We start from the raw sequence: 60,988 nt of genomic DNA on the forward strand, positions 1-60,988 counted from the left end.
CACTAGAAGACCAGTTCTAGCCAGGGAAGTTTTCAGAATTTTGTCAAAAACATTCTTCTGAGGCCTGAGTGCTTCCAGACACTAAGGCACAGATTAGAGCTGGAAGGGATCTTAGAGTGTTCTAAATTCAACTGACTAATTTAAAAAAATGAAAATATTGAGATGAGGGATTTATCTAAGGCCACAGATACAACAAATTACAAAGCTAGGATTTTAACCCAGGTCTTTTGACTCTAGGTTGAAATCTAATTTTGTCTATAACCCCTATCCTTTACTCCAAGGATGCTAATCTCCAAGAATGCTCCTCTCTTTTATTGCTGAAACAAATTGCTTTAAACAAAATTCACTCCCAATCATTTGTTTCCCCTCTCTCTTTGCATCCAGGCAATGTGTCTCCTGTTCCCATCTGGGGGATCCACTAAGTCTGGTAGTTTACATATCAATTCCACTACTTTCCTATTTGTTTTTCTATATGGGCCTGAATATGCAATATACACTGGGACTACATATGAAAATATCTCCAAAAGGGAAAAGAGAGAGGTGCAGAGTTGGCTGCTCCTGGCCCTGGAGCCTGGTCAGAATGCAAAGATTTGTGGGCCTCAATATCATAACTCAGACACTTAATAATTACCCAGCTGTGTGGTCTTGGGCAAGCCACTTAACCCCATTGCCTAGCAAAAACCTAAAAGAAACAAAAATAAAAACAAAAAAAAACCAATAGTGTTAAACAAGCACTTATTATAGGTGATGCACTATATCAGGTACCAAGGATATAAACATAGTCACACTTTAGCTGAGAAGACAGAAGAATAGACACACCAGAAATAAATAGCAGAATGTGCCTTGTGGTCAAGAAGCTAGATGTTCTAATGAGTAGAGTGCTGGGTTTTGAATAGGAAGATCATTTTTATTTTTTAGGTTTTTGCAAGGCAATGGGCTTAAGTGACTTGCCCAAGGCCACACAGCTAGGTAATTATTAAGTGTCTGAGGCCGGATTTGAACCCAGGTACTCCTGACTCCAGGGCTGGTGCTTTATCCATTGCTCCACCTAGCCACCCCGAGTAGGAAGATCTGAGATCAAATCCTGCCCCAGAAACTTACTGCCAGTGTAACTCTAGGCAAATTATTTAGCTTCTATCATCTTCAGTTCTTTCATCTGTAAAATGAAGATGATAACAATAGCCCCTCACTAAATTGTGGGGAAGATCAAATGATATATCTTTATATCCCTACCTAGCTATATTATTTATATGTATATAGGGATATGTGTGTGTGTGTGTGTGTAAAACTTCAGTTCCAAAGTCCATTGTTGTGGGACTTTATCTTCCTTGGTGGAGCTCTATGTCCTCTGAGGAGCAGGATGAAGCTGGTGAGAATAAAAGAAAGAAACTCTTCTGTTCTCTTCAGTCTTTGAGTCTATTCTCACCCTGCAGTTTCTTTATGCACTTTTGACTTCCAGTTTCAAGAAAGAAGACAGATGAGGCCAACTCCACTTCAGACTGCTAAAGGAAAAGACTCTAGGAAGACATGAGGGGAGCTGTAGTCTCCATCATGTCCACATCCCCAGCTTGTTATGCAAAAGACTTCAAAGAGTTTGCTCTCAGGTGAGAACTAGAACTTTCTCTTTTGGTTGAGCTGAGGTACTTTGAGTTCAATGAGAGAGTTCCTTCACTCTGTATTGTCTGGTATCTATCCATATCACAGGCTTGAAATTAAGTAATAGAAAACGTTTCCCCAAGGAGATAATACACATCTTAATCCTTGGAGAAAAGGTAAGAGCAATGCAGGAAAAGGAATTGAGGTATGGGAATTCAAATGTGGCAGGAATGTGTCACCTACTTTGAAGGGAAGAAGAGGCAAATCACTACCATATATTTATCCAAGAAAACTCCAAATGAGTCAGACACAACTGAACAACAACAGCAATGTGTTCAAGACAGTGCAGACCCAAGGATATGAAGCTAAAGATCAAAATAGTCCTTAGTATCAAGCAGCTTACATTCACTCTGGAAACTACAGGAACATAGACAAGAAAATACAAAGTAGATAGATGAGTGGCAATTTGGGTGAGAGGAATGCACTGAGGGCTGGAGGGGGATCACAGTAAGACTTATAGGACTCAGTCCTTGAACTTCTAAGAGGTGGAGAAGAAAAGAAAGTCATGAGAGACCCTTACAAAGGCATAGATACAGGAGATGTGGATGTTTTGTATGGGGGGATAGCAAGTAAGGCAATTTGAACCATAAAAAAGATCTAGAGATGAAACAGTACTCTGGAGCCACAGTAGGAAGGGTTTCTCTAAATACCTATGATTTTAGAGGCAAAAGGGAGCTAATGCAGGTTTTTGAGTTGGGGAGTGACATTGCCTAACCTGTGTATTAGGAATTTCATGAGGATTAAAGAACAAAAATAACTACAGATTTTCTGAATAGTCATTTTGTGGTAGGTTTCTAATCCAGTGATAAAATGAGAAGGGTAATATAATACTTCATCAGGGATTAGCTGCTAGTGTGCAAAGACTAGAGCAGGAAAAGGAGACTTAACTTGAAGGAAGGGTCCCAGAAAATCAGGGAAATCTTGGGGGTACTCTGTGGGATATCGTTCAGAGCCTCCCAGGAGATGAGATTTCATCATTTTGTTGCAAAAAAAGAAGACTCTTCATTGTGCTCTCTGGCAATCAATGCCTTTCAATAATGAGTTCTATACCCATCACTTAAATGTCTCTTTGAGGGCTGTGGAATTGGACATGTGGGAAAATGTGCATTAAAGCAGTCTGATATCATGGAGGTGGCAGTGAATGGGTAACAATGTTTTAACAGGAATAAATCACAGGCACAAAGGAGGCAAGCCCAGACTAGAGTGTGTTAGTATTCAGCTCTTTGTCCACTGATGGTTCCATAATTCCAGTCTGGCCTTCTAATTGCACCTTTAAGTACTAAAACTACTGAAGAGTAAAATGCAAATTGGTCCTAACCTTTCTTGAGTTCACCCCATAACTATAGCTCATGCTTCTTTAGAGAAAGGTCTGTTTTGCTAGGGGTTCCCCTACCCACTATTTTAATTATTAATCAAGACAGGAGATAATTTCTATCTGAGATCTCTCAATGGGATTCTGGGCACTTTTGTTATTACTTAATAATGTACAACTCTACCCTACTACCCAGGGCAGGTTACAAAGAGCTGCAGAGAGCACTAGACTATCTGACTTCTTCATTTTTAAAGAGGGGGAAAAAGTCAGACTCTGACTGACCTTGGGGAACCTGGATGTTTGCTAAATGGTGCTGCAATGGAAAGATTTTTTGCCCTAGGCTTTGAACAATCATCACAGACACTGCATAGCAGAGCTTTGTCAGGGGAGGGGGGGGCTCACCATGGGAACCACATACTTGACCAAAAAAGAGAAAATGAATTGAGTCCAGTAGCTATAGGATGATATACCATGCTCTAGGCAAGGTGAAAAGGTTAAGAATACTGGTGAATATATGGGATTCTCCAAGGTTCCTGTATCTTCCCCAAGAATTCTCTCTACTGATATATGAATATAAGATCATTTTCGTTATTTAAGCACTACCATCTGCAGTATCTTATTTGATCCCTACAATAACCCTACAAAGTAGGTGCTTTTATTCTCAGACCTGGGTATCACACTGTTGACTCAGATTGAGCTTGTAGTCCACTAAAACCCCAAGCTTCTTTTCAGACAAACTACTGTACCCTGTCTTCCTACTTATTCTTCCAGGTTCTCAAATCAGGAATACAAACTTTCCAGTATATTGAATGAGCAGACAAAGCAACACAGTAGAAGTTGTTACTACTGTAGAGCCAGAACTGAACAGGAACTCAACCTCCAAATTGTCCAAAGACAGAAAAAGCAAGGAGGCATAGTGGAATGACTGAGGAGTCAGGAGATCCCTGGGTTTGAATATTATTTCTGATGCTTCCTATCTGTGTGATCTTTCTGATAAAGTGATATTCCTAAAGTACACTTTTGCCTTTCGCTGCCCTGCTCCACAACTTCCAATGGTTCCCTATTGCATTCAGAATAAAATACAAACTCTTTAATTGGTAAAAAAAAAAAAAAAAAAAAAAAAAAGAATTCTCTTTACTGGGGCAGCTAGGTGGCGCAGTGAATAGAGCACTGGCCCTGGAGTCAGGATCAAAACTGATCTCAGACACTTAATAATTACCTAGCTGTGTGGCCTTGGGCAAGCCACTTAACCCCCTTGTCTTGCAAAAACAAAACAACAACAACAAAAAGAATTCTTTCTACTATTAGAGAGAATCACAGAATCACATACTCAGGCATGAGCCTATTCTCATCATTGAATTGCTAGCATCCCTGGTCATTTCTAGACCATTCCCAGATCACACTTGTCCATATAGACCAGTAGCCTCACAGAAGACAAGTGAGAATTTCAAACTTTTCTAGGGATTTGAAGGAAAAGAACAGTTTCCCTCAAGTAGGATATTGTGTCTTACCCAGTAAGTGAACAAATCCCCAGGCAGCTAGGTGATGCAGAGGAGAGAACACTGGCCCTGGAGTCAGGAGGATCTGAGTTCAAATCAAAGTCTGACCTCAGACACTTAATACTTACCTTGTGTGACCTTGGGCAAGTCACTTAACTCCATTGTCTTGCAAAAAAAAACACCAAAAGAAACAATCAAATCCCCAGGTAGGAGGAAGGGTAATGTGGCTTGGGGCCTCAGAATCATGATCTAAACTGAAAAAAAAAATACAATTTCTATCAGTATCAAAGTGTGTCTGCAAAGTGATAGAATCCAAGGGTTGAGATGAATAGGGAAACCAAAAGTTAGACAAGAGTTCAGGGATGAAAAATGATTAGGAAGTCAAAATATAGAGCATTCTAGGGAGGGGAAAGTTTATCTGATTCAATCTGATTTCCTAAAACTTTGGTATTTTTGTTGGGGTTGTACAAGTCTCCCCCAAGCTTTTTCTGATGCAGCCACTTTTATAGGCATGGACATGTACAAAGGGTACCAATCTGTGTGTGAGGCTGGCTGGGGAGAAGAAAGGGGAAGGTGGGGATACAAGCACTATTTCCCTTAGAGGTTCAACTCTGAAATTATTGTCTCACCCTATCCCAGCCCTCCACCAACAGAGATACAGGGAAACTGTGGAGTATAGGAGGTTGTTCAAAAGTTCAATTTTAAATTCTCTAGTCTGTATGTGGCCTTGACCTGATGATGCTGTTATTAAGTTGTTACCAAATCTCTTTCCTCTTTGGAAATATTTTCTGCCCCAGTTGTCTACCCTATTCATCAAGTACCTGATATTTCACAATTAGAACTCCATCTTTTGGGTTAAGTAGGAAGTCTTTGTTAAAATCCACATACTCTGTATAATAGCTTTTGGCAATCATGGCTGTCATGGAGTGAAGGAAGGTACTAGATTGAACTGAAATCAATTGTATTGTCATTATTGAGGGATGAGACTTACTGGAGTTGTAACTATTTGTCTCCTAAATATTATTGATCTATCAGATGTATTTGGGGGTTCAAGATAAACTTTTAATTGCTATATTTTAATGGGAAAAGAAGGACGTCAAGCTTTATAATCAAGGTTGATTCCCTTTCCACCAAACATTAGTTCCACAATGAATACAAGACATGGTAAACAGCAAAGGAACCCATTTATCCATGTCAATAGCTAAACAGAAATCAGAGAATATGCATACGAGAATATGCACCAGAAAATACAAAATGAAGGAGCTCTCCCATTGGAAGCAAGATAATTGAGGTCAACCAAGAAAGAGATTCCCTCACTCACTAAAGTCTCTTATGTAGCAAGTTGGGAAGAGGGAGCATGAAGGAGACTGTCTGTTCCTCTCATATCACCTATTGCTAGAGTCTTCTTCCTTTGGCAACCTGGAGTTGGTATCATCTATCTTCTTTTTTGAACTTGGAAGCCAAATGTGCCTAAAGTGGTTACAGAACCTGAAAGAGACTCAAGAGATAGAAGAAGAAATTGAAGAGATTAGAACTCTCCTCTTCTGCTCTTATCAACTCTATCCCATCCCCCATTCAGGTGCAGTCATTGATCTCCACCAAGAAGGGAAAATCCCATGTCAATGGGCATTGGGACTCTGATTAAGTAGAATCTGTTGCTAGTAACTTTATTAGACTGATGGTAGCCTTGTGGGCACCTTTTGGTAGACTTGATCATTTGTTGGAAAAGACTCAGACACAGGACAGGCTTTGGGACTTAAATATATATTCTTGCTTTCTTTGAGATCCCTAGGGGGTAGGTATGTTTCTCTGTGTTCTTATGTGTGGTAAAGTAGCCAGGGACTTCTGTGCTGCCTCTTTATGTTTCTCCACCTTGCCTTCTCAAATTTTATTTCTCATATGTTGCTATGGATATCCTTGGCCTCTCCCCCTTGAGGTAGGGGGGAATCAGCTAATTTTATGGTACTATATCCTCTCAAATAATAAAGGATTTATTCTTGTATCTCTTCTTCACCTTAATACTCTCTTCACAAAACAAACAAAAAACCCAACAGTTTTTGTGACACTGTTCTTTTCTGCTTCTCTTCCTATTTCACTACTCCTCAGTCTCCTCTGTCAGATCTTTTTCCAGATCATTACTAATAACTATGGGTGTCCCCCATGGATCTATCTTGGAACCTCTTTTCTCCTCACCCTCTAGATTATTTCACTTGGGAATCTAAGTTCCCATGGATTCAATTATCTCTATACAGACAAAGCTCAGAGCTCTAACCTCCACTCTCTGACATCTCCAATTGCCTAATAGATATCTTGAATAAGATAAACTCAGCATGGCTAAAACCAATTCATTATCTTTTTTCCCCCGATCCTTTCTTTCCTCTTCCTAACTTCCCTCTTGATGTTGATAATACCACCATCCATTCAGTCATCCAGTCCCAAAATCTCCTTGTCACTTTCATATTCCCATATCCAAGTTCTGTTGATTCTACTTTTAAAACATCTCTTTTCTGGCACTGCTACCACTGTGATGCATGACCTGATTATCTCGTCATTGAACTATCGTAATAGCCTTCTGGTCTGTCTCTCTTCTTCAAGTGACTCGAGTCCAGACCATGCTCCCCCCCCCCCCCCCAGCTAAGTGATGCCTGACCATATCACCTCCATGGGCAATAATGTAGAGGTTCCCTATTGCCTCCAGGATCAAATATAAAATTCTCTCTTTTTTTTTTAGGTTTTTGCAAGGCAAATGGAGTTAAGTGGCTTGCCCAAGGCCACACAGCTAGGTAATTATTAAGTGTCTGAGGTTGGATTTGAACTCAGGTACTCCTGACTCCAGGGCCAGTGCTTTATCCACTAGGCCACTACGCCACCCCTTCTGTACAGCTTTTATAGTACTTCATAACTTGGACTCTTCCTACCTTTCTGGTTTTCTTACACCTTATTTCCCTCTAGGTATTCTGCATTCCAATGCTTATGTCATTCCTTCTGGATCCATGTTCTTATTGAATGCCCCCCCCCCACAATCTCTCATAACTAGAAGGCTTTCCCTTCTCATCTCAACTTCCTGGTTTCCCTAGCTTCCCTAGTTCCTGACCAAAATTTCACTTTCTACAAGTAGTCTTTCCCTGTCTTTGACAATAGTACCTTCCTTCTGGGATTATCCCAATTTTATCCTGGATATATTTTGTTTGAACATACTTACTTGCATGTTGTCTCTCCCATTAGAATGTGAACCAGTAGGAACTAATTTTTTTTCATTTCTTTGTAAACTTAGCATTTAGCATAGAATTTTGCACATGGTAGATTCTTCATAATTGCTTGGTGATTTGACTTCTCCCAGGTATAATAATTAGATATAGTAATTACCTGAAGTTGACCCAACAATCTTGAGAGAGCTCGTGATGAGTGACTAGAGCCCTAGATCAGTAGTACAAAAGAATGAGTTCAAACCCTACTTCTGATATACCTAGTTATGTGATGATAGGCAAATCTTTGGTGTTTCTGAATACTGTGAGTCTCATTCTACTCATCCATAAAGTGGAATTAGTAATACTGACCTGGATTGTAATAAAAAAAATGTTGGATTTAGAACCAAAGTCTACAATTGAATCTTGGCTTTGCTACTTAATATGTGTGATCCTAGAGATGCTGTCATTAGACCTCAGTTTCCTCATCTGTGAAATGGGTAGAAGAGTTTGAATGACATCATCTGTAAAGTCTGATTTTTGAGTCACTTCAAGGCTGAGTCCTAGCTTCCTGATATGTAAATGGAAAAAAAATAATACTAGCATTATCTATTTCTCACTGTTTTTGTGAGGTACAAATGAGAATGAATAAAGGTGATTTTTTAAGAAATGTTAAGTATTATATAAATGCCAACTTTTATTTTTAAGATATTACTTTTAATTTTTTATTATTTTTGCTATTATTATTCCCATTTTACAGATGAAACAGCTAAGACTGAGAAAGGTTAAATGATTGCATAGGATCACACATCTAGAAAGTGTCTGATGCAGGATTCAAACCCTCATTTTTCTCACACTATTTCTAACTCTCTTTCTACCATGCCACTCTGCTTCCTAGTGAAATCTGAATCCAAACAAGTTCATCAATTGGAACTAGGCAGACTGCACATAGAATGACAAGTTTAGAATAGATGATCCCTATGGTCCATTTCAGTTCTGACATTTTATGTTTGAGGTCCCTTCCAGCTTTGACACTTAATAGTCTAAGCTTTCTTCCAGTTCATGACAGTCTGTTTTCTGAGATGTCTTCTACCTGCCTGTAGTCAAATAACATATAGTATAGGCCATAGATACTTAGACTTTATCTATACAGATTTGGGGAAGCATGAAGTCTATTTTCAAACCAATATGGTACTGGGGAGAGGAGCAAGAAGGAGACATGAAATCAGAGAATATTGCAAGTTGCCAGCACAATATTAATTCATAAAGAGTCTGCCTTGCCCTCTGCTTGCCTTGATCCCTCCGGCTCCCAAGGCAAGTTTTCAAATTAAAGTGCAGCCGTCAGACAGGGCTCCCCAATAGGCCAAGGGAAGGGACATGGAACAGCAATTACTGAAGACAGCAAAAGGATGGGAGATTGGTTATGGTAAGGAATATATCTTGGGGCGGCCTTTTCTTGTCATCGTTGTTGTTGTAGTTGTAGTTTGCCCCAAGGGATCTATTCTTCCATCCCCAGGTCTAGATGGGTCCCTGAGGAAGGCAGTTTCCTGTCAAGCTGAGGATCCAGGTCTGACCCTGCCAGGAAACCATTGGGAGAATTAAGGTTAATGAGATTTTGATGAACCTGCAGCTTCACATTTTGAAAGGGAAAAGGATTGGAACCCTTGCTAATTAAAGAGAGCTGACCTGTGAAATGAGGCTGCTTCATAGCTCCAGGGACCGATGGTCTGTCAGGGAGGACTGCCAGGGGAGGGAAGCAATGGGTAGACAGAAGGAAACAGGCAAAAGACGAAAAGACAGACAGAACCAGAGACAGACAAGCACAAAGAGCCAGAGGATTGAGAATAAGGAGGGAAAGGCAGAAACAGAAAAATAGAGCTGACAGGACAGAAAGAGAACAATAAAGAGAAGAAAATTGAAGAGGGATGAAAGACACAGAGAGCAAACAACATAGGCAAAGTGATTCAGATCAAAATAAGGTAGGATGAAAGGCAGACAGATAATGGGGGGACAGAAAAGAGATGAAAACAGAGAGAACAACAGAGAGGACAGAGGAAGAAGGAAGGATTGCATTATTATTTAACATATTCTTTTTTTTGTATGTTTTGTCTCTCAAACCATACTATGGATATTCTTTAGGACAAGAACCAAATCTCCTCCCTCTGTCTCCTCCACAGATTGGTTTAATGCAGTTCTGTATATGGTGTACAAAATGCTTGAATGAATGAATGAAACAGAGACAGAGACAGAGAGAGAGAGAGAGAGAGAGAGAGAGAGGCAGAGACAAAGAGACAGAGACAGAGAGACAGACAGTCGGATGTAGAGAGAGACAGAGACAGAGAGAGAAGCATAAAAAGGAGAGTCAGAAAGGTAAAGGAAGAGATTAGGGTAAGGAGAGAAGAGAAAAGGCAAGAAACCAAGGGGCCAAGTTAGCAAGCCCTTTCCTTAAAGCATTGATAGGAACTGGAGCACATAGTCTCATACAGGACTTGCCAGGGGAGTCTGAAGCTTCTGAGGCTTTTTCCTCCAATAGCCTCTCTCCTGCCATGTCCTTTCCCCCTTCCCACACCCCAACCTTGACCCAGAGCCTAGCTTAGCCTATACAAAAGGCTGACATGAGCTAAGCTGCATGACAAGAAAACCCAAAAAAGAAGCTGGGTATCACCAAAACAGGATTTCTTACTGTTTCTCAACCTTTTCTAGATACATTATTGCACCAAATTTCCCTCTCATTCATCCTCCCTCTCTTCACAAGTTAAATATGAACCCCCCCATGCATATTATGTACACATCAACATATGACAGAACCTCCCTCCAGAACACACATAAACTTAGATGCATATATACATACATATATGGACACACATGTGTATACCAATCCACAATATGATACCCAAAGCTATACTGTAAGTACAATATGGAAGTAGCACACAAACCTGTAGAAAAAAGAATATGTCATACATATGGATATTAATGTGAAATCTATACACACATGATATGCACATAACCCATACATAAATTAAAAACATTTAATCTATAATATATTTTCTTAGGTTTCAAACTGACCTTGCCTGGAGTTTTCCAGGATTTGTGAGTATTTGAGAAACATATTCAATCACCATAGGCTACTCTGTCAAAAACAGACCATGCTACCAACAAAATAACTGCTGAATGGTACAGACCTTTCTAGGGTTCACCTAGAGATCACTTCTTCAACTAGGGCAGAAGCCATTTTGGTTGGGGGCTAGAGGGAAACTGTTTATATCTATCATACCTGTCAATACAGGTGTGGTATAGGAAAAAAGCCACATATTCCCTATGGACTTGGATAGATGGATTTGAATGTCAGGAAACCTGGTTTTGAGCCTAACTATGCAAACTAATTCACTGGGAAGTCCCTTTTAATCCTGTTTCTTCATATTAGAACCATATGCTCATAGTTCAGAATTTTGATCTGAAAAAGATCTGAAAGATCATTTAATCCAGAAGTTCTTTACCTTATTGTTGTTCTATATTCCTTAGACAGTCTGATGAAATCTATTGACCCTTTCACAGAATACTATTTTTAAAGGCATAAAAATAAACAGGATTACAAAAGAAACCAAATGTATTAAAATAGTTATGGAAGCAGTTTTTAAAAACAAGGTCACAATCCCCAAGTGAAGAAGTCTTAATATAATACAACCTCTTCTCTGTATAAATGATGAAAATAAAGATTAGAAAAGGAAAAAAAAAGTACAAGGTCACATAGTAAAAGAGTGGAATAGGTGGTTTTCAAATCACCATCCTTTGATTCCAAATTAAGGGCTCTCTTTAAAGGACAGTAATGATATTTGCCTTGTTTTCCTTCCACCCCAGGAAAGAGTTAGATGGCGGATGAGGCCAGGAAAATCTGAATTCAAATGTGGTCTCAGATACTTACTAGCAGAGTGACCTTGTCAGTCTGCCTCAGTTTCCTCCTCATTTTATAATGAGGACAAAAATAGCATTGACCTCCCAGAGTTGTAAGTATCAAGTGAGATAAGATTTGTAAAATGCTTTGCAATGTACACATTGTAGAAGTTTAATAAATGTTTGTTTCCTTTCTTCCTAGAGTTAAGTTGAAAAACTAAGGAAGAATGGGTATGAAAACAAAAGAAGTAAAAAGTTCTTTACCTATTCAAGCTGGTGGCTTTGTAAATGCCACAAGAGAAAAACAGAGAACCATAGATTCCTAGGACATGAGAGGGAAAGGGGTTGTAAAGACAATATATTCCTACCCCTTCATTTTACGAAAAAGGAAATTGAAGCCCAGAGACAGGAAAAGGATTTTCTTAAGATCACACGGTAAGTTAGTGGAAGGGTTACCTCAAAAGGAATGTCTCCTGGGCTTCCTTTTCTTTCTAGAATTTGAATAAAGTCCTTAAATGATCATGTAAAAACTTAAAGATAATTGTCAATAAGGACAAATCAAAATTGGGAGGGGAAAGGGAAAGACTACTTGTGACTAATTTTAGTATTCAAAAATTAGTTAACAAGAAGAGCCTAGAACCTATACACCACAGAAAGGAGAGACTCCTACAACCTAACTGGCAATCTACAGTCCGAGAGAATGGACTAAGGTGAGGCCAGAGTAAAGTTGGAACTTGTCCTGCAAGAGAATTGTATGACTTCTCCAAGAAGTCCTTCCTGGTCACTCTCCAATTCAACTTAACCATTTTAAAAATTCTTCAAGGTCTAAGAGTCCAGGTTAGGGAGGCATTGAGTTGTTAGAGTATTGTGGTATGACTTCAGGAAGAAGAAAAGTGAGGGCTTTGCTTAAAATGACTTTTTTATTCCACTATTAAAACTTCATTCCTTGGGGTCCTGAAGGCTTTCCAGAGTCTTCTTTGAAAACCTTGAAGGCCTTACTCCTACATTATCAGTTATTATCATAAAAAGCCTTAGTTGATAGCCATATAAGAGCAAGTCTGTAACTAAGAGAAGGAGAAATGTTTGCTGGAGCACCAGAAGGGTTGGCAACAGGAGAGAAGAAATCAATGCTTATTGCTTATTCAATTTGAAGGGATAGCTAATGTGTTGGACAACTGAGTCAAGAATCAAAGACCATAAAGATAACTAGATTCCAATGAGACAAAATTTAATGAGTATATAAGCAAAGTGCAAAGCACTTTGGAGAAGACATGGCCAGATAGTAGATTATATGACAATGGTAGGAGTCTTTTAGTGGGCAGCAAGCAAAATGTGAGTTCATAATGTGACATGGCACCTAACAAAGCCAAAGGGACCTCAGGCTTTAACAGAGATCATAGACCTCCCTCATTATATCACTGTGGTATCACTTTTCAGCTTATTCAGACCAAGACAAGTACTCTGCTGTAGTCAAACAACATTTAAAGTTTTATACTCAGGTCTGAGTACCACATTTTAGGAAGGACAAACTCATGACAACCATCTAGCAGAAAGCTGAAAGGGATGGGGAGGTACTTGTAGTGGCAAAGTCTGGAGAATGAAGAATGGCTTTTCTGATTCCTTTTCAAAAGAAAGGCTTTGGGAAGAACTCACTAATTGATGAAGGATCAGGAGAGGGTAATCTTAGTCATAGGGTCAAAATCTGGAGAGTGGATGAATTCCCACTCCATATTGATGGGAATATTATTAAGGATCTTCTGAAACAGTTCAGTATGTTTAGCCTGAAGAAGAGATTTATAGCTGCATGATGGCAATCTTCCAGGATCTGAAGGGCTGTCATATTTGTTTTGCTTGACCCCAGAGGACAACTAAGAACCATGGGTGGAAGTTTCTGAGAGCTAGACCTAGGTTGGATCTAAGGAAAATCTTCCTAACAATTACAATAGTTCCAAAATGGGGGTGGCTAGGTGGCATAGTGGATAAAACACCGGTCCTGGAGTCAGGAGTACCTGGGTTCAAATCTGATCTCAGACACTAAATAATTACCTAGCTGTGTGGCCTTGAGCAAGCCACTTAACCCCGTTTGCCTTGCAAAAACCTAAAAAACAAAGTTCCAAAATGGAATTGTATGTTTTATAAGGTAATTGAGTTCCCCATTGGTGAGTATTTCAAGCAAAACCTACATGAACTCTTGTTAGAGATGTTCAACCTGATTTAGGCTAGTTGACCCATGAGATCCTGTTTAATTTTGTGATGTGGAAGAACCATTCCACAATTTTGTGGAAGTCCATAAAGACTATATGCAAATAGAATTAGTCCCTCCTTTGACATAGAATCTGTAGTCCAATAATTTTTTTCTTTGTTGGTCCTCGGGTTGGGGAAATCTTTCATATCCAAATATGGAAGTGGACAGTAGAGGTCATAGGATTTAGAACTGAGAGAGACCTTAAAGATCACCTGTTTTACTCACCCATTTCCTAAGAAATTGAGGAAAATGAGGCTATAATATGACTTGTTCAGCTACACAGGAAGCAGATGTCAGAGCCAACACACAAACCCAAGTCCTCTGACTCCAAATCTCATTTTATTCAACACAATCCTTTTTGCTTCCCAGGAGGATCGTATTTGCTCCCAAGAGTTAGACCCCATCCATTGTTACTGTAACTAGACTCTTAAGAAAAGGCTGCCTCCCACATCCAATTTCTGCAGGGTCCAGTGAATTTCCTGGTTGGGAAATTCTGGACCTTCTTACTAGAATCTGTCTTTAGCCTTGTGGAGAGGGCCACAGTCTCAAAGTGGAAAGCGACTTTAGAGGATTTTTGATCCAAACATCTTCCAGAACCCTTGCTCTTTCTACAGTATCCCTACCAGACCAATTCCAGTGATGGGGTGCCCGCTGCCTTCAGACACATTATTTTTCTTAGGCTGCCTATCCCTGGCTATTCACAGCATCTCAGTGCAGAGGAGGCTGGTGGGGTTAGGGTGGGGGTTGGTCCGTTTGGAGGCGAGGGGCGACAACTGGCTCTCTGCTGTGCTTTCCTCTCTCCTTCCCCCGCCCCCCCCTCCAGCCCCACATGGAGGTTGACACCATCCTTCTGCACCGCCCCCCACACCCCCTATTTTTTCCTCTTTAAGATGAAGCAATGAAATTATTTTTCTACTTGAGCAGTTTTCAATTTAGATTAAGAAAAAACGGCGCTCGGCTCCCGACGCAGTAAATCAGGGCAAGAGGCAGGCTCCCCCCCCAGCAGACAGACAAGACGGCTCCTGGGCTCATAAGGCAGACCCGCCTCTGGAGGCCGCCCCTCCCCCAGGAGCGGGCAAACCAAGCACCCCCCCCCAGGACCAGGTAGGACTCTGGCTACGCCCCTTCCCCAGGCCACGCCCTCAAATGATCGCCACGCCCCCATCTGGACCCGGGCTGACCTCCTTGGCTATTCCACAATTCCCCTCCGCCCTGATCACTCTCTCCATCATCTGCTCCCACTCACATAACTGATTAAACATCCTTCTGGTCTTAATTACTCTCCCAAACCTAGCCATGTCCCCCACTCCTTCCATTCTCAATCAAATCAACTTTTCAATACTCACCCCAACCACATCCCCCACCCCTATTCCAGGAGGGGTGGGAAATCTTAGCCAGATTTAAGTCAATCCAAATCAACAATTATTAAGTACCTATGAAGTTGAGAAAAGCTCTTCTCGGCTTGGCTCCAACCTCACTTTAATGTTTTCTTCCTCCCCTTCAGGCACATTATGTCAATAATAGTCAATAAGCATTTATTAAGCGCCTACTATAGGCCAGGCAACTAGGCAGCACAGTAGACAATCTGGCCTCAGAAACTTAGTAGCTGTGTGACCCTGGGCAAGCCTGTTTGCCTCAGTTTCCTCAACTGTAGAATGAGCTGGAGAAGAAAATGGTAAAAACCATCCTAATGTCTTGCTCAGAAAACCCAAATGAGGTCATGAAGAAGAATCAGATATGACTGAAAAACGACTGAACAACTGAATGTGCTGGGAGTTGCGTCCAGTCAGATTAGCCTTACTCTTCTTCCACCTTGTATATATTTTGCTACATCACTATACCTCTATGCTATGTACCGGAGCTGGGAAGTAAGCTTCTTGAGGGAAGGGTCTGTTTCACTTTTTTTTTTTTAAATAGTCTCAGTGCCTAGCAAAGTGCCTGGCAAGTAGTAGGCACTTAATAAATACTTATTGATTGATTGACGATGCAAAGATAAGTATAACACAGATCCTACTTTCAAGGAGCTTATATTCAAATGAAGGGAGAGAAAGTCACAGAAAATAAAATAAATAAAAGAGTACATAGGTGAGAGGTCAAACAGAAAGATATGAAAAATCTAAAGGAGGGTGGGCTTATTTTCAGCTTGGGGGAAGGGCCAGGGAGGGAATTCATGGGGGAAATGGCATCTGACCTGAACAATGAAAGATGGAACTTTCTTTCTATTCCCCTTCCCCACACACATAGAGAGACTCCTTGAACCATGAAACCATAACATCCTCAACCATGTTTAGCCTGCCACTGTCCCAAAGGAGGCTACCAACCCTGTAAGATAAACTTCCTACCCATTTCAGTTTCAGTGCTCTGCCCATCTGAGACCTTAGCTTGCTTTCCTTGATTCCCCACCAATACCCTACTCCCCACTTCTCTTGTACTGTTCCTAGGGCTAGTAGGGTGGTCATTTCCTGGCTCTCTGTCTTTCCCTGGGTTGAGAAAGCTGGCTGGGCAGAGGCTGCTTAAGATTCCCCGCATGTGGGAAACTTATCAGTTTAGGACAGTCTGCTGTCTGAAACACAGACTGTCTCACTCAGGCAGAAAAGGACTTGGTTTAACTCCACTCAGCAGCAACTGGAACCCAAAACTCATATTCTCTTTCTCTATCTCTGTCTTTGTCTCTGTCTCTCTGTCTAACACGCCATCTCTCTCTGTCTCTCTCTATCTCTATGCTATGATTCTATCTATGTCTCTCCAATACTTTTTATTTCTCTATCTCTCTCTCTGTCTTTGTTTCTCTGGCTATCTATCTCTGTCTGTCTACCTGTCTCTCTCAAGATATAGTGACTCTACAGGGTCAAAAACAGGCCTATCTATACAGAACTCTAGAATTGAAGACTCTCAGAGTCAGAAGTGTCTTTAGGGATATTAAAAATGTCGAAAATGAGGCCCAGAGGAAACAAAAGACTTTGTCCATGGTCATACTACTGTAAATTAGTGGTAGAAATGGAATTCAACTAAGATGATTTGTGATTAAGTCACACAAAGATTTAACAGCAGAGCCTGCTGAGATATCAGGCCTCAACATACTTTAACATTTGCAAAGTGTTTTATATGCATTATTTCATTTAGATCTCAAAACAACCTCTGCAAGGTACTACAAGGGTCATTAGATCCTTTTTATAGATGAGGAAACTGAGGCTGAGAAAGGCTGGAATGTAAGCCTAGACCTTCCTGACTCCAGGTCCAGCATTCAATTAGTTTGACCCATGGTGTCAAACTCAAATAGAAACATGGGCCATCAAACTGTACGTAAAGATCCCTAAGGGCATATAGTGACTCAGAAAACTACATAATAACATTTTTATCTTCTATTGTATTTTTCTATTTTGTTGACTATTTCCCAATTACATTTTAATCTGTTTCAAGGGCATTTGGCAGTGTTGTAGACTATATAAAAGGTGTTTATCATACCAAGGTTAGACTAGATATCCTCTAGTCACATTTTTTTTTAGGTTTTTGTAAGGCAAACGGGGTTAAGTGGCTTGCCCAAGGCCACAAAACTAGGTAATTATTAAGTGTCTGAGACCGGATTTGAACCCAGGTACTCCTGACTCCAGGGCTGGTGCTCTATCCACTGCACCACCTAGCTGCCCCTCTAGTCACTTTTGATACAGTTAGGTGACACAATGGCTAGAGCACTGGCCCTGGAGTCAGGAGGACCTGAGTTCAAATCGGGTCTCAACACTTAAATAATTATCTAGCTGAGGGACCTTGGACAAGTCACTTAACCCCATTGCCTTATTTAAAAAAAAGTCACTTTCTACTTTGAGACCATGAGGTTCTCTAGAAAGCTGAAGCCAGATTCTAGTGACAGGGTCCAGGGATCTTTCCCAACCAGAGATTCACTAGTGTCTCTGATGGTTGCATGATGGAGGCTGCCAACTTGTTTTTCTTTAAGACCAGTAATAATAGGATGGATGGGGATATCTTATGATTCTCCTGGGAAATAAAAGAGATTGTGCTATTCTACACTGCCATTATTCACTCAGTCTGAGATTCTCTGAAGGAGGGGCTATGTTGTCCTGGAAAGACATGTTAGTTCAGGATAAAAGTTTGAGTAATAGACTATTGGAAAATATACTGCATAATAACAGAAGTTCTATTTAGAAAATTATGTACCTTAAAATATATTATCAATGGCATTTCATTTCTTCCTGAACAAAGATCTGTTCACTAATTTTATAATTATTAGTTCTGTAAGTTCTCATGGGAGTCAATTGTTAAATTTTCAGTATGAACAATTGCAATTCAGAAGCTGACAAAAACTACAAAACAGGATTTGATTTGGTATTTTGTTGATTATCCAGAATTAAGAAAGTGATGAGGAAATTGTTATTAATGCACATTAAACTTAAAAATGTGTCATGAGTACACTTTTGAAAGATGAGCAGGTTGTTATATACTTACTAAGACACCTCTATTTTTAATCCTGTGACATGTTGTTCCTTTACATGTATTCAAATAATTGATATAAAGAAACTAAAATAAAGACAAAGGGAGAATCCAGGCAAAATCATTTGAGATATTCAAGGAAAAAACAAATACTTTCAGCTATAGGGATGAAGTCATAGTTGTGATATACTCTCTGCCCACAAAATCCTCTCTCCAAGGGTTGCTGTGAGGACCAAATGAAGTAATAGTAGTAAAGAACTTAGGACTGTACCTGGTCTCTAATAATAAGCACTATAAAAATATTAGTCATCAATGTCATCATCATCATCTGCCACACTGCTTGAAATTCCACCATTACAGAGCTACTCCTTAGGGTTAAAATAGTTTTTCCCAGGTTAAAAAAATAATTTCTTTCCCTGCCCCCAAAGGAGATTCAATAAAGTTATTATTATTGATTTGCAAAGTGATACACTGGAGAAAGCACAGGACTTGGAATCGGGAACATTCTTCTTCCTGGGTTCAAGTCTGGCCTTAGGCATTTACTAGCTGTGAGACTCTGGGTAAGTCACTTAACCCTGTTTGCCTGAGTTTCCTCAGCTGTAAAATGAGAAGGAAAAAGCAAACCACTCCAGTATCTATGTCCAAAAAACCCCAAATGAGATCATCAAGATTTGGGCATGACTGAAAACAATTCAACAACACCTTAGAGCTAGAAGGAAACCTTAGAGATTATCTAATTTAACCTTTTAACTCTTCTAGGTCACATTGCCCAAGAAAAACTTGCCAGGGGTTTGCCCCTAAAATTTAATATTTATTTATAACTACAGTGTAATCCATATTACCAATGAGTTTATAATAAAATATAATAAAGTATAATAATAAAAATGAGTATAACAATAAAACATGTTTGGGGTGGCTAGGTGGCACAGTGGATAGAGCACAAGGCCCTGGAGTCAGTAGTACCTGAGTTCAAATCTGGTCTCAGACACTTAATAATTACCTAGCTGTGTGGCCTTGGGCAAGTCACTTAATCCCATTGCCTTGCAAAAACTAAAAAAAAAAAAAGTCTATAAAAAAATAAAACATGTACCTTTTTTTAAGTTGTTTTTTTTTTTTTGCAAGGCAATGGGGTTAAGTGGCTTGCCCAAGGCTACACAGCTAGGTAATTATCAAGTGTCTGAGGCCGGATTTGAACTCAGGTACTCCTGACTCCAGTGCTGGTACTCTATCCACTGTGCCACCTAGCCACCCCTAAAACATGTACTTTAAAAAAAATAAGAATGAGTTATTTTTAATGTGAACACCAAACCTTTTTCCAGTTCCAGTGCATCTATATCTGGTTTGAAAGAGGTTGCAGCAATGCAAAGAATATTTTCAAGATGCTCATCTGAAATTTTGATTCTATTTTTACTTTTTATATGCTTCACATGAAAAAAAGTTGCTCACAAATATATATACTCCCCAAAAGAGACTTCATGAACTAGGCATGTTTGTGAAATGCCAAGTATTTTTCTTTAGACAAGGTACCATCTTATAAAAGTCTAAAAAAGACACTTGAATAAATTTTTATTTGTTGCATATCTGATTGCAACTCTATATATTCTACTTGCAAATTTGCAGGCAATGTGGTGATATTCAACTAAGAATAGAGCAGCAATTATGCTGAAATACAGTCGGTGTTTTCTAAAATATTTTTTTTTAATTTATTTTTATTAAAGATATTATTTGAGTTTTACAATTTTCCCCCCAATCTTACTTCCCTACCCCCAACCCCCATGGAAAGCAATCTGTCAGTCTTTACCTTGTTTCCATGTTGTACCTTGATCCAAATTGAGTGTGATGAGAGAGAAATCATATCCTTAAAGAAGAGACAAGAAGTCTAAGAGGTAACAAGATCAGACAAGATATCTGTTTTTTTCCCCTAAATTAAAGGGAATAGTCCTTGAACTTTGTTCAAACTCCACATCTCCTTATCTGGATACAGATGGCACTCTCCTTTGCAGACAGCCCAAAATTGTGTTCTAAAATCTTAAAGTCTGTTCTCAAAGTATTCTGACAAATAGCAATAACAATGAGTCGTAACATTTAAAAATAAAGATATTAATTCCTATGTGCATATCTTTTATAAAAAAAAACAAAAAAAAATTGATGGTCTATGAGACCACACAATGTTAGCTGTGTTGAAAAGTCAATAGTAAAGAACTTGAAAAGTTGGGCCATATTAGTTAAAAGTTAAGCTTTCCTTCATTTTCTGGGTGAGTGTGAATGGACTTTGAGGGCAGTCAGGTTGCACACACACTTGATCTAATTCAAACCTCTCATTTCATAAAGGGAAACTAGACCTAGAGGGATTAAATGATTTGCTCAAGATCACATAGTGATCTTAGAAGGCCTAGGTCATTTGACTCTGGTAGATATATTTCTACTTGTCTTTCATTTTGTTTTGATTTTCTTTATCAGATGTTTCTAAATCATAATGGTTCACATTCTATAACAGTAGCAATGAATCACCTTTCTTCAGCACTTGAAGATTTGCCAAGTCCTTCTCTTTAACGACTTCATGAAGTGGGTACTACAATTACACCCCAATTTTACAAATCAGGAAACTGAAGCTCAGAAAGTTAAAGTGACTTGTCTATATTCACACAGTTAGACCTAGGGGACTTCAACAATCTTTTTGAGGTTCCTTCAGATACCCAACTTCTCAATTCCTCAGTCTCATCCAAACTCATTATCTCCTCCTGTGTTCCACTTCAGCCATATGCATGCAAGGATGGTTATACTCCAAATCTTTTTTTTTATTGTTTTATTTTTTATTAAAGGTTATTATTAGGGGCAGCTAGGTGGTGCAGTGGATAGAGCACTGGCCTTGGAGTCAGGAGTACCTGAGTTCAAATCTGACCTCAGACACTTAATAATTACCTAGCTGTGTGGCCTTGGGCAAGCCACTTCACCCCATTGCCTTGTAAAAACTAAAACAAAAAAGATATTATTTGAGTTTTACAATTTTACCCCCAATCTTATTTCCCTCCCCCTCACCCCTCACAGAAAGCAATCTGTCAGTCTTTACTTTGTTTCCATGTTTATACTCCAAGTCTAACTGTTAGTCACAATGGTTCTACTTACTTGATTAAAAAAAACCAAAAAATCTCTGGCAAAAGTGTGGTCTCCAAGACCCTTTCAAAAGGTTTGTGAAGTCAAAATTATTTTTATGATAATACTAAGGCATTTTAATTTCTAATGTAATAAATATTAATAGAAGTAACCCACATAAGAAAATTTTTTTAGGGTCCTCAATGTTTGAATGTAAAGGGTTTTTGAGTTCAAAAAGTTTGAGAACTATTATTCTATCTGATCATAATCTCCCTTTATTTCATCTTTCTCTGTTCCTCACTTCTCTAAAACTTCTCTCTATTCAGACAGTAATTTTAATTGAAACTCTCAGTGCCTCTTGTCCAGACTTTTGCAACTGCCTTCTAATTGTTCTGCCTCAAGTTTCCCCACTCCAGTCCATCCTCCTTCCTGATTCCAAAGTGATTTTTTAAAAATAGTTTCCTGTGTTCTCTTGAAAAAAAAAAAAAGCTTCCAGGGGGCATCTAGGTGGCACAGTGGATAGAGCACTGGTCCTGGAGTCAGGAGTACCTGAGTTCAAATCCAGCCTCAGACACTTAATAATTTTCTAGCTGTGTGACCTTGGGAAAGCCACTTAACCCCCTTGTCTTGCAAAAACCTAATAAAAACAAAGCTTCCATATGACTTTTAAAGTTCTTCAAACTTGGCCCCAACTTTTCTCCTTAAATAGTATTCCCCTTCACAAACTCTTTGATCTAGACAAATTGGACTTTTCTTGGTTCCTCATACACAACACTCTGTTTCCCCTCTCTGAGTCTTTGTTCTGGCCATTCCACACAGCTCAACTATATTCTCTTCTCACCTTCATCTTATAGCTCAAATACCACCTTCCACATGAAACCCTTCCTAATCCTCCCAGATCCTAGTTTCTTGTCTCCCAACTACTGTGTATTTATTGTGTACTTAGTTGTCTCTCCCATTAAAATGTAAACTCTTCGAGAGCAAGGGTTGTTTCATATTTTTTTTTATTTGATCTTCAGTGTCTAACACATGGTAGATACTTGATAATTGCTAGTTCATTCAACATTTGATAGTGTAAGAGCCCAGATTTGAACCCTAGTCTTTTGACTCAATCTAGTGTTCTTTCTGCTATACCACATTACCTCTTACAAAGGCACTGCCACTAAGAGCAGTCTGGAAGTTGTCTAGTCAACCTAAACTCAGAAATTATAGGTCAAGGCTAAACAGGTAAGGACACTTAAAGTAAGATCCAATCCTTGGGATTTCTGGGAAACCCCACATGAAAGGGGTCTGCCTGTTTTCCTTTGTTGTAGATATTCAATGATGCTATCAAGTTAGAAACTGTCACACAAAGATCCCTAGAACTCATATTGTCAGTCAAACATATCCTTAGAGGGAGATGATCTAGCTGAAATGAGTCATTTTACAATTGAAGAAACTGAGGTGGGTGAATGTGGAAGAGATTGTTGATCAGCACACAGTAAGTTAGTCATCAGGATCTCTTGCTGAACAAGAAGCAGGGGATGAGACATGGAATTTCTGGAGGAGGCCTAAGAAAGGCTCAGGGGAGGGTGGTTGATGGGGATGGGGGATGTGTCTTCTCTCTCAGGCATGGGACCATTCATCCCAATGACTGGAGCTGTCAGTTGCCTCACTGTCACTCATCCATTTAACCTTGGGGGAAAAACACATTTGTGGCAGATAACAGGCATCAGGGTGGAGCAGGCTGAGCAAGCCCTTCCTGGAGCAGCTGGGCCTGATGGATGGGCGACACAGGCCTTCTCTGACCTGTGCGTGTACGTTATCTGCTCTACCACGGGAGGCTTTTCATCATGCCGACAGCTACAGCATAACACACCTGCGGTGTCTGCGTCAATGGGGAGCTCTGTTGGGGAAACAGAAGACTCATCTCCGAAAGAGGATCGGATCCCTGTGGGCAGTGGTTTCACCAATGATTCAGGCTCAGACTGCAAGACTTTAACTCGAGGCCCTGGAAGTCAGTTGATTGGAATGGAAAGAGCATCAAACAAGAAAACAGGAGATAGAGGTTCTAATCCTGGCTCTATCATTTAACTCCCTGGGTAACCTTGGGTAAAGTCAGTTGCCCTTCCCCATCTCATTTTCCTTATCAGTAAGGCAGTGGGGTTGAATTATATGAGCTCTAGGAACTCTTCTGGTGTGGATATTTTATTTAGTCAGTCAATAGTCTACAAGCATATATTAAGCTCTTCTATGTGTCAGGCACTAAGTGTTGGAACACTTACATAAATGTCTTACTCACCCTTACTTAAGTATAGAGACAAGCAGAAATAAAGACAATTCTTGCTATCCAGGAACTTTTATTCCAATGGGGGAAGACAATATGTAGAAAAAAACTAAAAGGGTAAGGGAAGGAGAGAAATGAAGGTTCCTGGTTCAGGGACATATCAGAGGAATTTAGAGTGCAGCCTGGTGAGGAATAAAGCCTGAGTATCCTCCCTAAATGGAGATGGGGGGGGATATCTAATTGGTAAGAGAAACCATGGGGCAGTGAGTACTTTCAATTTCCTGAATTTTAGGACTGGAGTGAGCTTCTAGATTGAAAAGGTTTCTGGATGTTGTAGAAAAAGACCAAGGTGCAGCTTGGAAAGGAATGAATATATGAGAATATTATATCAAAAATGGTTAAACAAAATTGTATTATATATTACAAAAGAAGAAAAGATAGGATGATTATGCTTGTTATTTTCAAATATGCGAAAGCATCAAATGTTGAAAATATCAATCAATTGGTAATAAATCAACAAGCATTTATTAAGTTCTTACCATGCTAATTGATGGGGATACAAAGAATCACAAAAACACAGTCCTCCGGGAGGCTAGGTGGTGTAGTGGATAAAGCACTGGCCTTGGAGTCAGGAGTACCTGGGTTCAAATCTGGTCTCAGACACTTAATGATTACCTAGTTGTGTGGCCCTGGGCAAGCCACTTAACCCCATTTGCCTTGCAAAAACCTAAAAAAAAAACACAGTCCTATCCTTAAGGAGCTCACATTCTAATGGGAAAGACAACAGACAACTGTGTACAGTTAAATACAATATAAATAGGAAGTAATCCCAGAGGAGAGGTATTTGGGAGTAAGGGGGATGGGTGGGAGAGGCTTCTTGAAGAAAGGGAGACTTGAGATCCTTCTTGAAGGATTGCAGATAAGCCAGAAGACAGAAATGAGAAGGGACAACATAGGAGACAGTCAGAGAGAAGACATAAAGTAGGATAGACTGAATGTTCTGTGGAAGGAATATCAAGATTGGATTGCAGAGAATGTGTAGGGAAGTTGTTGTTTGTCCTTCATTCTCTAAGAGGACCATGACATCAGGGAGGTGATGCCATGACATACAAGTGAGTTGGATTTAAGCGAGGGAGGATTGTGCAAAGTCACTAACCTCACTTTCGCCTCTAGGACCAACTGGGTCCAGTGGCCAGATATGGATCAGGATGACTGGCCATGACCCTGGGATGCAGTGGGAGACAATGGCTTTTTTAATTTAAAGTCTTCTTTGACTGAAACAACACCTGTTCCTTGATTAAGGCAGTTAAGAAAGAAATGAAGCAAAGAATGACCTCTTGTAAGGTCAAAATAAAAAAATTTAATCATACTTACTTAAATTCAATTTGCTTGCATGCCATGGCATCACCTCTCTAATGTCATGGTCCTTTTTAAGAATGAAGGACAAACAACAACCTATGTGAGTAGTAGGACCTGTACTGAGCAGTTGAGCACAATTCTCATTCTCTCTCTCTCTCTCTCTCTCTCTCTCTCTCTCTCTCTCCCCCTTCCTCTTTTCTCCACTTTTGGACATGCTATATTTCAGATGTCTACAGGACATCCAGTTCAATGTCCAAAAGATAATTGTTGGTGTTGACATCAGCATCTTAGTTGGTGATGTAAGAATGGAGATCAAGAAAGAGATAAGGGTTATATGTGTGTATGTATATTATAATCATATTTTTCATAGATATGAGAATTATCTTTTTAGAGATAATAACCAAACCCATGAAAGCTGATGACATTATCAAGTAAGAGAGTATAGAGGACAAGAGGACTGAGTATAGAACCCTGGATTATAACATAATTAGTGAATGTGACAAGGATGAAGAACCAGCAAAGGAGACCAAGAGCAAGCAGTTTACTAGGTAGAAGGAGAACTAAAAAATAGCAGTATGACAAAAAAATTAGAGAAAAGAAAATATCTTGAAAAAGGTAATCAACAGTGTCAAAGGTTGCAGAGTAGTCAAGAAGGATAAGGACTAAATATGTCTTGCATAACTTCATATGTATAACGGTTTCTTCTGCCTTTTCAATAAGTGGGGGAGGAATGGGAGAGAATTGGGAAATAAAAAATAAAAATTAAATAAAAAATTTAAAAAGAAGGATGAAGATTGAGTAAAGGCCATTAGATTTGGCAATTAAGAGATCACTTATGACTTTGGAGAGGACAAATTCATCCTGATGACGAGGTCAGAAGCCAGATTTCAGAGGATTTAGAATTAAGTGAGAGTATGAGTAGAAGCACCAATTATAGACATATTTCTTCAGGAGTATAACCTAGAAGGGAAGGAGAAATAGAGGACAATAGCTAGCAATGATGTTAGACTCAAGTGATGGATGTTTAATGATAGAAGGAGACCTAGTCATGTTTGTAGACAGCAAGTAAGGAAACAGTAGATTAGGAGAGATTGAAGGTTAGAGAAAGTGTGGGAATGATAGAGGGCTCAATTTGATGAAGAAAATGGAAAGGATGGAATCAAGGACGCAATAGAAGCTTGCTTTGATAAGGAGAAGGACTACTTTTTTATGAGAGACAAGGGTGAAGGAGGAGATAGTGAGAGTAATGTAAGATGACAGGGAGAGAAGAAAAACCTGTTGGTGGATGACCTCAATTCTGTGAAATATGATGCCCTCAGCTGAGGGGTTGACTGAAGCTTGAAGAAGGATGAGAGGTTGGAATGAATATGAAAAAAATTATAATTATTTTATATAAGTCCAAAGAGCATCAGTAAGATCAGTTGTATACTCTATTTATGGGCAGCTAGGTGGAACAGTGGATAGAGTATTGAACCTGGAGTCAGGAAGACCTGAGTTCAAATTTGGCCTTAGACTTAAAACATTTATTAGCTGTGTGATCCTAAATAATTTAATCTTGTTTGCTTCAGTTCTTCATCTGTAGAATAAACTGGAGAAGGAAATAGCAAGTCACTCAGGTATCTCTTTTCCAAGAACACCCCAAGGAGAATCACAAAGAATCACTCACAACAATATATCAACAGCATAAGCATACCCTAGTTAGACTTAAAGAAAATTGAAGGACAGGAGGCAGAGAGGAAATGAAATGTAAGAGGGAAACTTTTCCAAGTGTAAATTAAATATTGTACGACTTGTAAAGGTTCTGATACTCAACTATATATGAAAAATCAGAAGTAGCAATGAACTTTCTCTTTGGGGCCAACTTGGCTCACTAACTTGAATCTCTCAGGAATATGGATAACTGAGATGGTTACCGCAAACTGGGTTTAGTTTTAGGTATGTTTAAGAGACTAATAAGAGATTTAACTGGAGATATTCAGAAGGTAGTGGGAATAAAATGACAATGAGTGGATTTTTCTATAGAATTTTAAGAGCTGAAAAGTTTAATGTCACTTATGTCATTTTATGCCATTTCATTTGACCTTCACAAACAACACTGTTACTTTACAAATGAGAAACTGAAGGTCAGAATGGTAATAATAGTAATGATTGTCTTTCATTTTCTTTTTTTTTAATTTTGTTTATTTAAGGCAAGGGGGTTAAGTGACTCATCCAGAGTCACACAGTCAGGCAATTATTAAGTGTTTGAGGTCAAATTTGAACTCAGATCCTCCTTATTCCAGGGCTGGTGCTCTATCCATTGCACCACCTATCTGTCCCCTGTCCTTCATTTTTGAAGAAGATCTAACATCAGAGAGGTGATGCCATGACAAACACATGAATTGGATTTGAGTATGGGGGTGCTGTGTTTAGTCACCTGCCTCACTTTCTCTTCCAGAGCCATCTGAGTCCAGTGGTCAGATATGGATCAGGACAACTGGAGATGACCCTGGATATGAGACAATCCGGGTTAAATGAGCTGCCCAAGGTCACACAGCTAGGAAGTGACAAGTGTCTGAGATTAGATTCGAACTCCCACCCTCCTGAATTCAAGGCCAGTATTCTATCCATTGTGCCACCTAGCTGCCCTGAGAAAGGTAAAGTGACTTTTTCAATGAATAAGCACCGGAGGCAGAATTTGAATCAAAGTATCTCCTGACTTTGTGTCCAACCAACTTTCCACTATAACATGCTGTCTCTATTACTCAATTGAATAAATATCAGCCATCTTTGATAAGTACTAAGTGAGAGTACAGGCAGTACCTCATAGAAAGTTATGGAAACTCAAGAGCTGAGAGAGAGAGATGTGAATGTCAATGAGATGATCAAAGTAGACACTTGCAGGTATGAAAAGAAATACCATTTGACCTGGTTTTTGAAGGATGTTAGACAGAGATGGGGGCAGTGGTTGAAAAGGATTCCAGGAACTGCAAGCAAAGGACCTATTTGAGGAACACAAATTGTCTAGCCTGGTTGGAGCTGTGATAGTCTAGAGAGGGAAAGGAGAAAAGAGAATGTTAAAAGAGGAGGTTGGGAGGACAGTTGAAAGACCTTAGAATGCCAGGCAAATTATTTAGGATCTAGGATCCTAGAATTTCCATGAAAGTTTAATGACCAGGAGGTAGAAATATTGCCAATCAGTCCTATCCTCTTTCCAATCAGGTTAGAGAAAAAGACCTCTAGTGGGTGAAAGCAAAGTGGAACATAATAAATATTGAGCAGCCTAAACTCTTGACTACATAGCTATTTTGTTTAAACATTGTTCTTTTTAGCTACTTTTTAGCAACATTGATTAGTCAAATGTACATTCAACTATGTGAAGCCTTGATCTAAGTCAAGGGAAAAAAAGTCACATGTTGCAGGTGTGACAAGAGTCATTGAGTCGGTCTTTCAATCCTAGCTCTGTCCCTGACAACCTTGAGAAAGACATTCAACCTCCCTCTCAGTGTACTCACCTATAAAATGAGAGTGTTGGAGTAGATAGACTCTGTGAGGGGCTAAGAGGGAAAAGGGGAAGCGAAGTGAATAAGTATTTATTCAATCCCTGTGTGAACACTTTATAGATATTATTTCATTTGATCTTGCTGAGGCCCTTACAGCCCTAGCTCTGTGACCCTACAATTCTATGATTAGGAGGAATCTCAGAGATTATCTAGGTCAGTCTACTGTTTTATAGATGGAAAAATTGAGACCCAAAGAGATAAGAAGCGATTTACCCAAGGTCAGCACTGAGTGAGTAGGAGAACTGGAATTTACTCCTGCAAGCCAAAAGAAGCCTCCTCCCCAGGCTTTCCTTAACCTCTGGTCCCCTCCGGCCCACCCCCCTCCAGTCACCTTCTCAGCTGCCCAGACTCAGCTTCCTGAGAGCAGCCCGGCATTGAGGGCACAGACTGGAAAATAAATGAGTCTGTTTATGAAGCCCATAATGTCTCCTGCAAAACAAGGCGCTCAGCAGAGCAGCACCGCCTCTAATGGGATATTATTTATGTCATTCTCCTCCCGGCACCCGAGTCATTACCGCCTGGGATGGCTTCTCTGTCACCCTGCACTCTGCTCTGCTCCCTCGCTGATGGGCCCCAATGTCAGACTGAAGGATGTGCATTAACCCCCTCACCCCCAATCTAGTCTTCCCAGTCATGAGCCTGCTCATCCCTCATTCACTGTGGAAAGAATGGGCAGGGGTGGCTAGGACATAGCAGAAAGCCACACCTCCCCCTCCATGGGGCTAGTGTAAAGGCATGGGTGGGGGGAGAAAATCACATGGCAGCTGTCCCAATTTACCCTTGATCTTCTCTCATGTTTCTTCTCCCAATAGTCCTGAGAGTTAGGGAGTGCAAATATGATTATATCATTTTATATGTAAAACACATTTGTTCCCAGAAGAGGGTTCCTCAGGTTCCTCAGGTTTAAGGTACTCTACCAGTCCATATCCACTCAAAACCATAGCTCACATGCCCCCACTGAAGGGCTTATTCTTACCAATCAAAGGACAGAACTCGATCAAGTCAATAAGTTTCAATAAGCACCTACTACATATTAAGAATTGTGTTAAGAGCTGGGAACAAAAAGAGACAAAAGAGAGTCTCTGCTCCCAAGGAGTTCACCATCTAAAGGAAGGAGACAACCAACAAACAAATATGTACTACAAACCCATGTATAGGTTAGATAAAGAACCAAGAGAGAAGGCACCAGAATTAAGAAATTTTTCTGTAGAAGATGGGATTTTAATTGGGACTTAAAAGAACATCAGGAAAGAGAACAGTTAGAAATGAGAAACTCAAAACAGTAGGCATAATAATAAAATATTATCAATAAAAATAATGTAATAAAACAGCATAATAAGAAAAAAGAGTAGTACATGCTCCTTCAAATATATCCAAAATGGGAAGAATGGACACATATAGAGAATGTATGTGGTCAGAACATATACAAAGAGGGTCACATACATACCTCGACTACAAAGCACTGGTGCAGGGTCAATTCATACCACTGATGCTGCAGTGCCAAGGATGACTTCTGATGACGTCATTGCATTTCTCCTGCTGGTCTCTGGTGACTGCTGCTTAGTTATGCTCCATTGATCCCTGCTGGTTGCTGCCAGGCCAGGCTTTACTGGGCACAAGGTTATTGAGCTATTCTCTGCTTCTGGTTTTTGGTTTTAACTGGTGTCCTTCACTGAGACACTATCTCTTCCCTCATAAGAAGTGAAGACTTGATTATCTCAATTTTGGAGTTCCTAGTGCTTCCCTCCCCAGCTCTCACCTCTAAAATGACCTGTATTTGTATATGTTTTATATTTATTTATGATTGTGCATGTTTCCTCCCAAGATAATGAAAGCCCCTTTGACAAAAGGAATTTTCTTATTTTTCCTTTTGTGTCCTTGGCAACTAGCACAGTGTCTAGAATATAGTAGGCATGTAACAAATGCATGCTGAATAAAGCCCAGGGCTTATACTCTTTTAGAAAGGCAAAGTTCTAACACTTAGTCACTGGACTAGGGAAAAGGCTTAGTGACTTTTCCTTCCATAGGAAGGGAGAAATGCTGGGATGAGGTCCTATCCCCTCCCCATGCTCTTGGATGGCACAGGCAAACTCTATTTGGTTCTGCCTTTGCTGTCTTGGTTTTCAGCCTCTCCTGGTCAGAGATTTAACAGGGAGCTCTCACTGGTTTCCTTGAGGAGGACTTTCTCCCAAATTCTACAGGCTTCTAATTATCTTTTGGGAAAAACCTAAGCCTACTATTTGGTTGTTTTTTTTTTTATTTCTTGATACTTTTTTTGATTAGATGTTCTTTTTAGATCTATGTTAGATAAAATATGGGAGAGCTAGGCTCATCAATGACCTTTCACATTGTCATCTTAACCAGAAGTAAAGTCTTACCTATTCTCAAAAAAAATGCACTGATGTGACATCATCTCAAATTTATACTTTATGTCTCCTGCCTTTCAGTCTAACTCCTTAAAAGAGAAGTCTACATTAACTTCTCAGTTCCTTACAAGCTGTCAAAACAGTCTTTCATCTATGAAATCAAATTACCTTTTCTTGTTTTTATTTTCCTTGATGCTTTTGTAGTTTTTTACCATTTCCCACAGGACTTTGGCAGAAATAAGTATTTCTTCTTCGAAAGAAAGTTTCTCACCCCAGGACCTATGCATTTTGAAATGTTGAAAAGACTCAACTAAAGTTCATCAGTGCAAATATGTTTTTTTTAAATTCCACTTTGTGCTCACTCAGCCCTGTCAAAAACCTCACTTTGACTCAGAGTTAGAAATTCCTTATGGCTCTCTTTTCAACATCTGATTGCTAAGTTACCCCCAGAAAGCTTCAGTTTAGAGGTTACCCTTCTGATAAACTGCCAAGGGTTTTCTGGGTCTATTCGTAATCTAAACAAAATGCTTTTGTCTCCTGTGCAAGTGAATGTTTGCACAAGTACAAACATCAAGCTCAGAAAGTCTTCCTCCAGCCTCATTCCATTCCTGCTTTTTTTCATATATGTGTGTAATCTATAACTAGACACTCAACATACAAATGAAAAAACAGGCACAAAGAGGGAAATGGGATTGTCTGAAGTTACAGATCACACAAGTGTCAAAAAAAAAGACCCGAGCCTAGTACTTTAAATTTCAAATCTAGGATCCTTTTCACTATACCAGAAAACTAGAAAGCAGGAAGACAAGCTTAGAGAACTACCAAAGACATAGAAAGATATTCCCAAACCCCACTTTAACTCTCTAGAGATACTGTCCTTCCTCTCAAGGCAGGATTATGGTAAATTTTAGCTTTTTTGTCCAACCCTGCTCCTATGCCTCCTTATTTTATAAAGGGAAAATTGTCCTTCCTCACTGTTGTTCTCCCATTACCCCATAGTCTTTGAAGCAATGAGGCCCTTATAGTTAAATGTCCTAATCCTTTTTTTTTTCCTTTTAAAAAATTTGCTGCAATGAAAAGGATTTTGGATTAGGATGATCAGATTAAAGTTTGATTTCTAACTCTGCCACTCAATAGTTGACAGGGCTTCAGTTTCCTCTTCTATAAAATGGGACTACTAAAACTCTACTACATTTCTATAAAGGATCTGCTCCAGTGAATTCAGCAAGTATTTATCTTGGAATTCATCAAGTATTCATCTGGAATGAAGTGGAGTCAATCAGTACAAAGGACAGCAATAAATACAGACCCTGCTCTCAAGAAGCTTACTAAATGAAAGACATTCACACTTATATTATGATTTTAGGAAGGTGAGATAAATGTAAAGGAGACCCAGAAAATCCATTGGGGAAACAAGAACAAGAGATAATTTTCAAGATGGGAGGTCAAAGCAAGATTTCTTTCAATAGAATTCAGTATCTGCTAGGTTTCTATCATATGCAAAACATTGTGATTCATAAAGGAGATGACATCAAGCATTGGGTCTTTATAGGAAAAAAAACTGATGAGATTGGGACTGGAGGTGGAGGAGAATCCATTTCAATTATGAAAAAAGATTATGAGGAAAGGTGTAGGATGGGATAGAGAGTGGGGAGGAATCCAGTTGTGCTGAATATATAAACTAGAGAAGAGTAGTATACAATAAGGCTAGATAGAGGGCTTGAAACAACTGTAGAAGGCCTTGAGTACCTCATTGAGAAATTTATACTTGGTGCAATGGGTAAAAAGGAGTCCAACGTTCCAAGACCTATAGCCCTGAGTCAAAACACACATGTCCCACCAGAAATGATTCAGGGTCCTGTAGACTGGGTTGCATATTGGGAAAATTATTTGGGTGATGTGAAATATAGATTTGTGAGGGGAGAAAGTAGAGACAAAGAACCCTGCTAGAAGAATGGTCAAAATTCAAAGAAAAGAGGATCAAAATTAAACTAGTCTCTAGCTGGGGGATTTCCCTGAGGGTCAGATTTACTCAAGAAGTCTCATTTAGGAACATAGCCCCCAAAGTATTTTCTTTCTTTCTTTCTTTTTGAACATGGGTAATGTGGAAATTTATTTTGCATGTCTATATATATTTGTAATGGGTTATATTTTTCTTGTCAATGGATAGTGGAGGGAAAGGAAGAAAGAAGAAAATTCAGAACTGAAAATAAAATTGAATAAAAAGGCTTTTGAAATGATTAAATAATGAATAGATGCCCAGGCATTGTCTTTTGTTTTTGCAAGATAATGGGGTTAAGTAACTTGCCCAAGGTCACACAGCTAGGTAATTATTGTCTAAGGCAGGATTTGAACTCAAGTCCTTCTGACTCCAGGACCAGTTTTCTATCTATTGTGCCACCTAGCTGCCCCAGCATTGTCTTTTGAAAGCAAAAATCCTGTAGTTTCAAAGTCTACAACTGTTCTTTTATGGTAAGATTTTCCAGAAATGAAAATTTAATTGTAACTTCCCAAGTAACAGTGTGTTGTTGCATGTCTTTCCTTCTGGAACAATAAAGAGTTAAAATTATTAGGTCCTGATTGCTTTTCCTTTGTGATCATTACTCAGGATCAATAATTAGTATTTATCTGCTGAAAAACAAAGTGAGTCAGCAGGACTCTGGGTAAGGCAAAAGAGTAAACAAATCTGATCTTCACACCAAATTATGTTTATTACTGGTTTCCAAATATGATAAATCAACAGAATCCCTACTTTGTGCTAATACTACTTAACTAGCTTTAATTTTCTGGTTTAACTTTGGTCCATGGGATTTATGATTTCATAGGATACGTACTCTGTCCGACAATTAGAGTTTTATTCTCTGCCGCTTGATCTTTTCTGTTAATGTTCATCTTTTTTTTTAAATTTATTTTTTATTTTCATTTTGTACAAATGTTTTTTTACATTAATAAAATATTCTTGTTTACAAGTAAACAAAATACCCCTCCCCCCATGAATATAGATAGACTTGCTTGGGCGAAAAAAGTAAAGGGGAGAGAAAAAAATTAAAATAAAAAAAATAATAGTAATAATTGTAGGTATGGCCAGGTGGCGCAATAGACAAAGCACCAGCCCTGGAGCCACGAGCACCTGAGTCCATATCCAGTCTCGTAAACCCAATAATCACCCAGCCATGTTACATGCAAGCCACCCAATCCTCACTGCCCTGCAAAAAACAAAAAGAAGAAAAAAAAATCCAAAATAAAATAAAATAGTAATAAAAGTAGGAGTGGCTGGATGGCAGACAGAGAACTGGCCCTTGAGCCAGGAGCACCTGGGTCCGAATCCGGCCCCAGACACCCAAAGATCACCCTGCTATGTGGCCCCAGGCAGGCCACCCAGCCCCACTTGCCCTGCACCCTCCCCCAAATAATAATAACAAAAAATGTGCTTCAGTCTTTGTTCCAACACCAACAATTCTGTCATGGGTAGATCACATTCTTTATGATAAGTCCATCACAAAAGTTACTTCCATATTTTTCCACCGTTGCCAATGCTGATCACAACTCCCTCCTTTCTTATTCCTCCACTACCATGTACTATATTTTCTCTCTCCTTTCACTCTGACTCTTCTGTAGGGTAGCTGAGTGGCGCAGCAGACAGATCCCTGGTCCTGGGGCCAAGAAGCCCTGAGCCCCCATACCACCCCTTAGGCCCAGAATCTACCTGGCCCTATGGTCCTGGGCAGGCCATCCAATACCAGCCCCTTGCAAGAAGTAAAAAAGAAAATGTGTTATATCTGACCACTCTCCCCCCATGGTCCATCCTCTCCTCCTTTATTCACATCCCCACCCCTTCCCCCTACTCCCCCCTCCTTCTTACTCCAGATGTCTATACCCCATTGAATATATTTGCTGTTTCCTCTCCTAGCCATCTCTGAGGAGAGCAAAGGTTCCCTCATTCCCCCTTGCCTCCCCCCTTCCATATCATTGCAATAGCTCATTGTAATAAAAAAAATCTTATTATGTGAAATATCTTGTACTATTCCCCCTCTCCTTTTTCTTTCTCCCATTACATTTCCCTTTTTTCCTGTTGACTCCATTTTTACACCATATTTTATCTTCAAATTCAGCTTTCTCCTGTGCTTCAACTATAAAAGCTCCCTCTACCTGCTCTATTAACTGAGATGGTTCATATGAATATTATCAGTATCATTTTTCTATACATGCAGTTCATCCTCATTAAGTCCCTCATATTTCCCCCCTCTCCTGCAATCTCCATGCTTCACCTGAGTCCTGTATCTGAAGATCAAACCTTCTGTTCAGCTCTGGCCATTCCAAAAGGAACCTTTGAAATTCCCCTGGTTCATTGAAAGTCCATCTTTTTCCCTGGAAGAGGACATTCAGCCTTGCTGGGTAGTTCATTCTTGGCTGCATTCTAAGCTCTTTTGCCTTCCTGTATATTGTATTCCAAGCCCTATGGGCTTCCAATGTAGTTGCTGCTAAGTGCTGTGTGATCCTGACTGCAGCTCCACGATATTTGAACTGTGTCCTTCTGGCTGCTTGTAATATTTTCTCTTTGACTTGGGAGTTCTGGAACTTGGCTATAATATTCCTGGGGGTTGGTTTTTTGGGATCTCTTTCTCGGGGCGGGGGGGATCGGTGGATTCTCTCCATTTCTATTTTGCCCTCTGCTTCTAGAATATCAGGGCAATTTTCCTGTAGTAATTCTTTGAAAATGATGTCAAGGCTCTTTTCATGATCATGACTTTCAGGTATTCCAATAATTTTTAAATTATCTTTCCTAAATCTGTTTTCCATATCAGTTGTTTTTTCAATGAGATATTTCATATTTTTTTCTAATTTTTCATTTTTTTGGTTTTGAAGTATTGATTCCTGATTTCTGGTAAATTCATCAATCTCCCTGAATTCTATTCTTTGTCTGAAGGATTTGTTCTCCTCAGAGAGTTTTCTTATCTCTTTTTCCATCTGGCCAATTTTGCTTTTTAAAGCATTCTTCTCCTCAATAACTTTTTGAACTGTTTTGTCCATTTGACCTAAGCTGGTTTTTAGCATGCTATTTTCTTCGGCATATTTTTGTATTTCCTTGACTAAGCTGCTGACTTCATTTTCATGTTTTTCCTGCATCTCTCTCATTTCTTTTCCCAGTTTTTCTTCCAACTCCCTCATTTGATTTTCAAAGTCTTTTTTGAGCTCTGTCATAGCCTGAGCCCAATTTCTGTTTTTCTTGGAGTCTTTAGATGTAGGAGCTTGTGCTTCCTCATCTTCAGACTGAGTATTTTGATCCTTCTTGGGCTTATTTGCAAAATATTTCTCAATGGTCTTCCTCTTGTTTCTTTGCTTGCTCATTTTCCCAGCCTAAGCCTGTTTTTTGGGGTGCTTCCTGAGCTTTTGGGACACTCCCACAAGGGTCTCAGTGTGTGAGGCTCTGTCCTCCCTCCTGGTCTGTGAATGACCATAAGCACCCCGCTCTGCCACGGGGCTGAGGTGGGGGGGGCCCTGCTGTTCTATGGGGGGGCCTAGACTTCGATCAGGATCTGAATGTGGTCAGAGCCCCAGAGTCCTGTTCCAGGGGCAGAGGACAGAGCTCAGCAGTCTCTCTTCACTCCCCTCCCTCAGCTCAATGGGCTCATGCCCTGGAGGGTCCTGCTTACCAGCTCCACCTGCTTCTTTTTCTGGGTCTGGGCTGCGGAAAGACCAAGCTGCTTGCTGTGTGCCCTGAGGGCTGGGCTCCACGTGCTCCCTCTGGCAGAGGTCCCCTGCTGTTCCCCCACTTTGTGCCCGGTGCTCCCCGGGGTGCAGCTCAGGAGACTCCCCTGCTGCTGTGAGCCCTGGCTCCCAGTGCCCTGGGGCTGCCTCCAGGAGGCGGAAGCTCTTTCGCTCTGGTGGGCCACCCCTCCGGTGGGCTGCCCCTCCAACCCTGGGGAGCAGAGCCTTTCTGCTCTTTTCCAGGTTACTTTGAGTAGGAGAACTGACTCACTGGGTCCCTTTGTGGGTTCTCTCTCTCGAAAGTTTAGTTAGAGTCCTTAGTTTATGAGTTTTTATCAGAGAGCTCCTAAGACTCGATCCCTTCATGTTGCCATCTTGGCTCCGCCCCCTCCCCCAAAGTATTTTCAAGTGTTAACCAGGATTTGTTGGGTTAGGCCTTAGGTTGAGTCCTTGGTCTTCTTTAGCATTTAAGGAGATGACTCTGGGACATCTCAGTGTCCCTTGGCATGGAAATATGGCTGCAAACAGCCCTTTTGACTACATTGCTATCAACTTTAATTTTGTTCAGGGTTAGGGAAAAGAAGAAGTACCCTGCACTGGGAGACACTTGAGGAACTAGACTCCAAGAGAAGCACTGGGTTGTTAAGGCAAGGAGTAGCTTACGGAAGGAAAGGGAAAGGACTAGGAATTGGCAATAGGTTAGAACTATTTTCAGGACAATAGAATTCAATTGAATTTCCAAACATAATCTTCCAAATAACTTTAAAATAATACCTTAAATCAAATTTTGGAGCAGCATAGTTAACAAGAGTTCAGAAGAGACATTTTTCCAGCCAAGACAACTTGGGAGATTCATGAGAAAGGTCTGCATTTCCAGTGTAGACACAGGCCTAGAATGTGGCAGGAGTCCCAGTAGAGGGCCCCACAACAGTAACAGCAACAACTTCAGGAGCTCTTGACCCAGAGACAGTAGGAGGATGGGATAACTGGTCAGCAAGAGATTACAGGGGATTGTTTGCTGACAGTGGGTGTGGGTGAAGCTTATTGGCAACTCTATTGTCTAAATACAGTTCTGAGCTGTGGTTCCAGGAGAGGAGTGCTTGTGATCATTACAAGGGAACAGGAACCCTGGTCACAGGGTTAAGAGTAATACTAGTACTTCAACTGTTGGGGATCCAAGATTCTTCTTCAGTAAAGACTCCAGGACAATACCACCTTGAAAGCACCAAAAACTGGCAGGTTACCAGAAATATTTCTGAAAATAGTAGCTCAGTAAAGCTTGAAACTTGGCACAGTGTCTTCCCATCGCCATGTAAGCCAAGTTCAAATTTAACATAAAGTTCAAAGTGAAGAAATAGGATGGGGAAAAAGGCAAACCAAAAAAAAAACCTTGATTATTAAAAAGTTGCTACAGTGGTAGGGAATTTGAAGATATAAGCTTAGAAGACAGCAATGGGAAAACAGTTATGAATAAAATCACACAAAAAAAAATCTCATTGGACCCAAGGCCAACAAAAATTCCTGTGAGAGTTGAAGAAAGAAATAATAATGGTAGAAGAGAAATTGGGAAAAGAAATGAGAGTAATGCAAGAAAATTAACAGCTTGGTAAAAAGAGGTTCAAAAAATACAGAAGAAAAGACCACCTTAAAAAACAGAATTAGTCTAATGGTAAAAGAGGAACAAAAATTCATAGAAGTAAAGAACTTTAAAAGCAGATTAGGCCAAATAAAAAAGGTATTTTCTGAAAAAAAATAAAAAATTATGAATTGATAAGGGGAAGCCAATGACTTTGTAGGACATCAAGAAACAAAAGTCAAAAGAATGAAAAAATAGAAGATAATATGAAATATCTCCTTGGGAAAAAAAACTGACTTGGAAATACACTGAAGAGAGATAATTTAAGAATTATTAGACCACCTGAAAATCATAATTTAAAAAAACCTATACATCATATTTTAAGAAATTATAAAGGAAAACTGCCTCAATATTAGAGAATAAAATTAGAGATGGAAAGAATCCACCAATCACCTCCTGAAAGAGATCTCAAAATGAAAACTCCCAGGAGTAATAAAACTGATTTTTAGAGTTTTCAAGTCAAGGAAAAAATATTGCAAATAGTTAGAAAGAAATTGTTCAAATATTATGAAGCCACAGTGAGATTCACAAAAGATAGAGCAGTTTCTAATTTCCACATTAAAGAAATAGAGGACTTGGTATATAGTATTCTGGAAGGCAAAGAAGTTACAATGAAGAATCACCTACCTAGTAAAACTGAGTATAATCATTGGGGGGAGGGGGAGGGTGGTGTGGTTTTTAATGAAATAGAGAACTTCTAAGAATTCCTGATGAAAAGGCCGGCACTGCATGGGAAATATGACATTCAAAAATAAGACTCAAGAAAAGCATAAAAAGGTAAACATGAAAGAATAATCATAAGAGACTCAGTAAAGTCAAACTATTCACATTCCTATGTGAGAAGATAATCTATATAAATCCCAAGAGTGGTTTCATTATTAGAGTACTTAAAAGAAGTCTATTTAGATAGAAGGCATAGACATAAATTGATTGTGTGGGATAATGTCCAAAAAAAAAGAATGTAAGTGTGAAAAAGATGGATGGTCTGGGAGAAGGAGGAAGGGAATGGTAGAATGGGAAATTTTTCTCATATTAAAAAGGCACACAAAGAAGAGCTTTTATAATGGGTAAATGGGGGGGTAGACAGTGCTTTGAACTTCACTCTCATCATAATTGGTTCAAAGAGAGAAAAATAATATATACATACTCAGTTGGATATAGAAATCTATCTTACTCAATATGGAAATAGAAGGGGAAGGTGATAATACATAATAGATATCAGGAGGAGGATAATAAAAGAGAGGGAAAATTAAGGGGGGCAATGATCAGAAGCAAAATAGATTCTTTGAGGAGGGATAGGTTAAAAAGAGAAAGAAGAATAAACAAAGGAAATAGAATAGAAGGAAATACACAACAATCAACTGTGAATATAAGAGTTCACTTATAAAACAGGTGTGACTTACAGAAAAAATTAGAAACAAGTATCATTTATTATGTACAAGAGATGCTGTTCAAACAGAAAGACACACAGAAGCTGAAGCTGAATAAAGGGGTGAAGTAGAATTATTATGCTTTAGATGAAGTAAAAAGGACAGGGATAGCAAATGAACTCAGACAAAGCAAAAGCAAAAGATAGACATAATTAAAAAAGATAATTATGGAAACTCCATTTTACTAAAAGAAATAATGAAGTAATATAAAAAAATTACAGCAAATTTCTCTGATAAAGACCTCATTTCTAAAATATATAGGGAATTGAATTTGTAAAATTAAGAGTCATTTCCCCAATTGATAAATGGTCAAAGGATTACAACAGGCAATTTTCAGAAGAAAAAACTGAAATTATCTATAGTTACATGAAAAAATGTTCTAAATCATTATTGATTAAAGAAAAGCAAATTGGGGGCAGAACCAAGATGGCCACAGGAGAAAAGCTTCTCCTAGGTGTTCTCTCCATAATATTTCAAAAATCTTAAAATTATGACTCTAACTAAATTTTTGAGAGACAGAACCCACAGAAAGATCCAGTGAAGCAATTCTCCAGATCAAGGTAACCTGGAAAATAGTGGAAAGGCTCCACTCCATGGGGTTAGAGTGGTGGCCTGCCAGAGCGAAGAAACTTTAGCCTCCCGGAGGCAGCCCCAGGGAGTTGGGAGCCACAGCTCATGACAGCAGGGGCAGTTTCCTGACCTATACCCTAGGGGAGCACTTGAGTACAACTTTGAGGGTCAGCAGGGGGACTCTGCCAGAGTGAGCTCCCAAAGCCCAGGCTCTCAGGGCAGTTGTGGCAGTCAGCAAGCTGCCATAGCCCAGATCCAGGAAACAGAAGTAGGCATGGAGCTGGCAAGCTAGAGCTTCCAGGCAACTAAACCCTGAATGCTCAGTCCACCGAAGGTAGGGGAGAATTCCGAGGTTTGTCTTCTGGACCTGGAACAGGAATCTGAGGCTCTGACCACATTCAGATCCTGATCACAGTCTAGGTCCCTCCTCCATAGAACAGGGCGCCCCTCACCTCAGTCCTGGCAGAGGGGTGTGCTTGTGGTCATTCACAGACCAGGAGGGCAGTCAGAGCTTCATACACCGAGATCCTTGTGGGGAGGGTCCCAATAATATTCAAAAGCTCAGGAAGCACCCCCAAAACCAGGCACAGGCTGGAGAAATCAGTAAACAGAGAAAAAGGAACACCAATGAGAAGTACATTGTCTATGATCCCAAGAAGGATCAAAATATTCAATCTGAAGATGAGGAAGTACAAGCTCCTGCATCTAAAGACTCCAAGAAAAATGGAAGTTGGGCTCAGGCCATGACAGAGCTCAAAAAAGATTTTGAAAATCAAGTAAGGGAGGTAGAAGAAAAATTGGGAAAAGAAATGAGAGAGATGCAGAAAAAACATGAAAAAGAAGTCAGCAGCTTAGTCAAGGAGATGAAAAAATATGCTGAAGAAAATAACATGTTAAAAACCAGCATAGGTCAAATGGATAAAACAGTTCAAAAAGTTATTAAGGAGAAGAATTCTTTAAAAAAGCAGAATTGGACAGATGGAAAAGGAGATAAGAAAACTATCATAAATCCCTCAGATGTAGAATGGAGCTAAAGGAAGCTTATGACTTTATGAGAAGTCAGGACAAAATACGTCAACAGCAAAAGAATGAAAAATTAGAAGAAAATGTGAAACATCTCATTGAAAAACCAACTAATCTGGAAAACAGATTCAGGAAAGATAATTTAAAAATTATTGGTATACATGAAAGTCTTGATAAGGAAAAGAGCCTTGACCTCATTTTTAAAGAATTCCTACAGGAAAATTGCCCAGATAGCCTAGAAGCAGAGGGAAAAATAGAAATTGAAAGAATCCACCAATCCCCCCTGGAAAGAGATCCACAAAAAAACAACCCCCCCAGGAATATTACAGTCAAATTCCAGAACTCCCACATCAAAGAGAAAATATCACAAGCAGCCAGAAGGACACAATTCAAATATCGTGGAGCTGCAGCTACATTAAGGGCTCATGGGGCTTGGAATATAATATTCTGGAAGGCAAAAGAGTTTGGAATGCAATCTAGAATCAACTACCCAGCAAAATTGAACATCCTCTTCCAGGGGAAAAGATGGACTTTCAATGAACCAGGGGACTTTCAATTGATACTGCTGAAATAACCAGAGTTGAACAGAAAGTTTGACCTTCAAGTACAGGACTCAGGTGAAGCATAGAGAGTGGAGGAGAAGGTAAAATATGAGAGACTTAATGATGATGAACTGCATGTATTCCTACATAGAAAAATGATATTGACAAGACTCATATGAAATCTCTCATTTAATAGAGCAGGTAGAAGGAACTTATATAGATGAAGCATAAGAGAGCTGAATTTGAAGATATAATATATTGTAAAAATGGAGTCAATGGCTAAAAGGGAAATGTACTGGGAGTAAGAGAAAGGAGAGGTAGAATAGGATAAGATATTTCATATAAAAGATTTTTTTTCTTTATTGCAACAAGTTATTGCAATGATATGGAAGAGGGGGAGGTAAGGGGGTATGAAGGAACCTTCGTTCTCATCAGATGTGGTTTGGAGAGGAAGCAGCATATACACTCAATGGGGTATAGACATCTAGAGCAAAAAGGAGAAAAGGGGGAAAGGGGGGATGTGGGTGATGGGGGGGGTGTGGGTGATGGAGGAGAGGGTGGATTTTAGGGGAGAGTGGTCAGATATAACACATTTTCTTTTTTACTTCTTGCAAGGGGCTGGGATTGGGTGGCCTGTTTGGGACCACAGGGCCAGGTGGTTTCTGTGTCTCAGGGGTGGTTTGTGGGTTCAGGGCCTCTTAACCCCAGGGCTAGTGATCAGTCCATAGAGCCAGTGATCAGTCTGTTGCACCACTCAGCTACCCTACAGTACATTTTAGAAGAGGGACAGAGTGAAAGGAGAGAGAAAATATAGTATATGGTAGTGGGGAGGTATGGATGGAGGGAGTTGCAATCAGCAATGGCAATGGTGGAAAAATATGGAAGTAGCTTTTGTGATGGACTTATCATAAAGAAGATGATTCACCTGAGACAGAGCTGGTGGTGTCGGAACAGACTGAAGCACTTTTTTTTTTCTCTTTCTTTTACTTTATTTCTCATGAGGATCTATTTTTGGGGGGGAGGGGGTATTATGTTTACTCTTTTTTTGGTATTTAAAACACATTTTAATGAAAAAACATGAAAAATATTTAAAGAGAGAATTTAAAGAAAGAGGGAATGCAATTAGGCCTTAATTACCTTTTGTCCCATTGGTTTTAGATGCCTCTATACTACTAATTCACCTGTGGTCTTGAGGCAAGTTTCTGACATTTGCTCTTCTGTTGGAAGTCCTTGTGGTAATTTTAATGGTTGGATTCTTATCAGATGCTTAACTACTTTCAGTTTTGCATTTACTGAAGGGATATTATTATGCACTTGTGGAATATGGACTTTTTCCAGTCCAAGAAGTTTTATGACTTTCTTTTCCCAATATGGTCTTCTTTGCACACTTTTAATTCTGGTGACAATGTGTAGCTTATGAGGGTGTTGAGGATCCCCATCATATTTTTCACAAGATTCAGGTGAAGGTTGAAATACTTTGTCTGGAATCCTTGAATGGTAAATTTATGAAGAATCCAATCAGTTGAGGTGAGAGATTCTAGGCTTTTTGTCATATTCTGTACTCTATTTGGAGGACTCTGGGTCACTAAGCACAAAATCCCTGCCATTAGATATCAGCACTGATGATCTCACTGTCTGAAAAGCAGCTCCTCCAGGCCACAGTGGCCTCTGGCTCCTGCCTCCGATCTTTATCTTCAGGAGGCTGAACCATGCCATGACCATGCCATGACTGGTGAGATCCCCAGGAACAACCCTGTTGGGTACACGCTGCCAGAGGCCTGTGTCATGCTGGCTTCCCGGGTTCTGCAGCTGAGTATGTTTACTCTTAAACAAGAATATTTTAGTAATGTATAAAAAAATCACTTGTACAAAATTTTAAAAAAAGAAAAGCAAATTAAAACAACTCTGAGGTACCACTTCATACCTATCAGAAATGACAAGTGTTGGAGGGAAAATAAGTACATTAATGAATTTTTGGTGGAATAGTTAACTGTAACAAGTATTCTAAAAAATAATATGGAACAATTCCCAAAGGGCTATAAAACTATGCATTCCCTTTGATCTAGCAATACCACTACTTAGATCTGTACCCCTAAAAGATCAAAGAAAAAAGAAAAGAACCTAATATACAAAAATCTTTATATCAGCTCCTTTTGTTTTGACAAAAATGTTAGAAATTGAAAAGATGCTCATCAATTGAGAAATAATTTAACAAATTGTGGCAGATGATTATGACGGAGTACTATTGTGCTATAAGAAATTTGGGGGAGGCAGGTTTTAGAAAAACATGGCAAAATCTATAGGAACTGATACCAAGTGAAGTGATAAGAACGAGTAGAGAATTGTCCACAGCAAGAGTAATAATAATGATGATACTGTGAAAGACTTAACTACTCTGATCAATCAAATGATCCAAGACAATTCCAAAGGACTCATTATGAAAAAAATACTATCCACCTCCAGAGAGAGAACTGATGAACTGAGTGCAAATTGAAATATAATTTTCTTTTTTTGCTATGTTCGGTGATAGGACTAATGTGGAAATATATTTTGCATGATTTCACATGTTTTTAACTGATATATTATTTTCCTTCTCAGTGAATGAGGAAAGGGGTAGAAGGGAAGAAGAGATTCAGGACTCAAAATTAAAAAAAAAAGAATAGTAAAAGTAAACAATTTTTTTATAAAAGAAAGCAACTGGTCTTCCAGGGAAGGGGATGATTCATTAGATCATAGGATCACATATTTAATCCTAGAAGGGAACTTAGAAACTATCCAGGTCCATACCTCAGTTTATAGATGAGGAAAATGCAAAGAAGTTGTGACTTCAAGGAAATTTACTCAACCATAAAATGGGAAAGATATTTAGCAAAGGTACAAGATTGGTTCAGTGGAGACTCAGTACTTTTTGACTTAATAATGCATCTAGTCAGAAGGCTATGTTGACTCAGATGGCAATGAAAAACCTATCAAGACTTAAAAGCTTCAATGACTAGTATGCCAGTCTATTTGTTATGACTTAGGTGACCAGGAAGCTACATCATTAATCCCCTAGTCCCATTTAGTTTAAAGAATAGTTTCATTTCCTTTTTATGTAAAAACTAATCCATGTGTCAGGGATCTTCAGGGACCTTCCAATCTTCTTAAACCAGACATTGTGAATTTCTAGCTATGTAATAGGCTCTACCTGTTACAGGACCTCTTAGCTCCATGGGTCCCTCCCAAATAAATGCTAAATGTTGTTTCTATCACAGAGGTGCATGTGTTTAGGGTTATGGAATTTAAAATTAGAATGCACCTTAGAACATAGGACATGCAACCTGAACTGAATTTTAGATCACAGATTTCTATATTAGAGCTGAAAAGATTCTTTGAATATAAAATGTAGAGGTGAAAAAGGATCTTAGAAATAATTTTTTCCAACCCTCATTTTATAGATGAGAAAACCAAGGCTTACATGATTTGCTTAGGACAACACATTTAAATTCAGGTCTTCTGACTCCAAATACAAAGCTCTTTCTACTACATCATACTGCTTTTTACTATACTGTGTTGTTCATTCTTGGAATTATTCCAGGATTATAAATTGATTTGCAATATACTGGGTCAGGAGGGTAGTGGCTAGGAAGGAGGACAAATCATCTGACTGGTCTGACTACACAATGACCCATAGTGTCAATTTTTCCCATCCTTGAGTGGGAGTCAATGTAGTATGTAAAAGTATGCCCACACACAAATGAAACATACACCTCTTCAAAAGTAATATTGGAAAAGGGAAAAAGTTTTGCTTGCTTTTCAAAGATACTTAACTTCATAAGACCTGATCTAAACACTTACTTTCTCTCACCACAAGATGTCTTTGATGACCTCGTTGCCATCCCCAGTTTTGATTCCCAGGGACCAGTTTCAGGAGGTGAGAGGGGTAAAAACTTCATCAGTCATTAACCTTCACTGCTACAGGGACACAGATGATCAGAAATCTCCTGAAAAAATTAAAACTAAGGTAGATGATAATGAGGATATCAAAAACAGGTATCTCAAATGAACAGTTGAATTCAGTGATGCTAAGGTGCCTTCCAGCTCTAGAGTTTCATTCTATATTCTAAGGTCTAAGTTCCAAGGTTCCTTTCAGCACTGATATTCTGTTGTAAGAACTCTTTCATTTCTAACAATCTAAGAGCTTGCAAATTTTAGCAATCCAAAGTAGTAGAGTGTGATGAAAAGAATGGAAATCAAGAGATATGAGTTCTAATCCCAACTCTGATGTTTTTCGCATCTTATTTTTTGTGACCACATTTGGAATTTTCTTGACAAAGCTACTGCAGTATTTACCATTTCCTTTTCCAGATGAAGAACTAAGGCAAATGGCATTAAGTATCTTACCAAGGGTCACACAGCTAGTAAGTGTCTGAAGTATTTGTACTCATGTCTTCTTGATTCCAGTTCCAATGGAATCACCTAGCTGTGCAAATCAGATGTTAACTTCTATAAATCCTTGAACAAGTCACTCACCCACTTTGGGTTTCAGTTTGCTCTTTAATACTAGTGTGGGAGTAGGAGAGTGGTAGAAACTGAACTAAATGATCCCTAAGATCCCTTGTATCTTTAAAATTCTAGGGGTATTTGGTACATATATGTACATAATGGCACGTGTATGTACATAATGATACATTTGATACATAAATATAGTACCCCAGGGAAGTCTAAAGAAAGGGTGTAGGAGCTTCATAGTGCTCTCTGGGAGAAAAACTGAGAAAAGTGTGAATATTTGAACCCCCAGGAGAAAGACTTAGGGAGAAAAACATTGTCATTCCTACAGTCTGATGGGAGGGGATACTTTAAAATCTCAAATGATTTATCAGGTGGTGTGATGTAGTTATGAGAATGCTGGCTTTGGAATTATAGAACCAAGCTTCAAATCTTGACTTTTACTACCTATATATCTCTAGAAGAGTTGCTTCTCCCCACTGGCCTTTACCTTTCTCTAACATAAAATAAGGTATTGGGTTAGATGATCTCTAGGGCCTTTTTTAATTCTAAATTCCATGAATCCAAAGGAAGAGAGATATATGACTGATTTGGAATCATGGCCTGAAGTTCAAACAAAGCATTAAAACTGGCCTGCAAGGCTCCCTTTATTCTCAAATTGTGCCTTTCCCTTACCCCTCTTGTCTTCTTCCAATTCTAAATCTATAATCCAATAATACCAACATATTCTAGATTCCCATGTATTCTCTTACTCTATCCAGAATTGTTGACAGGAAAGAATCTCCAAAACTCATACCAATCAAGTATCAACTAATGAGAATATCTCACTCAATGTAGTCCTTCTTAGGGGAATTAGGGCATTTTCACAGCAATCAGAACTTAAATTAAATAAATTAATAATTAGATAAATAACATAGATAAATAGTATAATATAATAATATTATAAAATATATAATATAATAATAATATAATTAGATAATTAGATAAATAAATAATTAGAACTAAAAGCAAGTCAATAGGTAGAGATTATATTATAGGACTAGTAACTTTCCTGGTCACTCTGAAGCCACAATCTATAGTCAGGCACACCAGTTTTGCCTAACTGGGTCTGAGTATTTTATTTCCCAAGAACCTCTTGCTTGTAATCTTTGGTATTGATGAGCTTAGTTTTTATAGCAACTCTTCAACTATCCTAATCCTTCTTCCCTCTAGTAGTCCTCGTCCTGTTCCTTTAATTTCATTATTGTCCAGGGAATTCACCTTCCAGGGGTTCTTATATGTCTTCTCAGTAATTAAAATCAATCTCCTCTGGCAACTCTTAAGTGCCAAAAAAAAAAGCTACCTAAAATCCCCTTCCCTTCAAACCTTCATAGTTCCCTCACTGTCACTATCTTTCACAATCCTTTCCCCTTTCAATCCCCTTCCTACCCCTCTCTCTCCTTTGAATTCAACCCCCAAGAAGACTAACAGTTGACACCCTGACCACTTTTGAATAGTTGATACTCTCAGTCTCTAGAATACATTCTATGTTGCTCATTTTTTGAATGGGGACTACTTCAGAGATGGATTTGCTAGTGCATATATTCCTATCCTACATAGCAGACTTTTCTGCATCTCATTCAAACCTTCTTATCTACATTGCAGAGTGACCCCAGGGTCCAAGATATCTCTCTAAACCCTGTTCAAGTTGACCTGATCTAGGAGCTGACAAATTCCTAGTACATTAGTCATGGATGGGATGTTAGAACATAGAATGTCAAAACTGGAAGAGAGGTTAGCCCCAAGAAGAGAGAATACCTATTTGAAACAGAATACTATATAGCAGAAGAGGTCTTAGAGTCACCTAGTTCAACTTTGTTATATTATAGGGAAGAAACTGAAACCACAGAGGGTGGTCATTTGTCAAAGATCAAATATCTAGTATGTGACAGAAATAAGATTAGAATCCAGATCTTCTGACTCCAATTCTGGAGCTCTTTCCATTGTATCCTGCTATATAAGTGAAACCTTTTCCATTGAATCACAGCATTCAGAGTTAGCAAGAAAACTGATATAATTATTACACACAGCAACTTGCTTCAATGTCAGACCAAGATAAAGTCAACTCAGAGCATAAAGGCTCTTCTGATTAAGAAATCTCTAGTAGAAAACTATGACTTGCCTTAGTCCCCTGTTATAGAAGTTAACAGTCTCCTTATATACCAAGTAAAGTATTTTGCTAACCTTAAAGAGCTATATAAATGCTATGATGCTGATGATGATAGTAATGATCATTCTAGTGATGGTGATGTGATGATGAGGAATGATGGTAGAAAAGGGCAGAGTTGAATAACTCTTGATGGAAATAACCAGGTGATACAATGCTGGCTCTAAAGGCAAGAAAATCTGAGTTTAAATCCGGTTTCAGTTACTGACTATGTTAGCCTGGGCATGTATTTTAACCTCTGTTAACAGAGATTAAAAGTAACTCTGTCATTGTTGGAGGGATTCCCAAATGGGGAAAATATCACAATGAAAACAATTGTAATATTTGGGACTCTTTTAAAAAACCCCAACTGCCTCTACTGCACAAAACAAAAATTGTTAATAGGGAATTGAAACTCAAGAGAAGTAGGGAGAGGAATGAAAGAAGCTAGCTGTTTGATATGTTCAAATTGCCAGGCTGCACTTTATGTCTGAAGGCGGGCAGGCAGATAGGCTGGAGGGAAGGAGGGAAGGAGGGAGGGAGGGAGGGAGGGAAGAAAGAAAGAAAGAAAGAAAGAAAGAAAGAAAGAAAGAAAGAAAGAAAGAAAGAAAGAAAGAAAGAAAGAAAGGAAGGAAGGAAGGAAGGAAGGAAGGAAGGAAGGGAGAGAGAGAGAGAGAGAGAGAGAGAGAGAGAGAGAGAGAGAGAGAGAGAGAGAGAGAAAGAAAGAGAGGGAGGGAGGGAGGGAGGGAGGGAGGGAGGAAGGAAGGAAGGAAGGAAGGAGGAAAGAAAGGACCCAAACCCTGCTCATGAGGAAATTCTTCTCAGGTCTAACCCAAGTCCTTCCTAGTTTAGTTCTAAGGGCCAGATGAGCCTATCAGGGTCCCCAAATGGCAAAGAGATCTCTTGAGTCTCTCAAATACTGCAGGAGTATCTTTAAACTCAGGGTCCATTCTTCCTCCTAGATATTCCTGAACCAATCCCTTTCTTTTATTCCCTCCCCCTTCCCTAGGGGATGGATGATTTGGGAGCTGAAGGCCTCCAAATGGGGAGGTTATATCCTGAAGACAGCGACATCAATCACTGCATTTTCATTATTAAGTAACCTCTCGGTGCGCTGGGCTGAGTCCGCACCTTATCTGAACCGAGCAGCTGGGCCCTAAATTCCAGTCATGGCACCTGTCTGGAGGAATTCAGCTGCCTGTGTTTAAAATGAGTGTTAGCATCTATCATTTTCCCCACACCAAATGGTTTTGTGTCGGGCTTTGGCAGCACTAATCTGTCACTAGGGTATCCACTGCCTGGCTCCATCCCCTCTCTGTCACTGTCAGGGGGATCCCACATGGGGGAAATGTCACAATGAGGACAATTGTAACATTTGGGACTCTCTAAAAAAAAAAAACCAGCCACCACATTACAAAGGCCTGCTGTCTATTTCCCACCTCACAGGGTTGTTATGGGGAGAGCATTTTGTAAACCTTAAAGCACTACAAAAATCTGAGTTATTATTATAACATATCACTTTGTGCGGTCACTAGAATGAAGTAGTCATTATCTTGTCATCAACTATGACAGAAGTAGAGTTGAAATTAATAATATCACAAATGAATGAATGAATGAAGTATTTATTAAGAACATTTATTAAGTATTCAATATGGGCAAAGCACTATGCAAAACACTGGGGATACAATGAAAAAAAAGCAAGGTAGTCCCTGCTCTCTCATGGAACTCAGATAATGAGGGAGACAGCACATATGGAAGATTTCAGCTGCAAGTCAAATGAAAAAGTCCCATGGTCCTTAGGGTACAGTGGCACACCAGATGTTAATGCTTCTTCTTTAATGTCATTTTCCCAGATACAATCCTATCAATCTCTGCTGTTGAGTCATTTGACAGTGCCAAATACTTTGATGGCAAGAATCTTTTCTGTGTCTGGCAACAGCAATTGCAGGAGCACTTACCAGACTCTAATCACAAGGGTTGTTTCCCAGGGTGATGACTAAGGGCACTGGGCAGCAAGCATTGCTCTTCTCAAGACTCTGGGTTTCAGGCTCTTGGGCTCTCTCTATCAGGAGAGACAGTGGTCAAGGTGTTTGTGCTGGTTTGACTTTCTGGGCACATGCAGCATCTCCCTCAGGGTGCTTTCCTGCATCAACGAGACTGGCTTGCTTGCTTTGTATGTGTCTGTTGGTTAACATTTGGTAGGTATGACAGGTCCTTTATCCCAGCGGCTACTTCCCTAGATGATTGACCATGAGATCTGGGCTGTAAAAAGGACTGGAGAACTCTAGAGTGCTACCATTTCTGACCTTGGATCAATACCTGGGCCCTAGCCATGGTACTGAATATATATATACTTGATACTTTGATGATGTCTTCAATTCTTCGGCTATGTTCATGACTTTACAGAAATCAATTCAACAAATAGCAAATAAACTGATAGGTATTGAGGAAAACAAAGATGAATAAAATGCAGTCTCTAGATACTCTAGGAAGAGAGTTAACAGATACAAATAACTTTAATTATAATAATAATAACATATTCATGTAGTACTTTGAGGTAAAAAAATAGAATGTGATAAATTATATCAGAAAGGTACAGAGGGCTAAAAGCAATCAGAGGAAGAATCACTCATAGGACTTTTACTTGCAGCTTTTGTGGTAGAGAGGAAATCTCAGAGAAGCCTTTATAGTGAATGTGGCACCTGAGTTGAAGGATGAAAATAAAGTATCTCACTAGAAAAAAAAAAAAAACACTGGGATGGTAGGAAGGGAAGAAAGCAGTATATTCTAGGGATGGGAAAGGATAATGTGATTTCTAAGTATAGTGAGTAATCCAAGGTTTCTGGAGTCAAGTTTGCATGTAGAAAAACAGTAGACAATAAAACTGGATACATCTAGCTTGTGGAAGGCCTACAGTGAGAAGCTAAAGAAGTTTTAACTTAATCTTCTGGGTAATGTATCTTCTAGTCATTGAAGTTATTTGAACACCAGACTAAGGATATGTGGGGTCAGATAGGAAATGTGATCTTCACAATATTGTTCAGGATGGATTAAAATATAAGTGCTTTAGGGGTATCTAGGTAGTGCAGTAGATAAAGCACTGGCCCTGGAGTCAGGAGTACCTGAGTTCAAATCCGGCCTCAGACACTTAATAATTGCTTAGCTGCATGACCTTGGGCAAGTTACTTAATCCCACTGCCTTAAATAAATAAAATAAATAAATTAAAAAAATAAAATAGAAGAGATTGGATTTGGGGGACCAACTTGGAAATTATTATAATATCTAGCCAAGAAGTGATAAAATGATGTCAGTTGGATGTGGAAAGGAGTAAATTAATGCAAGATATTTTGTGGAATTTAAAGGGGCAGGATGTGGAAATGAATTAAGTATGGAAATGAGATGTATCTGACTTTCCTTGCTTAGGAAAAAATATTGATGACTTTTGTCTTTACACTACAATAATTTTTCAGATATTTCATATGGACATACACACATATACACACACCTATAACAGGCAAAAATAAAGCAATACAATGATAATTTCTGACAGACTATGAAATATTTTACCTCACTGGAAAAGGCAAACAAATTTTTCATGCCATACAAAAGGGACAGAGGTCCTTCCTCAGCTCTTCTCCCATGATCAAGGCTGATCAATACAATTGTTTAGCATTGGGCTTCATGTTAATTTTTCTCTTTTACATGATTATAGTGATTGTGTGTATTGTTCCCCTGATTCTACTCCCATATCCCCTGCCTTTTTTGTCCTGTTGCACTAGTTCTACTTTCAGTAGATGGTCCTAGAACTGAAAGAGCCCTCCAAAGACCATGTAAAGCAGGTCTGCTTTTTTATTGAACTTTGAAGTTTAGGGCAGTTAAGTGGCACAGTGGATAGAGCACCAGCTCTATCATGAGGACTTGAGTTCAAATCCTTCCTCAGATACTTAATAATTACCTAGCTGTGTGACCTTGGGCAGGTCACTTAACCCTATTGCCTCAAATTTTTAAAAAAAGATCAGAGTTTACAAAACACTGCCTTTACAATGATTCTATGAAGGTGATAGGGCAACTTTTTTTTTAGTGTTTTTTTGCAAGGCAATGGGTTAAGTGTCTTGCCCAAGGCTACACAGCCAGGTAATTATTAAGTGTCTGAGGCCGGATTTGAACTCAGGTACTCCTGACTCCAGGGCTGGTGCTCTGTCCACTGCACCACCTAGCTGCCCCCAGATAGGGCAACTTTTACAGATGAAATGAACCAACGGTATACATTATATATCATACTCAAAGTAATAAGGATTCAAATTAGGATTCAAATCTTTAGTCTAGATGTCTCATATCATAAAGGCAGCAGCAACTAAGATACTTAAGCCAAATATTCTACAGAAGAATCTCCTATGACTCAGTCCCTCTAGAAATGCTCTTGTTATGCACCTTGCAATTCAGAAGTTATTTGGATAGTAGTGACATTTACAGATTTGGGGAATCTCTAGATTGTCTCTTCTATGTTTTGCATGTCTCTAGGGATCATCCAGGGATGAAAACTCTGACATTTTATCATTTGACAAACAAAAAGAATCCTAACTCTTCAAATAAGCTGATTCTTAGATTATCTACAAAAAGAGACAGAAACAAGAAGACAGAGAGAGATTGAAAGGGAGGGGAGAGAAAGAAAAGAGAGAAAGAGATCTCTGCTGACTGGATTATAATAGAATCCAAGCTGGGGAACCAGTTTGGAAGTGATTATAATAATCCAAACAAGAGGTTATGAAATGAGGTCAATTGGGAGAGGAAAGGGGGAAATTGATGTAAGGTGTTTTGTGGAATTAAAATGGACAGACCTTGGAAACTGATTTAGTATGGAAGAGGGACCCATTTGGCTTCCCTCCATTAGAAAAAAAAATTTGATGCTTTTGCTTTTACACCACAATAGTTTCCAGATACTTCACATATAAACACACATATGTGCATGCACATTCATACACACACATACACATGCACACACACAGACCTAGAGCAGTCAGACAAAATCAAGAAACATCATGATAGAGTGTATAATATTCTGCTGAATTCCTCATGATACACAGAAAGGAGGGAGTTCCTTTATCATCTCTTCTCCCTAATTAAGATTGGTTACTAAGACTGCTAAGTACTGCACTTAATGTTACTGTTTTTCATCCATATAATTGTAGTCATAGTATGTATTGTTCCCTGATTCCATTCCTTTCCTCTATTCATGAGGTCCTCTGCTCTTTGACCTGCTGCCCTGGTCATTTTTTCTTTCTTTTTTTTTTTAGTTTTTTTTTTTGCCTTGCAAAAATGGGGTTAAGTGGCTTGCTCAAGGCCACACAACTAGGTAATTACTAAGTGTTTGAGACTGGATTTGAACCCAGGTACTCCTGACTCCAGGGCAGGTGCTTTATCCACTGCGCCACCTAGCCACCCCCTGGTCATTTTTTTCAGTACATGTTCTCTTTAATACAGTTGGTTCATCATAATTCTTAGTCTTAGTCATGAATTTCTCACCCTTTGCTATTTTTTATATTTCTTTACTATGTACCCACCAGATTCTCCTTCCAAATAACTTATTACTGATTCACTCCAGTTGTTTTCATCTCTAAGGATGCTAAGGTGAGGGGTCTGATCCCTATGAGGGATAGTTAGTTACCTTTACTAAGTTAATAGGCTTAGTCTGCTGCATTCCTTACCCTTGCTGTTTAATCTATTCTTCTGGTGTCTGCACTTATTCATCAAGAGAAAGGAGAGAGAATGTGGATGGCTCAGTACAAACACATCTCTACTGGAGCAGCTCAAAGCAGGAACCCTACTGATGATTGATCTGAAGCATTATCTTGATGTATGAAGCACAATTAAGCTTCAAAAACCCCTTGTAAGAAAGTCCAGAGGAGAGCAAATAGTAAAGGGACTGAAGAATCGTGTCCTGTGAAGATAAATGGAAGGTATGGAGGTTGTTTTATTGGTTGAAGAGAAGACTTGGAATGGGGAGGGCACAATAGTAATGTCAATTAAGTATTATGTGAAAAATTAGTCTTGTTCTGTTTGACCCCAAAGATAGAACTAGGAGTCATGTGTAGAAATTAGAGAAAGACAGGGTTTCTTTCCATCAATGAACAAATATTAAGTGCCTTCTGTATTTCAGGACTGTGATGAGCTATGGGAAAATGCAAAAAGAGGCAAAAGAGAGTCTCTGTCCTCAAGGAAGCTACAATATTGTGAGTGAAGGGGATAAAATACAAACAAATTGGCAAAGCAAGCCTTCTCTATATAGAAAAAATAGGAAATAATAACAAAGGCACTGGGATTAAAAGGGATTAAGAAAGGCTTCTGTAGAAGATGGGATTTTAGTTGAGATGTGAAGGAAATCAAGGAGACTCGTAGTCAGAGAGGAGGAGGGAGAGGGTCCCAAGTATGGGGGACAGCCAGAGAGAATGCCTAGAGCCAAGAGATGGAGGATCTTATTCATGGAGGAGTCAGAAGGCCAGATTTATTGGATAGAAGAAAGTGTGTCAGTGAATAAAATGTAGGAATACTGGAAAGGGAGGGGGAGGGTAGATCATGAAAGACTTTAAATGCCAAACAGAGCATTTTGTATTTGTTCATGGAGGCAATAGGTAGCCACTGGAGTTTATAGAGTGAGGGACTCATTGGAGTGACATAGTAGGCTGACCTGTACTTTAAGTAAAGTAACTTTAGTGGCTGAATGGAGAATTGATTGGAATGGGGAGAGACTTGAAGCAGAAAGATCTATCAGCAGCTTTTACAATAATGCAATGAGAACCTGTATCAGAAAGGTGGCATTTCCATACAAGGAAGAATTTCCCAGCCATCATATTCATTTCAAACTGGATGAAAGTGCTCAGAAACAAGCAGGATAACCACTTGCTGGGGTTATAACAGGAATTCTTGCATAGGTAGGAAATTAGACTGGATGACCCTCTGAAATCCCCTCTAGCTCTAAATCATTCTTTCCATTTCCAGATGTAAAAACTGAGGTGCAGAGTTAGGATTTGATTTGCTTGCAGAACCAGCCCTCACTGTCAGCAAGTAAGAAAAGGAGAGAAAGCAAGATTCAGTTCTAAATGCTGACAAGTTTGGTATTCTTGGGCATTTATCTTTCATCTGACCTTATAAGAGAGTCTATTTGTGCTGGGATTTTAAATTGAGAATTTTTCTCTTTTAAAAAAAAATCCCTGTGCAGTTAATACAGTTCCATATTAATTTCTATTCACGCCAGTGGTTCTTGTATTTATTCTTCTCAGGGACCACTGAGTCGAAAGGGACAGAGTGAAAGTCATTTCGTTTTGTGGTTGGTTTTGTTTTGCTTTGGCAGAATGAGGTAGGGGACTGCGGGGGAGGGAGCAGCAGGTGCAGAAGCCTTGGTCTTAATAAATGCTTGCTGATTGATTGATCTGGAAGTCTAGTATATTTGGGATCCACAATGGCTTCTCCAAAATGCCCAGAGCCCCTCATATTTAGGCTCTCTAGCCCACATGTGGGTGAAAGCCTAGTACATTTGCAATCTGTAGACACTTTGCCTGAAGGACAGGACTGAACAACAAACTTCACATTGAATAATAGTGAACATAAAAGGGGCAGAGAGCAGTTAGCAGAATATGAAACAGTGTGGTGTCATGGTAAAAACCACTGGATTTGGAATCAGAGAATCTGGGTTTAAATCCTAGCCCGGCTGCCTACTATTTGTGGAGATAAATGTATATTTTTTTCACATTTAAAAAAAAAACCTTCACAAGTAAAAGATGAGGAGGGGAGGGCAGCTAGGTGGCACAGTGGATAGAGCACTGGCCCTAGTGTCAGGAAGATCGGAGCTCACATCCAGCCTCTGACACTTAATAATTACCTAGCTGTGTGACCTTGGGCAAGCCAATTAACCCCATTGTCTTGCCAAAAAAAATGATGCAGAAGGCATAGTTTGGCTCTAATTTGCCTGAAAAAGATCTGGGAATTTTAGTAGACCTCAAACTCAGTGTGGATATGGCCATCTGACTTGATAACTAGATCTTTGGAATTGCATACTTAAAGAAGTATGCTCTCTTCTGCCCAGGTCAAATCACAATTGGAGGACTATGTTCAGTTCTGGGTATGATAATTTAATAAAGACATGGACAATCTGGAGAATATCCAGAGGAGGGAAGCCAGGATGGAGAAAGGCCTTGAACTCATGCCCTATGAACATGAGTCAAAGGAACTGGGGATGCTAGTTTGCACTAGCAGGGACAAAGTGAGGATGGGGGACCTTTGATGTCTTAAAGGCTCATCACATGGAAGAGAGATCAGACATGTTCCATTTATTCTCAACTGAACAGAAGCAAAGGGTAAGAGGTTTATAGAGGCAAACCTTGGCAGGGTTGCTATTGGACACAAAATTGTTGGCCCAAAGGGAAATGGTCTAGAAGAAAGTGGGCTCCCCTTTATTGGAAGCTTTCAAGCAAAAATTGGATGATTACTTTTTTTTTTTAGTTTTTTGCAAGGCAATAGGGTTAAGTGGCTTGCCCAAGGCCACACAGCTAGGTAATTATTAAGTGTCTGAGGTCAGATTTGAACTCAGGTACTCCTGACTCCAGGGCCGGTGATCTATCCACTGTGCCATCTAGCTGCCCCAGATTACTTCTTGCATATGTTGCAGTAGACTTTTTTCCCAGGTCTAAACTGGATTAAATGAATAGTATCTCTCATCTCTGAAATTCTGTTATTTTATGTGTGACCTTAGGCAAGATCCTTCCCCACTCTGGGCTTCAGTTTCCTCATCTGTAGAGAAAGGGAATTGGACTAAATGATCTCTAGCTCTTTCTGGTTCTAAACTTTATGACTGATTTCCAGAAGTATAAATAGGGATGTATAAAAGGAAGCTACTTTTGAATCAGCCTGTTCTCCCAGTAATTATCACACTTTTGTACAGTGGTAGTGCCACTACAGCCAGGCCCATTCTGGGCTTTGGTTACTATTCCTTTGGTTACTATTCCTTTGGTATCTCTCATATATTCTAATCTATGACTTAGAACAACATTCTGCATATAATGGGTGATTGATAAATGTTTGCTGAAAAAATAATCTTCATATAGTTTTGTTCTATCAATTTGAACTTGGGGCAAGGTCAAGAGCTGATAATCTTCCTAGTTCAGAAAAATATCATCTCCTACTTTCCATACCCTATCCATACCATTGTATGGACTTTCCCTGCACCCTCTAATGCTCACAATTTTCTTCTCATTGTAGCTCTTAGACTTTATTCTTGATATTGTATTCCCTGCTTGGAATGTCCTTTTTCATTCCCTCATGTTCAAATCCTTCTGACTCTTCAAGGCCTAGTTAAAGTTCCAGGTCTTCTCTAGTGTTTTTCTTCAGTCTATGTTGACATCTCTGTGATGTTCTCATATTGCTTGTGACAGGTGTTAAAGATCCATCTCAAGATCTCTCTGAACTAAGTCATTCCCCTCTTCAATGTTATCATTGCTGAGATGAAGACGTAGGTAATGCATGTTAGACCAAGGTACTGGAGAAGCTCTTCTAGGATTTTTTTTTTTGGATTGGACATAATCACCAGTCAAACTTGGATTTGGAAGGGACTGAAGAGGTTATTAAATATAACCCTTACCTGAGCAAACCACATGTTCTCTATAACCTAACAATGTCTTCCAACCTTCAGTTGAACACTTTTAGTAAGAGGGAACTCAATACTGCATGAGACAGTCAATTTTATTTTTTAATGACTCTAGCTATTAAGACATTTTTCCTTGCATCTACAGAAATCTGCCTTTATGTAACTTCTACCCTCTGCTTCTAGTTCTGTCCTCTGGGACAAAGTAGAATGTCTACTCTAATCATGTATATAAAAATAAAGCAAACCAGGTTTTCAAATAAACCTTAGAATCTTTTGCATACTATAGCATTTATGAAAGATGTTGCTTCTAATTGGTAGAAAGAATACTGAGGTATACCTGAATCAGGACAGAAACTGGTACCAGAACTTTGAGAGAGGGACATGAAGCTCCAGAGACTATAGAAGGGAGACCTTGGAAAGACTTCTGAACTAGCAGACATGTAGCAGAAGGTAATTCCTCAACACATCCCTGATTTCCAGTTTGTCTCTCTAGGAACATTGAGGAGATAATTTCCCCTTGGATGAGATTGGGGTGGAGATCTTATCTCACTTATAACAGAAGAGTTCATTCACCCTTGTGTATTTAATGGTATATTCTAAACCACAAATTCCAGTCACAAATCTCCTATTTCTGTTTTCTGTTTTGCTTGGATATATAGGTTTATCTGCTATTCACTGTGAGGGTCTTTTATGCAACTAGCATTTGGTAGGAAGAGTCAAACTAGCAATTATTAGCTAAAACTTCTCTCCACATTAAGAGGAAGTGGTATATAAGAATGACTGTGTCAGTAAGGTTGACAGAGACCTCAGGGCTAGAAGACAGAATCAGAACCATCTAATTCCAGGTGATTCCCCATTTTCCTTAGAAATTTCTCAAGAGTTCTAGAAAGTATCTGAAGTTCTGAAGGGAAAGAAGAGATATCTGGGCTGTGGAGAGGTGTGAGACTGGGAAATGCTGGCCAACATCATTCTGGCTATACCAAAAACTACCAAAACTCTTCCCACAATGGAGCATGAGTTTTTCAGGGATGTTAATCATTTTCAGTGATTCCTCAGCAGATATGCTAAGATGAATACAGCAACCTTTAAGTTCAAGACTGAACTGTTTCCTCAGTTTGCCTGGGGAAAAGGTGAATAGGAATGTGAAGATTTAGAGAATAAGTATAAAAAGGTCTCATGTTAATTTTCATTTCCTTTTCTGTTCCCATTAAATTTTTACACTAATTCTATGCTGTTGTTTAAGTAGCTAGCTGGCTGTAAGGGTAGAATGCTGTACTTAGAGGCAGGGAGATCTGAATTCAAATAGTGCCTCTATGATTCTGGACAAGTCACTTAATCTCTCTCAGTCTCAGTTTCCTTCTCTGCAAAATAAACACCTCCTCCTTCTATTCCCCTTTTCCTCTCAAGCAGAAAAATGAACCCAAGCCTATGAATAGTTGGTACTAAACAGGGCAGAAAAACAAAATGCATTTCTTCACATTGTCCCTTTTCCATTTCCTGTAGCACTTATAGACATAAGAGAATCATAAATTTTGAGCTCAGTTCAAACCTACATCATTATGTTTGAAAGAGTCCTTAAAGACTTCTATGAGCTGATGCAAAGTGAAGTGGGCATAACCAAGAAAACATTGTACATGGTAACAGCAGTATTGTAACAATTATCAACTGTGAAAGCCTTAGCTACTCAAAATCAATACAATGATTCAAGACAATTCCAAAGGACTCAAGATGAGAAATGCTATCCATCTCTAGAGAGAGAGAGAGAGAGAGAACTGATCAACTCTGAGTGCAGATTGAAGCAAATTTTTTTCCACTTTATTTTGCTTGGCTTTTTTTGAAACATGGATAATATGAAAATATGTTTTGCATGACTTCCCATGCATAAGTGATACCATTGGTTGCTTTTTAATGAGTAGGGAAGAGACTGGAGGGAGAGAGAGAGAGAATTTGGAAATTAAAATTTTAAAAAATGAACATTAAAATAAATAAAAATAAAACACATGCATACATATACTTATATACCCAGGTAGGTATAAAAAAGAAGGTCCTTAGGATATCCACAGGGTAGCAAAACTTGGAAAGACTGAATATAGAATGCCAGAGCTAGATGGTACTTTAGAAATCAGGTATATGGATATAGTTAAATAGAAGTAGTTAAGTGATTTGACCAAGGTTACATAAGTTCATTGGATCATAGGGTTAAAGTTGAAAAGGATTTTAGAGATCATCTAGTCTGTTTCCCTCATTTTACATATGAGAAAAGTAAGGCTGAAAGAGACTAAATAACTTGCCCAAGGTCACACAGGTAGCAAGCTGATGTGTCAGTATACAACCCAAGTCCTCTGACTACAAAGCTGGTATTCTTTCCACTACACTGCTGCCTCCCACACCATTTAGCTCATTATCATATATTGTCTTGTTTTGCTTCCTAATTGCTTTGTATCATTAGTGAGATTGTAAGCAGGGACCATGTCTTTTCCTCTCTTGTATCTTCCACAGGGCCTAGGGCAGGACTGGGCACATAATTGTTGAACTCAATTAAAATCCCTTTGTCTGTGCATCAGCCCCTCTGAATTCCCAGGAGGATTTCTGGAGCACCAAGACAACTTAAGTACACATACTTGCTGCTTTTTGAACAGCTGTACCCAATATGGACAAGATCTGCTGTGATTCTTTCTTTTCTTAGGGAATATCCTCAGGAAATGGTACTTGATTGGTTTATGAGTCCACTTGACATCCCAGGTTATTTAGTTGGTTCTAGCATGGGATATGCATAAAAATTCTGTAAGAGACATTTCCAGTGATAAATATGACAAGAAAAAAGGAGGGCCATTCATGTGACTAGAATGAAAAACAATATAAATTTAGTCTAAAAACTAGAGCAGAGCTACTAAAGGAACAAGAAAA

The 60,988-nt window shown here is 39.2% G+C and overlaps 1 pseudogene; it reads right to left on the reverse strand.

The window, feature by feature from the left end:
• Positions 1-42,892: 42,892 nt before the first annotated feature.
• Positions 42,893-43,377, reverse strand: LOC141517733 (large ribosomal subunit protein uL30m pseudogene; annotated as a pseudogene).
• Positions 43,378-60,988: the final 17,611 nt, after the last annotated feature.

This window comes from Macrotis lagotis, chromosome 1, assembly GCF_037893015.1.
Source record: "Macrotis lagotis isolate mMagLag1 chromosome 1, bilby.v1.9.chrom.fasta, whole genome shotgun sequence".
NCBI lineage: Eukaryota > Metazoa > Chordata > Mammalia > Peramelemorphia > Peramelidae > Macrotis > Macrotis lagotis.